Source organism: Myotis nattereri (genome assembly GCF_964212035.1).
Source record: "Myotis nattereri genome assembly, chromosome: 9".
NCBI classification, from domain to species: Eukaryota; Metazoa; Chordata; class Mammalia; order Chiroptera; family Vespertilionidae; genus Myotis; species Myotis nattereri.
Window position 1 is genome coordinate 40,709,692 of NC_138084.1, and position 71,941 is coordinate 40,781,632.

At 39.2% G+C, this 71,941-nt stretch overlaps 7 protein-coding genes across 7 annotated transcripts; all 7 read left to right on the forward strand.

The window, feature by feature from the left end:
• Positions 1 to 6,982: 6,982 nt before the first annotated feature.
• On the forward strand, positions 6,983 to 8,413 carry LOC308524144 (hemoglobin subunit epsilon-2; the record flags this gene model as incomplete). Its single annotated transcript, XM_081098292.1, has 3 exons — positions 6,983 to 7,074; positions 7,186 to 7,408; positions 8,285 to 8,413. The coding sequence occupies 3 exons, from the start codon at positions 6,983 to 6,985 to the stop codon at positions 8,411 to 8,413; spliced, it is 444 nt and encodes a 147-aa protein (XP_080954418.1).
• Positions 8,414 to 16,409: 7,996 nt separating this feature from the next.
• On the forward strand, positions 16,410 to 18,028 carry LOC308524142 (hemoglobin subunit beta-like). Its single transcript, XM_081098290.1, has 3 exons — positions 16,410 to 16,698; positions 16,796 to 17,018; positions 17,774 to 18,028. The coding sequence occupies exons 1-3, from the start codon at positions 16,607 to 16,609 to the stop codon at positions 17,900 to 17,902; spliced, it is 444 nt and encodes a 147-aa protein (XP_080954416.1). The 5' UTR covers positions 16,410 to 16,606; the 3' UTR covers positions 17,903 to 18,028.
• Positions 18,029 to 22,102: 4,074 nt separating this feature from the next.
• Positions 22,103 to 24,113, forward strand: LOC308524141 (hemoglobin subunit beta). The gene is made up of 3 exons (XM_081098289.1): positions 22,103 to 22,639; positions 22,739 to 22,961; positions 23,859 to 24,113. The coding sequence occupies exons 1-3, from the start codon at positions 22,548 to 22,550 to the stop codon at positions 23,985 to 23,987; spliced, it is 444 nt and encodes a 147-aa protein (XP_080954415.1). The 5' UTR covers positions 22,103 to 22,547; the 3' UTR covers positions 23,988 to 24,113.
• A 9,433-nt stretch (positions 24,114 to 33,546) lies between these two features.
• Positions 33,547 to 34,509, forward strand: OR51V1 (olfactory receptor family 51 subfamily V member 1; the record flags this gene model as incomplete). The annotated part of the gene is made up of 1 exon (XM_081098216.1): positions 33,547 to 34,509. The coding sequence occupies one exon, from the start codon at positions 33,547 to 33,549 to the stop codon at positions 34,507 to 34,509; it is 963 nt and encodes a 320-aa protein (XP_080954342.1).
• Positions 34,510 to 47,235: 12,726 nt separating this feature from the next.
• On the forward strand, positions 47,236 to 48,207 carry LOC308524055 (olfactory receptor 52Z1P-like; the record flags this gene model as incomplete). Its single annotated transcript, XM_081098208.1, has 1 exon — positions 47,236 to 48,207. The coding sequence occupies one exon, from the start codon at positions 47,236 to 47,238 to the stop codon at positions 48,205 to 48,207; it is 972 nt and encodes a 323-aa protein (XP_080954334.1).
• A 6,349-nt stretch (positions 48,208 to 54,556) lies between these two features.
• LOC308525468 (olfactory receptor 51G2-like) lies at positions 54,557 to 56,185 on the forward strand (the record flags this gene model as incomplete). Its single annotated transcript, XM_081100285.1, has 2 exons — positions 54,557 to 54,586; positions 55,193 to 56,185. 2 exons carry the CDS (start codon positions 54,557 to 54,559, stop codon positions 56,183 to 56,185), a joined length of 1,023 nt encoding a protein of 340 aa, XP_080956411.1.
• Positions 56,186 to 70,087: 13,902 nt separating this feature from the next.
• Positions 70,088 to 71,041, forward strand: LOC308524072 (olfactory receptor 52P1-like; the record flags this gene model as incomplete). The annotated part of the gene is made up of 1 exon (XM_081098224.1): positions 70,088 to 71,041. One exon carries the CDS (start codon positions 70,088 to 70,090, stop codon positions 71,039 to 71,041), a length of 954 nt encoding a protein of 317 aa, XP_080954350.1.
• Positions 71,042 to 71,941: the final 900 nt, after the last annotated feature.

Consider the following 71,941-nt stretch of genomic DNA (forward strand, 5'->3'; position numbering starts at 1 on the left):
TGCAAAAAGTAAAGAATGAGCAAAGATAGAGTGAGGAGGCATGGTATCTGGTTGACTGGGGTGGATGGGAAGGAAGGAGGTAATGATAGATGACTGAAAGCTCCCAGCTCTGTAAATCTAACAAGAAGAGGCCACGCACTCACCTGTGGATCCTTGGGTAGGAGTGGCATTAATGGAATCACTTTTGGAGGAGTTACTGCTAGTTTGCTTAAGAAGACTTGACTTTCAGTCCTTGGGTCAAATTCTCAGATAAAGGCTTGAGAACCTTCACACTCCATAAGTTTGAGTGTCATTTCTTGGCAAATTTAACTCTTGCCTCCACACAGTGATCAGAACTTGCCCTATGAATTACCTTCTAATCTCACCTTATGTTTCCACAATAAGGATGAGAGACCAGTGATGTATTGTAGTTAAAGGCTGTCAACAGCACTGGTCCTTCTAAGCTCTATGGCCTCTCTTTATGCCCCTAAACAGAGTAACCAGAGGCTATTCATGGCACTAGACCTTTTTACCCAGTCAGTCAACTAATGAGAGCTATGTACAGTTTCAATCAATCAACCTCTTATCTTTCTTACCCCTCATCTATTATTCTGAACCTGAATAATAGGGCTCAAGGATGTTGATGATGGAGTGGTAGGTTGATGATACATTCTTTACCCCTTAGGGGCCTGGATTTAGATCTAGATTTTGTCAGTTTAACATAATTGAAAACAGCTTTATAATTAATACATATGGACACACACAGTTGCATACAGGGAGGGCTGGGTAACTCAGCTCTTTAATAGATGAAAGGATGACTACTCATTGTTGGTAGGCAATAAAATACACCTGAGCAAAATAATGTTGTGGTGAACAGAATATTCTTGGAATATTAAACGAGCAAAGAATGCAGAGGGTTTTCAGAATATGTCATTACCAGGATTAAAATTTCATAATGGCTTTTCTCTCCCTACCACTGAAGACAAGTTCTACATTATTTGTTTTATGGTTTCTCTGTCACAATGCTTCAGGCCAGTCTCACCTTTACTATGTACATATCAACCACATTTGCCCATTATTTATATCTTTTGCATATCACAGGTTTGTTTGCCTTCCTCAGAGGTTTGGATTTACTATTCCAACTTTCAGACTTTCTATCCCAATATTTTTCCATGGTAGACTCCTTTTTTAAAATAGTCTGGCCCCAGTTCAAATACTACCTCCTTAGAGAGACTATTCATGATGTAATTATGCCCCTCTCTCATTAAATCCAATATTAATTTTCTTCAGAGCAAATAATGTTTGAAATAATTTTGTTAATAGCTTATTTATCCATTTTCTATATCTTCCATCTACAAATTTTTTTTAAAATATATTTTATTGATTTTTTACAAAGAGGATGGAAGAGAGATAGAGAGTTAGAAACATCGATGGGAGAGAGACATCGATCAGCTGCCTCCTGCACATCTCCTACTGGGGATGTGCCTGCAACCCAGGTACATGCCCTTGACCGGTATCGAACCCAGGACCTTTCAGTCCGCAGGCCGACGCTCTATCCACTGAGCCAAACCGGTTTCTGACATCTACAAATTATTAATCTTAAAGAAAAGTTATTTTCTCTTCCTCATTTGTCTTAAGTCCCCAGTATTTGGACCAATTATGATGTGCACTTATTCAACAAATAGTTATTGAATGAATGCTTGAGAATACATGGGAATGAATGTTTGAAAAAACATGGATGTCTCCTGTAAAGAAATAACTTATAAGGTGAGGACTTATGCAATATCAGAAGCAATGACATGGAGAAAATGGGAGGATCAGAGAGCTATAGACAAAAAGACATTTTGGAAGGTATTGCCTCAAAAATATAAGATAAAAGCAAGAGTTACAGATGATTTTTGATTCATTGGGTTTCTGGGAAAATGGGGAGATTGTTTGCAGACATGAGGGTTCTTAAAAATTCATTAGTTTGAGGAGGAGTAAGTAAGATTCACACGACCTGATAAGTTAGAGAATAAACTAATTTGAAGCTAGAGGTACCCTGCATTAAAAATTCACAGGTAACTTTTTAATCTGCTCTTTCATATGATTATCAGGTCTGGCCACAGGGGCAAATAATCAAGCCAGATTTCCAAAGCTTCAGGCACCAGGCTTTAGCAAGGGATCAGTGGATTTCCTTGCTGTGCTCAAGATTGTCTCTTTTTTTTCCTCCACTTCACTGATCTCTGATCTTAAAGAGAACCCTCTGGGTTTTGCCTCAAATTCTTATCTGTCTTTCACATGAAGTCTTCCCCATTTCCCCAAGGACAGATAACAGCCTCACAACTATGTCAAGTAGACTGACAGGATTACTTCTCTAATAGCAGAAATTCAGCTCTAATGTATTGGGTTGAGCTTAAAATTTTAGAGCACTCTGTAAATACACATGGAAGTAGATTTTTTAAGGGTTATTTTGTAAAGGATTTATTTCAGAGAAAAACAAACGAAGCAGCTTCCTGGAGCTCTAAATACAGGAGTAACAGACTCTGAAGGAAAATATCAAATGAACCAGTTCCTCTTCCATTGGAAGTGTTTGTTTACTGTTTCTAATAGTTTTTGTTGGGGCCATGAATATACCACACAAAATAAAGGCTAAAAATGAGATGATCTTAAAAGATGCAGAAAAAGCATTTGCTAAGATACCACATCCATTTATGATTTTAAAAATTTACCAAAATGGGTATAAAAGGAAAGGAATGCAACACAATAAAGATCATATGTGACAAACTTTTAACTAATGTCAGACTTAATGGTGAAAAACTGAAAGCTCTTCCTCTGAGATCAGGAACAAGACAGAGATACCTGCTTTCACCACTCTTACTCAACACAGTCCTGGAAATCCTAGCTAGAGCAGTCAGGCAAGAGAAATAAATAAAAGGCACCCAAATTGGGAATGAAGTACAAGTGTTACTTTTTGCAGATTACATAATTCTTTATATAAAGAAGCTCTAAAGACTCCATTATGCAACTTTATAATTTGCATTTTATTTGATCTGCAGTTCTTTGTTTCAGGGGCAAATAAGTTAGATTTCCAAAGCTTCAGAACCCTGATCAGATAGCATCTGAGATTATACACCACTCACAGAGGGGAGGAAAATTAGTAGAAACTCTGACTCTGTCACATTGTAAGTGTGTCCTTTCAAAAACTGCAGTGAATCAGAGATAAACTTATTTAAAGTGCAATGATGTCCCTGGTATGACTGTGTGGGCTACTAGCCAAAGAAAAAAGAACCTCTGTCTCTTTAGAGCTGTTTGGCATGCACACAGGAGAAAGCAAAGAGGTGCTTCCTGATGTTAGTTCTTAATCTAAGACCAGTTGAAAAGTGGACTAAGCAAGAAACAACATTATTTTTCAAATGATAACAGTAATAGTAGTAGTAGTGAAGACAATAATTATAATAATAATAATGAGTGTTCTTCTAAGAATTCTCCTGTAATTGTCTTCAGTTCTATTTTAATAATGAGCTATTAAGTGTGAGAATCCCAGGGATTATATGTTGAGCTGTGAAAGTGTGTGTGTGTGTGTGTGTGTGTGTGTGTGTGTGTGTTATTTTAACAAGAAAAAAAATAACAGGGCCATAAAATAAATATACATTTGGGTCATACATTTAGAAAGAACATACACTTGGGAATTCTAAAGATATAGGAGAGTTCTGATGGGAGAAATGGGTAGGAGGGGCAAGAACTCCTCAGAACCAAACAATTATATGGGCCCGAGTAAAGATTGCAGGGTAGGCAAGGGATCTGGACAGAGGCAGATTACCAATGTGGGGATCTGGAAGAAAAAATTAACTGAGGTGTTAAGATGGAAAGGTCCAGGATATATTTCTAATTCCCTTCTGCTTATGGAAACACATTTTCTAAAAGCCACTGGTTTGTTACAAGCCCTTATGAGGATAGATTAGAACGGGAGGGGTTGGAGGTCAGAGGAAGGATGACTCTTTTCAAAGTCAACTCCAAAGAACTGCTCCTGGGCTTTATTAAAAACTTTATGGTGTACGTGCTGAGAGCTGCCTCAATAAACTTATTGCATTGCCACCAGGAGAGAGACAGTGTCCAAGTGTGTACATTGGCTGTAGCATTACGAGGAAGAGAGGTCCTTATAAACTGTTCATAGAGATGAGGATTGGGGATTTATGTGGGGAAATGAAATAGAAGGAGCTCAGAATCCAGCTCAGAGCAACAGATAAACACTGTGAGAGCAAAAGGAAAAGGAAAGAAATTGCACAGAATAGTTAGAAAGGACCCATCTCAGGGGTATTTGTACAACTAGATGTTAATACCTGTTATAGGCAATAGTGCAAAGTGGTGGACAGGAAAGTTAGAAAGATGAGTCTGGCTGTGCTGATTAGAGACCATACTGATATCAGGTTTACAAATCTCTACCAATTTCTCATGCCTTCGAGCAGTGGTTCTCAACTTTGGCTGCACATTAGAATCACCTGGGGATCTTTTTAAAATCCTGATTTCTGGGCCTCATTCTCTGGAAATTCTGTTTCTTTGTTATGGGGGCGGGGGAGCACAACATTAGTAACAAAGAAACAGAATTTCTAGAGGATGAGGCCCAGAAATCAGGATTTTAAAAAGATTCCCAGGTGATTCTAATGTGCAGCCAAGGTTGGGAACCACTGCCTTAGAGTGTAATATCCACTCTAACCTGTGCCCATCTCTCCATCTTTGCTTCCTCCAGCTCTTCCCTCAATGTATTTTACCCCAGCCTTGTAATGCCTTTCTCTAAATGAAATTCCAAGTTTTTTTTCTTTCTTTTCTGTTTTTTTTTTCTTACTTCTTTCATTCATTTTTTTTTCTCTCCAGCCTCAGAGATTTTCACTTGCTTTTTCTGCTCCCAGGAACTTGTTTCTCTAAACTACTTACACCTGGCTTAATCTTGTCATTAAGGACTCACTTTGGATATAAGTTTAGGACATCTTTCCTTATATTATTTTTCTGTAGTCACTTGCTACCATGCCATCAGATGTCTTTTTTGCCTGTCATAAAACACCATCTGAAATTCTTTATTCATTTACTTGTTTAATTATTAGTGTCAGTCTTCTCTGCCCACTAGAATGTGAGTATCCTGGGACTTGACCAACTGTTTTGTTCTCCCAAGATTTCCAGTGTTGAAAACAACACCTGGCGTGATTAAACCTCAATAAATCTTTGATTTTTTAAATAAAAGGTGAGTGATTGGAAAATATTAGGTGTTTGTGATGATGATGTAGCATTGATGTGACAAACATTTAGATGACAGATGGAGCGGGGAGATGGGAATATATTGGAAGTGTGGAACAGCAATGAGCAAGGAAGAATCAAAAAGTCTGTGTAAGTGATTGTCTAAAGTGGTGAAAGAAAAGCAGGAGTTAGAGGTAACTGCCAGAATCACTGTCTGGTTTTCTGGAAAGACAGGAGGAGGCTATTCACCAGCATTCAGAGTTGCAGGTGCCCCCGAGTCTGAGGGATTTCAATGCACATACACTGTTGGAGGTGAGCATTAGCACCAGTAGAGAGCAAATACCCTGAGCCAGGCCTTTGGCCCAAGCCCACAACTAAGTAAAAGTAAAATTCCTTGCAGTGGTAAAAGTTTTCATTTGCCTCTTCTCTTGAAGCAAATCTTTTGGGGATTGATTCAAACTCTTTTCTTTATATCTCTGTTCCAAGGTACTCACATCAATAGAGCTTGGCACTGAAAGATCACAGATAATCAAGGTTGTCATGGTAAACTAGCTTTTGGCCCTTAGTAATTCTTTTCCACATTTCACACTGAGTCTTTTCTAAACTGAAGTGATGAAAGTCTATTACTATCAAGTGGACAGGAAGGATTTCTATTGTAAAAACAAAACCTCAGCACTAATATATTGGGTTGAAATCTTTACATTTTAAAATAACTCTGTAAAAACATGTATAGGTTTTCTTTGTTTGTTTGTAAGATTAATATTGGAGAAAAAGAAACAAGCCTAGAACTCAAAATGTGTGAGCAATAAACTCTGAGAGAAAAACAACGAAATAAGCCTTTGCCTCTCCCACTGGAAGACCCAAAAATGCTTGTTTGACATACATGAGAACAAAGCACCTTAAATCATGGCGGCAGTAATGTGTGGCATACTGTCATTGAAGATTACCTCTGCCTGATTGATATGAGAAAAAGTTAAACACACAAAGGAGTGTGGATCCCAGCATATGCTAGGGGCAAATCCCTTAATCCATAGCCACTTCCATGGAGTCCTCTAATGCTCTATTCTTTGAACACAGGAGCCTCCATAACCCCCAACACTTGATTGTGTATGTTCTGACACAAATGAGTAGATACATGGTATAGGCCAGATACACTTGTCCATAGAATCAGAATGAAATAAATTTTCACAGACAAGTGCATATATTATTAATAGAACCAAACAACAATAGGAAAATGTTCAATTCCTCTCTAAATTATCCAGTTCTGACCTGTCCTGTTTCTAAACTGATGCTGGATTAGGGCTGTTCTGTTTACAAGAACTATAAAAATATGAACCTTATCTAAGCTTTAGAAAAATTGGTAACCTAGTTGAACTGTGGCTTATTCCATACCCTAGGTGGACAACAGAATGTCTTGGAAACACCTGACACAATGTCCAACAGATTTCTAATTCTTACCCTTCCTAATTTTAGTCATGCTTCATGGTCAGCCTAGAGGTCACCAGAGATAGTGGTGGTGGGGAGCTTGAGATATGAGTTGCATAGTAGAAGCAGGAGAAAGAACAGCAGAATTCCTCTGATAGAGTGACCTAACACTATCAGTGACACAAATGTCCACCTTCCCTTGTCCCCACCCCTGGTGGTGACAATGCACCCTTGACCAATAGTCTCATTTCATTGGAAGAATCAAGGGGCTGGGGGCCAAAGATGAGGAATAAAAGGCCAGACAGAGAAGCAGCAGTACGGATTTGCTTCTGGCTCATCTGTGATCAATAGAAAGCTCCAAGACACCATGGTGCATTTTACTGCTGAGGAGAAGTCTGCTGTTGCTAGCCTTTGGGCCAAGGTGAATGTAGAGGTGGCTGGAGGTGAGGTCCTGGGAAGGTAAGTACTGGAAAGATAAAAGAGGCAGAAAGTGTTTCTGAAAGAGAAATTGATCAGGTCTCTTAAATATTCTGACTTCCCATCTCGTGTATGACTGTGTTCATCCCATAGGCTTCTAGTTGTCTACCCCTGGACTCAGAGGTTCTTTGACACTTTTGGCAACTTATCCTCTGAAACTGCAATAATGGGCAACCCCAAGGTCAGGGCCCATGGCAAGAAGGTGCTGACCTCCTTCGGAAATGCTGTTAAGCATATGGATGACCTCAAGAGCACCTATTCTCAGCTGAGTGAGCTGCACTGTGACAGACTGCATGTGGATCCTGAGAACTTCAAGGTGAGTTCTGAGCATGCTTGTATTTTGTTCTTTTGTCCTAGTTATTTGTGTCATGCATATATATGTTAGGAAACATAGGCATTTAAGTCTTATCCTATATAGATAATTGTAGAAATAAATATTTCAGGAAAGAGCTAGATTTTGGTAGTTAAGTAGTTTCAAATGTAAGACCAAATAGAGTAATAACTATGACTAGGAAAGACCACTGGTCTGATATTTCAAAAAAAATATTGCATTGTTGTGAAAAGCAGTGGCCAAAACTGAGCTAAATGTTTTTGGCTTAGAAAATACAAATTGAGCCAGGTAGAAAGCATCTTGCCTTGGTTAATTTAAATTTTCTATAAATATGGATGATTATATAGCTGCATGGTTCTTGATGATAGAACCAGAACTAAGTAGGGCAAAGTAAGAGCAATCTTTTCAATGGATGGCTGTGTTCCTTCCCACTTCCCCTATTAGCAGTGATGAAATGCTGTTGTATACATAGCACAGCATTCTTTGTCATGTAAGTATGCAAATAATTTACATATATGTAATATCTAGGGACTTAGATTGCTCATATTGAGACACCTGCAGCACTATAAGCATACTTTAATAAAAAAGAAAGACACTCTGAAGGAAAGAAGCATTTCGTAGCAATATCATAGCAATGTTCTAGGGTGATGAACTGGCAGGACAAATAAGAGAAGCATTGAACCCAATAGCAGTACACAATTGGGAACTGAAGCCAACATCAAGCCCATAATGATGCACTTGTGTGGGATCATGACCCTTAAAGTTGTTCAAACTCTTATCAGAAAGGAAATGGGTACTGTCCATATTTTGGTCTTCTGTTTACAATATGCTAATTTCTTTTTATCCCCAATCTCTCCCCAGCTCCTAGGCAATATGATATTGATTGTCTTGGCAACACAGTTCGGCAGGGAGTTTACCCCCCAGATGCAGGCTGCCTGGCAGAAGCTGACAACTGCTGTGGCTAATGCTCTGGCCTACAAGTACCACTGAGTCACCTGTCCAACTCTGTGAGTGCCTACCAGAAGGTCCTATATTCCAAGAGTCCACCTCCTGAAAAATGGGACCAATGCCTTTGCCTCCAGATTTAACTCCTATATGATAAAAATAAAATAAAAATTATGCCTTATAAAAAATATCCTTGTCTTCTCTTTCTGTTTGTCTTTTATGTTGATTCAGCTAAAATAAAGCACTCTTATGTAATGAGAGTATTAGATTGGTAGTTTGGGGATGATAGAGAAGAAACTCTTGTGAGGCTCTATAATATAAGAGTGGCCCCAATGGAGCAGTTACTTCTAGGAATGAAAGTAGGTTCTTGAACTAGACAATGTCTTTAGAAAAAGGGAGGTAATAAAGGTACTCTTAAGACATACAATGCAATAGTTGATTGTGAGTAGGGCATGCTAGGACTTAGTATGAGTCCCATGTATGTTATCCTAATATATAAAAAGCCAGGGGCTGTCACGACCAAAACAACCAGACGGACGACCCAACAGCAGACTGTGTGGGGCAACCAGGCTGGCAGGGGGGTTAGTGAGGGACGACCAAACAACTGAACAGCAGGCTGAGTGGGGCCACCAGGCTGGCAGGGGGGGGCAGTTGGAGGCAACCAGGCTGGCAGGGGGCAGTTGGGAGTGACCAGGTCTGCAGAGGGGGCAGTGAGGGCCAACCAGGCCAGTAACGGGGGGAAATTAGGGGTGACAAGGCCGGCAGAGGGGGCAGTTGGGGGCGACCAGGCCAGCAGAGGGGGATAGTTGGGGGAAACAGGCCGACAGAGGGGGGCAGTTGGGCATGACCAGGCTGGCAGGTGGGGCAGTAAGGGGCAACCAGGCCTGGGGGGACAGGAGGCAGTTAGGGGCAAATTTCATGCACCAGGCCTCTAGTTATTTGTATAAATTTATAATAGAACTCGTTTTAAGCTATAGTTCATTTCCATTTAACATAAAAAATATTTTTACCAGTTGTAATGCAGTGAAGTTGGAGCTTCCCACAGACCCACTCAAGGGCTATGTTATAAAGGAGAGGGACATAAAAATAGGGAATTTGTGGGAAACTGATCCACATGTGGTTATATAATTTAAAACATAGCACCTATCTTGAGCATAGCCATTGGGGTTTGCTGTGATTATAATAAAGTGATAGGTAAAGGACTGAACTTGCAGACACAATGAAACTAAGAAAAAATAAGTAAGGAACTATTGTAGCAAATATTCCATAGAACTTAATACACAGTAAAATAGAGAATGGAGAAGTCACAAGTGAAAGCCAGGTTTCCTGTCTGGTGAATGAAAAGAAGAAAATCTATTGACAAAACAGAAAATGCCTAGAAGTCTCTTGGTTGGATATGGCTCTGAGCACAACAACTTTTGTAGAAATCACTTCAAATTCCTGTACCCTAAAGGAGTTCATCTCCATCAAACAAAAAGTACATGAAATGTTAAAGGGTCTTATTGAACAGAAGAAGAAGAAGAAGAAGAAGAAGAAGAAGAAGAAGAAGAAGAAGAAGAAGAAGGAGAAGAAATCAAAAACATGAACAATAAAATGGCAATCAATACATATCTATCAATGATTGAATCTACAAACAAAATGAGCAAGCAAAATAGATACAGAGAAATTTTTGTTGGCTGCTAAATAGAAGGGAGATTGGGGGCCTATAAAAGGTGAAGGGATTAAGAAGTACAAATTGGAGAGAAGAACCAAGATGGCTGCATAGGTAAGTGCCTGTACTTTCTGCCTCCCACAACCACATCAAAATTACAACTAAAATACAGAACAACTATCATCCAGAACCATGGGAAATCTGGCTGAGTGGAAGTACTACAACTAGAGAGGTAAAGAAGAAAGCACACTGAGACTGGTAGGAGGTGCAGAGGCGCAGAACGGGCTGGTCTGGCACCCAGGTGTGCTGCTTTTTTAATCTCAAGGGAGATCACCTCTGTGGAGGCTGCCAGGAGGAGTGAGGGGTACCTGCCCTACACCAAATGCCCAGCCCAGGGTCCTAGAGCTGGGGAAAGAAGGCCCTACAGGCAACAAGAAATACAGACTGTAAAAACCAGTTCCGATTGGGGCTCAGTGACACACAGGCTGCTGGAGACCCAGCTGCTCCTCTTAAAAGGCCAGCACCATTAACTGAATTTATAAGCTTCTGCTTGCTCTCAGCTCTAGTGCCAGACAAGGCTCTGGGGGACCCAGACACATACAGGAGAAACTGGACTGTCTGGCATTGGGGCAGGAACTCGGGGGCAGCTTCCTTCCAGACAGAGGTGCTCCCAGAGGTCATTGTTCCCATGCTGGGACCTTCCTGGTGCTGGGCTGACTGGTAGCCATTTCTGTTTGCTCTGCTCTGGTGATTCCCTGAGACCCTGCCCCACCCAAGTTACACCCCCACCCAAGCTGTGCATGGTGCCTTTTGCATATGAATGACCTATCCTTTCTCAGTCTAAAACCTGTCAAACAAGTTGCAGCTGGGTCAGGGATCACCAAACCTATCAATAAAAGGCCCAAGGCCAGCACCAGCACCAGCCTGCCTTGCTTCACAGATGGGCCTTTTCTGGGCACTTCCAAACCTGATACAAAGAGGAAAGATCTGCAGATCTCTCTGTAGCTCCTGCTGGGTGGCCCCAGGCAGTGGCTGACTTTGCACCTCCCTGGAAACCCAAGAGCCAGTGTACCCAGTGGTCAGTGTGAGACCACACCAGATTTCAGCTCTTCATATCCATAAGTGACACACTCAAGGGGCAGACTCAGTGAGCACCAAAGCCCCACTGAAGCAAGTTCTGCTCCGTAAGGGTGTCTCCTGCACAGCAGCTCTCCCACTGCAGTGGAGCTGGTCTCCACAGCCAATTGGCCTGGAGGTCAATTCCTCCCAATGACACCAATAGCAATCAAGGCTCAACTACAACAAAACTGTGCACACAGCTCACAAAGGGGTGCACCAAGAGTGTTCACCTCTGGTGACTGGGGAGGCTGAACCACTGGGCCCTATAGGACACCTACTACACAGTCTCTATCAACTCAAGGAGACTTAGCAGCTACCCAATACATAGAAACAAACACAGGGAAGCAGCCAAAATTTGGAGACAAAGAAACATGTCAAAGTGATGAATAGCAAGAACCTACAACCAAGATTACTCTATGCAGAAAAGCTATCATTTAGAATTGAAGGTCAGATAAAGAGCTTCACAGAGAAGAAAAAGCTAAAGGAGTTCATCACCACCAAACCAGTATTATATGAAATGCTGAAGGGTATTCTTTAAGAAGAGGAAGAAGAAGAAAAAGGTAAAGATAAAAAATTATGAACAATAAAGTGATGACAAATACATATCTATCAACAAGTGAATCTAAAAATCCAATGAATAAAAAATCTGATGAACAGAATAAACTGGTGAATGGAATAGAATCAGGGGTATGGAAATGAAACAGACTAATGATTCTCAGAGCGAAGGAGTATGGGGGGATGCAATAAGAGTTTAGACAAAGATCTTATATGCATGTATGCATTACCTATGGATACAAACAATAGGGTGGTAAGGGCCTGGGGTGGGGTGGAAACTGGGTAGATTGGAGCTATGGGGGGGGGGGGGAAGAGACATCTGTAATAATCTCAACAATAAAGATTAAAGAGAAGAAGAAGAAGAAGAAGAAGAAGAAGAAGAAGAAGAAGAAGAAGAACTAGAAGAAGAAGAAGAAATTGGTTGTTACAGAATAGTTATGGGGATGCAAAGTATAGCATAGGATATATAGTCAATAATATTCTAATAACTAGGCATGGTGTTGGATGGGTGTGGGATTTATTGGGATGATCACATATCCTATCTAATAATAGACAAACATGGTAATTAACCATAACTTTGTTACCCTTCCCATTGGCTAATCAGGGCGATATGCAAATTAACTGCCAACCAAGATGGCGGCCGGCAGCCAGGCAACTGAAGTGAACAGGAGGCTTGCTTGCTCCAGTGAAGGAGGAAGCCAACGTTCCCCGCCTGCCACTGCTGGTTTCTGAGCTGCAGTCTAAGAAACAATGTTGCAATTATAGAAGCTAAACAAGCTCCAGAAACCTGCTTTCATCCAGCTTCGGCCTCAGAGCTTAGAGCAGCAGTGATGGCAACAATGTTTCAATTATAGAAGCCAAACAAACCAAGATACCTGCTTTCAGCAGCAGAGGTCTCAGAGCTGGAGCCAAGCCTCAGAGCTAAAGCTGGCTCTCAGTTCCAGTGACAGACATAGAAGGTAAATAAAGCCCAGAATAAAAAAATAAATAAATAAAAGAAAAACAGAAAAAAAGGAGAGGTTGGGAGCTTCAGTCGCCCGCCAGCCTGAAAACGGCCCTCAGCCCCTCACCCAGACTGGCCAGACTCGCACCCTGAAGGGGGTGTGACCAGCTGCAAACAGCCATCATCCCCTCATCCAGGCTGGTCAGGCCCCCCAGCAGAACCCCCAACCTGATCTGGGACACCCTTCAGGGCAAACCAGCCAGCCACCACCCATGCACCAGGCCTCTATCCTATATAGTAAAAGGGTAATATGCCTCTCAGCACTGGGATCAGCGGAGCCATGAGGCCTCCCAACACCGGGATTAGCGGAGCTGCAAGGCTTCCCAGCACTGGGATCAGCGGAGCTGCGAGGCCTCCTGTCCCCTGGAGCAGCATGACAGGGGGCAGCGCCCAAACCCCCTGATCGCCCTGCTGCTCTGTGTGTGACAGGGAGCGGGGCCACAACCTCCCTATCCGCCCTGCTCTGTTCGTGACAGGGGAAGGCTCCCCAACCCCCTGATCGGCCCTGTTCTGTGCCTGATAGGGGGGAGCTCCCCAACCCCCTGATTGGCCGGCTCTGTATGTGACAGGGGTGGCACCACAACCCCCTGATCCGCCATGCTCTGTGCATGACAGGAGGTGGTGCTGCAACCTCCCCATCGGCCCTGCCTTGAGTATGACAGGGGGCGGCGCCCCAACCCCGCAATCAGCCCTACCCTGAGCGTGACTGGGGGTGGCATCACAACCTCCTGATCCGCCCTGCTCTGTGCATGACAGGGGGTGGTGCCCCAACTCCCCAATCAGCCCTGCTCTGAGCCCAACCAGGGGCTGCGGGGCAGGCACCTAGGGATTGGGCCTGCCCTCTGCCACCCGGAAGCTGGCCTAAGCCAGCAGGGCGTTATCTCCCTGGGGTCCCAGACTGTGAGAGGGCACAAGTGGGGCTGAGGGACACCCCCCCCCCCCCCCGCCCCGCCAGTGCACAAATTTTTGTGCACCGGGCCTCTAGTTTAGTTATATAATGTCTGGTCACTGGGGAGTAAAAACATTTTTTTTTAATTTAAAAATTCCTGTACCCGGGTCCTTGGCATAGAAGTGAAGAGTCAGGGCTTTTGGGTATAATGAATAAAGATCAAATCACATCCCCATTGACTTGCAAAGTATTATTTAAAAATTCTTGGTTTGTAAAATGTGATAATGATTCTAATTTCACAAATACATTCCAAGTTCTCAAGGAGCTATTTATAGGCTGCATTGTCTGTCATTTTTGAAAGGTAGTGGTGATGGTTTATACCAGGAGTGGGGAACATCTGGCCTGCAGGCCATATAAGGCCCCAGAAATCATTTGGTCTTGCCCTGCCAAACATTAGGGGCAAGTTAAATAAATGTTTGACCCAATATAACAGGCTAATTTTTAAGTTAGTAATTTTGTTTGGCCCACAAATGGTGTTATAACTACCCAAATGGCCCTTGGCAGAAAAAAAAGCTCCCCACCCCTTATTTATACCATGTATTATGATGTGTGCCTCTGTGCCCTGTTTCACTGTGTATTCTTAACTTGGTTGTATTTTATCTGAGCTCAAGACCAATAAATCTAACTATGTGCTTCACATCCAATTTTGGATTGTTCCGGAGCACATCAAATATAGTATGTCCAAGACTGAACCCCTGATCTCTTGATAACTTATTCCTGCTAACTTAGCCTTCTTTTTTCGTACCTCACTTTAGCAATTAATACATCATTCATTACTTAAGTCTAAACATACAGATGGCATTTTTTACTTCCCTCCTTTACTACAATACCATCCTTTTTGTCTCTTACTTATTCTACCCCTAAAATCCATTTATACACTGAAGCCAGAACAATTTTTTTGTTTTGTTTTGTTTGTAATCCTCACCTGAGGATATGTTTTGCATTGATGAAAGAGAGAGAGAGAGAGAGAGAGAGAGAGAGAGAGAGAGAGAGAAAAGAGAGAAAAAGATGGAGAGAGAGAGAGAGGGAGAGAGAAACATAGATTGATTGCCTCCCATACTTGCTCTGACCAGGGACAGAACCTACAACCTGGGCATGTGCCCTGATTGGAATCAAACACCTGATCCCTCATATGAATAGGATGATGCTCTAACCAACTGAGCCACACCAGCCATGGCCAGAATTATTCTTAAAAAATACAAATCAAATCATGACACCCCCTTCCTTGAAATTTTCAAACTTTTTTTTTCCCTGCCTAAGGTTAAAGAAAAATATTCTGTAACTGAATTTAAAGATCATTTATGGCTCCTCTGTACCCTTCTATCGTATAATCCCCTCCCCTTAGATCTGAATTATAGTCACACTGTTCACATTTTTATATAAAAATCATGTAGTTTGAATTATTGTGTGGTTACTTTTAAACATTTTTTAAAATATTTTTTTTATTGATTTCAGAGGAAAGGGGGAGAGAGATAGAAATATCAATGAAGAGAGAGAATCATTGACCAGCTCCCTCCTCCACACTCCCTACAGGGGACTGAGCCCACAACCCAGGCATGTGCCCTGACTGGGAATTGAACTGTGACCTCTTGGTTCATAGGTCAATGTTCAACCACTGAGATACTCCATCCAGACTTTATATTATTTTCTCTTCTTTTTACCTTTAATTTCATTCTCTTCCTTTGAATTGGTTTCCTCCTTCCTCCTTTCTACCTTCTTTCCATTTTATTTTTCTTTGAGAGCATAGCTGGAGAAATTTCTCCACTGGAATTTCTTTCCTCGACCCCTATCAGGCTTCAGGCTTAATCTGGCTGAATAAGGTAAATCTTTCCTTTCCTTTCCTTTCCTTTCCTTTCCTTTCCTTTCCTTTCCTTTCCTTTCCTTTCTTTTCAATTTATCTGCATTCTTACTTTAGTCAGATCATAAGTATTTTTAAATGTATATTTTTACTGATTTCAGAGAAGAAGGGAGAGGGAGAGAGAGATAGAAACATCAATGATGAGAGAGAATCATTGATTGGATGCCTCTTATATGCCCTTCACTGGGGATGGAACCTGCAACCCAGGCATGTGCCCTGACAGAGAATCAAACTGTGACCTCCTGGTTCATAGGTTGATGCTCAACCACTTAGCCAAGCCAGCTGGCAGATCATCAGTTTAAACAATTATGTTCTAGGTATCAGATATTTTTCTTTATTAGATTTCCTCCATTATCATTTATGCTCCCAAATCTATTTCAGTAGTTGGTAAAGAAACAATGTTTATTATTTTTTCATTATTCTAATGGGCATTCATTTTAAGGAAGAAATGGAAAAAAGAGTGTTTTAACTGTATTTACCCAAGTAGCAGAAAAAAGGCAAATTAAAATTATCTCTAGAGACAAAGAAAAGCTCCATAAAGAGTCTACTTGATTAAATTTTTGCTTTCTAGGACTTAATTTTCTTACCTACAAAATGAAATAACTGGATGAATTAAACACTAAGATACACCGCACCATATCAGATTAAAACGTTTATTCATGAATGAGACAAGGAGTATACTTGTAGAACTAACTGCCAAAGGAGATGAGGTCAGGAGATGAGTATAGGGTAAGAGTCAAGATACAAAAGACCTAGAAGGCCAGGAGAAGGGAATTGAGAATGAATATTACCACATATTCTCACAAACCAATGAAAGTGAGTATCCTGGACTAATCTGCTCAAAGGAGCTGGGAGATGCCGAGAGAGAGGGCTGAGGGTCTAAAGTCAGACTCCCAAGCCAGTGCCAGAACTGGCAAGGACAGGCATAACTGTCATCATTGAGTCCTCACTCTGCAGAACCACACCCTGGCCTGGGCCAATCTGCTCACAGGAGCTGGGAGGGCAGGGGCCAGGGCAGGACATAAAAGAAGAGCAGGGTTAGCTGGTGCTTACACTTGCTTCTGACACAACCGTGTTCACTAGCAACTACACAAACAGCCACCATGGTGCATCTGACTGCTGATGAGAAGGCCGCTGTCTCTGGCCTGTGGGGCAAGGTGAATGTGGAAGAAGTTGGTGGTGAGGCCCTGGGCAGGTAGGTATCCAGGCATAAGGAGAGTGAGTGGAAGCTGGGTGTGTGTTTCTGACAGGCACTGACTCCCTCTGTCTTCTGTGCTGCATTCACCCCTCAGGCTGCTGGTGGTCTACCCCTGGACTCAGAGGTTCTTCACCTCCTTTGGGGACCTGTCCAATGCCGCTGCTGTGATGGGCAATAGTAAGGTGAAGGCCCATGGCAAGAAAGTGCTGAATTCCTTCAGCGAGGGTCTGAAGAATCTCGACAACCTTAAGGGCACCTTTGCTAGCCTGAGTGAACTGCATTGTGACAAGCTGCATGTGGATCCTGAGAACTTCAGGGTGAGTCTAGGAGATGTTCTACTTTTTGCTTTTCACTTTCTAGGCTTTCTCTTTGGTTCTTCACCTACCCGTTCTTCCAGGTTCCTTTTAACCTTACCATATTTCATTATTTAATGCCTTTCAAAATGTATATAGTTTTATATTTTTTTCTTTCAATATAATACTGTTTTTTGTATCACAAACTTTTTTTTTTTATCAAACTGCTTCTCTAATGTCTTATTTTTTCACCTCTTTCTTTTTTCCCACCCCAATTTCCTTCTCCTTAGCCAATACTCAAATTATATATATTAACTTTCACCTGCTGCCTCTACATTTAGAAAATTCCTCCATAAGGGGGATGAAAAGACTCATCTCTCCTCAAAGTGGAGAGATGCCTTCATTTACTGTTATTCTAGAGACTATAAATAAATAATTTTAAAATTGAAAAATAGTCTGAACTTTACAGCATCCATACTCAATGGAAAGGAAAAGAAAGTCAATATTTTAGGATGAAAAGACCAGAAGTAGGAAGTAGGGCAGCATAGTTGCTGCAGACAGTACATCATCTCACTAGTTAATCAGTTATTAAGGCATATAATATCTATCATAAATATATATGCATTTATTTATATATAGACATGCAAATATTTACTCATTTATGTTGGTGAAGATAACCTGAGGATCAACTTGGGCTTAAGTGTAGGCAGGAAAAAATTATTGTAGGCCCACTTTCCCCAAAGCCAAGCTACTAATCATTGTATATGTCTTCCCCACAGCTCCTGGGCAACGTGCTGGTGGTTGTGCTGGCTCGCCACTTTGGCAAGGAATTCACCCCCCAGGTGCAGGGTGCCTTCCAGAAGGTGGCACTGGGTGTGGCCACTGCCCTGGCTCACAAGTACCACTGAGTCCTGGCCTGTGTCCTGGTGACCTTTGGAAAACTCTCTTTCTCCAGATTCTGACTTCTTAACTTGGGGAAGTAATGCCCATTCTCAAGGGTCTGGCTTCTGCCTAATAAAGAACTTTCAGCTCAACTTCTTGATTCATTTCACTTATTTTATTATTATTATTTTCTCCTCTGGGGGTATAGGGACATCCATGAGGATCTATGTATAGGGAGCTCTTGTGTCTTATACAAGGAGGTCAAGGGAAGTGAGAAAAGGAAGGGGACCACACACAATCATTAAAAGCTGACACTTCTACCTCCAAAGCATAGGTCTTTCCAAAGAGTTCTGAAATATGGAGAAGATTCCAGCATTACAGGGGCTCTAGGGGGGACCTCAAACCTAAGACATGGCCTTCAGGCTAATGCTCTGATCCATTTCCTACAAATACTCAAAATATGATGCGCTCAATTAGAGACATAATGCTTGCTCAAGACACTTAAGCTTTCTTTTTTTCTATGTTCCTTGCCTGCACACTGTAGCCCCTAACACTAGACTCCATCAGGTGTTCTTGTTCTAAGAAATAACCTACTTCTGTCACTTGTCTCAGAACACCTCCAAAACTAGTCCCCACACCTCCTTCAGACACAGTTTAATGCTTGGATATCACTTGTGACCATTTTTGACACTGGCTTCAATGAACTTTATAAAATTGCCTAAGGGAATCTTTTCAACCCCCTCCACATTTTTCCCATTTCTTATCCATCACACTAATTCTCTATGCTGTATAAATATTTCTGCCTATTTAGTACTATCCCACATGAGTACTGTGCTTAAAGTTCCTAGATAGGCAGTGAAGAAATATTTATTAAATGAAATAAATCAATGAGTAGGTAATTATTCCTTGTGTTAGAACTCCTGGGACCAACAGAACAATAGACCAATGCGCAGAGTTCCTTGGGTGTTAATGATACAATATATAATGCGGAAGAGACATTTGTTTTCTAATCATAGCTAGTAAGATATCTCTGAAGGATTTCTAGAACCTTCTAACTTGTACACATTTCCTTAATTCTATATAATTTCTTGTTAATTAATTTTAGACTTGACTACCTGAAATAGACCCTGTTGCTTCCTTTTGTATGAAAGTGTTTTCATAATTACTCTGGGTATATTATCAGGATATAGACAACACATTACAGTTTATGGTTTTACCACTATATTTTGAATTGCCTGAGGGCAGAAGTTTTTATATTTTTTATTTCTCAGGTCATTGTACATAGTAGACACTTAGAACTGTTTATATCTGCATGGGATATTTAACAACCATGGACTCAGAGACACCCAGAAGGTTTTAGGGAGATTATTTCCACATTCTTTTATTATTATTATTATTATTATTATTATTATTATTAGTTAAGGTATTACAAATGTGTCCTCATCCCCCCCATTAACACCCAACCTCCCCCACACACACAAACTCATGCTCCCATCCCCCCGTTGTCCATGTCCATTGGTTTGGCTTATATACATGTATACAAGTCCTCTGTTGATCTCTTCCCCTTACCCCCGCCCTCCCCTACTTTCCTTCTGGGGATTGATAGCCTGATCGCTGTTTCTCAGTCTTTGGGTCTGTCCCTTTTCATCAGTCTATGTTGTTCTCTATAATCCACAAATGAGTGAGATCATGTGGTATTTATCTTTCTCTGACTGGCTTATTTCACTTAGCATAATGCTCTCCAGTTCCATCCATGCTGTTGCAAAAGGCAAGAGTTCCTTTTTTTTTTTTTTTTTTTTTTTTTTTTACCGCAGCATAGTATTCCATTGTGTATATGTACCACAGTTTTCTAATCCACTCATCTGCTGATGGGCACTTAGGCTGTTTCCAAATCTTAGCTATGGTGAATTGTGCTGCTATGAACATAGGGGTGCATATGTCCTTTCTAATTGGCGTTTCTGCTTTCTTGGGATATATTCCTAGTAGTGGGATCACTGGGTCAAATGGGAGTTCCATTTTTAGTCTTCTGAGGTAGCTCCATACTGTTCTCCACAGTGGCTGCACTATTTCCACATTCTTCATCACAGAAAAGTTCTTCTAAGAATCAGATATGCTGAGAGAAAGAGACTTTCAGAGAAACTGAAAAAGAGTAAGAGAAATTGTGGGTGTCATAGTCTCAAAAGGAGTAAAGAAAGTATCCTTTTTTCCTCCAAATGATTATGAAAAGAACAAAAATACAAAAAGGCTTACTATACTCTCTTTGTTCCTTCACCTCTAGAACTAACCAATGAATCAAGACAAGAGATTGGACCTAAAAGTTCCAATACTGAAATTAAAAATGTGTCTTAAAAATGAGTTAAACTGCCATATTCCTAAACTATTCTGTGTTTATGTTCTTTGTTTCTATGAATTGTGCTCTTTCCGGAGTACCAGTATTTTCACTTCATTTCATTTTTGAGAGGATGCCAAACAGAAGTAACCAAGAGATTGTGCATGTGGGAGAAAAAAGCAAAAAATAACTGTGCTTGTCTGAGGAAAATAGAGATTAGATTGCTGAGATGGTCTTCTTGGGGAATTTAGAATTGAACACTAGAGCATGCACAAAATGTTCTAGTTGAGTGTAATTTTTTAAACAAATGAGAAAAACACCCATGCACCTCTGGATGAGTGTCATGATTTTCTTGAAGGAAGTTAATACTTACCCTCTTAGTCATACTCAGACTAGGCCCATTCTGGTACAAAACATTAGGAATTAGGTTAACTTGACAGAATGGAGTAAAGGAAAAAAGCTTCTGTTTTGGAGGTGTGTGTGTGAGTGTGTGTGTGTGTGTGTGTGTGTGTGTGTGTGTGGTTAGTGCTCAGTGAGTGTGGAGTCGAAGTAAAGGAGACAGCCTCACGTAACTCTTCCCAGGATAGACTGAAGCTCACAACAGTGACAATGGGGCTAAGAAGCTTCCCAGAACCTTTCAATGCTGATCTGTATTTGAGCCCGAGGCTTTGAACATAGCCACATTTATTATTATTTATACATTCTCAATTTTGTCTGGTATGTCCCTGAGCTTTTAATGTCTTATTATAACTTGCAGCCTTGTCCTTGAAGGGTTTTGGGTAATAAAAGGAAAAGTCTGTTTCACTCTTCAGTCATATGAAGTAGAAACAGTGAGAGAAAGCAGCAACTTCTGTCCTGAAACCAGGAAGACAGTGGCTGCAGCCACTGCCGATACAAGAGTGACCCTTAGATCATTAATGGCCAAAGAATATTTAAGAAGGAAGACTTCTGTTACATATTTGTTGCCAGTGATCGCAAAGGAGAGAGAAAGGTGATTGACCTTAGGGCACCTGAATCAGGAGAAGAATCTAAGGTAGGAGACACATGGACATAGGAAGTAGTGATGATTAAAATTAGGGAAAATAATTATCAGGCCCTTGGGGAACCCAAAGGTCCTGTCCCCAGCTCAGAACTACTTGCTAATTTAGGCCTTTTCATTGTATCTTTTAATAACAAGTAGAAGAAATTTACACTTTCTCTCCTAGCCTGAGAAGTTAACAGAATTTATTACATAAGAAAAAGGAGCTCAGGGGTTATATGGGTGGGGCAGGGCATGGGTATTAGAAAAGCTGTAGAGATAAAAGAGTAAATTTTAGTAAAAGAGGGTTTAAACAAATAAAACATATAGAGAAAATGGGAACATGGGTGATGAATTTGCATCAGAGAAATGATAATACACACGGAATGCTTAGTGGCCTAAGGAAAACATAACAGGCACTAAGGCAGGATTGCCTTTCCACTTTCCCACCCCTTCTTTTAAGTGACAGAACACTTCTCTATTCGCTCAGATACTGGTATTTTCTTTCCCAGATCAGCCCAGGAAGAAAAAAATCTACGTGTCCCTGGTTAGTATTTTAACACATTGTTCCCTTCAGAGTTACTGACAATTTGGGGTTGTAATTGATTTTTTACTTATCCATATGTCTTACAACATTGAGAGACCTCTAAGTTTCTATCTGTGGATCCGCAAATCTAATAGGGCAACTATTTCACAGAACATTCCTGATTTGTATTTATCCTACTTTTTAATCATCATTTTTATTTGGTTATATGAGTTTTTTTAAATGAACGAAGTAGATATTTTCTTACCAGGAGGATATCATCCAAACCAAGTAAAGAAAGATATACTTAGAACTAGGGCAAAGGTATCATCCATGCTGTCCTTATAAATATGTTTACTCTGAAGGCAGGAGTGAACCATCCATATACCCTTAAGTTGAATTTTCTGGACCTCAGATTCTTCATTTGTCAAATAAGAAAACTGAGGAGGCGAACTCTAAGACATTACCAGGCTGTGATTCTAAGAATCATATAAGCAAATTTTTTAAGGAGGGTGATTTTAAGTAGCAATTTGTACTCCTGGATGGGACCTTGAGATGCCTAGAGAGGGCTGAGGGTCTAAAGTCAGACTCCCAAGCCAGTGCCAGAACCGGCAAGGACAGGCATAACTGTCATCATTGAGTCCTCACTCTGCAGAACCACACCCTGGCCTGGGCCAATCTGCTCACAGGAGCTGGGAGGGCAGGGGCCAGGGCAGGACATAAAAGAAGAGCAGGGTTAGCTGGTGCTTACACTTGCTTCTGACACAACCGTGTTCACTAGCAACTACACAAACAGCCACCATGGTGCATCTGACTGCTGATGAGAAGGCCGCTGTCTCTGGCCTGTGGGGCAAGGTGAATGTGGAAGAAGTTGGTGGTGAGGCCCTGGGCAGGTAGGTATCCAGGCATAAGGAGAGTGAGTGGAAGCTGGGTGTGTGAGTTTCTGACAGGCACTGACTCCCTCTGTCTTCTGTGCTGCATTCACCCCTCAGGCTGCTGGTGGTCTACCCCTGGACTCAGAGGTTCTTCACCTCCTTTGGGGACCTGTCCAATGCCGCTGCTGTGATGGGCAATAGTAAGGTGAAGGCCCATGGCAAGAAAGTGCTGAACTCCTTCGGCGAGGGTCTGAAGAATCTCGACAACCTTAAGGGCACCTTTGCTAGCCTGAGTGAACTGCATTGTGACAAGCTGCACGTGGATCCTGAGAACTTCAGGGTGAGTCTAGGAGATGTTCTACTTTGTGCTTTTCACTTTCTAGGCTTTCTCTTTGGTTCTTCACCTACCCGTTCTTCCAGGTTCCTTTTAACCTTACCATATTTCATTATTTAATGCCTTTCAAAATGTATATAGTTTTATATACGTCACTAAGGACTACAGAGAACCATTTAATTTCTTGTGCCTTCTTTGCTCACAACCATTGTTTTCTCTTATTTATTCTCGCTCTTTTTTTCTTTTCATTTTCTGCAATGTCTTCTCTTCATTTTTGAAGCAAACTGTTTATTTTGAGTGTTAAATTTTTACAAAAGTCTTTTTCAGTCCACTTAAAATAACCTATACTCTCTCTCCTTTATGTCTTCTTTTCAAATGTGTTACTACTTCTTTGAATGGTTCTAAAGAATAATAGTGTCCTGGCCAGTTTGGCTCAGTGATAGATCATTGGCCTGCAGACTGAAGGGTCCTGGGTTTGATTCTGGTCAAGGGCACATGCCTGGGTTGTGGGCTTGACCCCCTGTGGGAGGCGTGCAGGAGGCAGCCAATGGATGGTTCTCTATCATCATTGGTCTCTCTCTCTCTCTCTCTCTCTCTCTCTCTCTCTCTCTCTCTCTCTTTCTCTCTCTCTCTCTCTCTCTCTTCATCTCTGAAATCAATAAAAATATATTTAAAAAGAATAAAAGTGATAACTTAAGTTCTGGGGTAAGACAGAAAGGGAAGAATGTTATCAAGTAAAAATTCAGCCTGATGTGGATAGATTTGCATCAATAGTAGCATCAGAGATCCTACTATCTTTCTGCTTATATTTGAAAAACACAGCTTGTAAAGAGGCTGGAATATTCTAAGTCCAATCTGGTCCATCTGCTAACCATGACCATGCCTCTTGTGTCTTCCTCACAGCTCCTGGGCAACGTGCTGGTGGTTGTGCTGGCTCGCCACTTTGGCAAGGAATTCACCCCCCAGGTGCAGGGTGCCTTCCAGAAGCTGGCACTGGGTGTGGCCACTGCCCTGGCTCACAAATACCACTGAGCTCCTTTTCCTGTTTTCCGGAAAAGGTGCCTTTCGCCCCAGAGCCCAACAGCTGCACATGGGAATTCTATGAAGGGCTTTGAGCATCTGGCTTCTGCCTAATAAAAAGCATTTATTCTCATTGAACTGGTGTTTTTTAATTATGTCTGCCTCTCTCACTCAGCTGGGCACATGGGAGGGCAAGGCATTTAAAACATAAAGAAATGAAGGGCTAGGTCAGAGGTCAGGAAAGTATGTCTATATCCTGGATTCCATGAAAAGAGAGGTTGTAAACAGTTAATATGTGTCCTCAGAGGAAAGGCAGGGGAGGATGGGTGGGAAGAGATCAACCAATGAACTTGTATGCATGGATGCATAACCCACGGACAAAGACAATGGGGTGGTGAAGGTCTGGGGGGTGATGGGGGATGGAAGTGGGCTGGAAGAGGTTAATGGGGGGAAAAGGAGAACCTATGTGATACTTTCAACAATAAAGATTAAAAAATAATAAAATAGTTAATATGTGGGAAGCAGACCCTGCTGTGTTTTTTTTTTTCCTTTTTGATTCAGAAAAGCATTCAAGTTGAAGATTAATTTGGGGGTTAGAATTTTGCTGTTTTATTTATATTATATTTTAGCCTTGCTTATAAATGTCTTCAGTTGCCCAGAATGTCACAGCCCAAATCCACTAAATTCTTCTGCCTAGAGATACTCCTGTTCCTCTAATTTTTTTTTACATGTTTTGCTGTTCCCATTGCTCTTCCTCCCCCTCACTGTTATGCTAGTTTCCTCATCACCTTATACAGATCTGCTTGCGGGACAGGAAGCTGGGGAAGGGCATTTCACTGCCTCTGCCCTGGAGCCTTTCACAGTCTGTATTTGGAAGAGGGGCCTGCTAATATTGTGAGAAAGATAGGACTGAGGGACTTTTTGTGGTTTGATATTCCCTAAATCCTGTCACAGGCTTACACCAAAGGAATCCCAGTCTCTTCAGGATGCTTTTGCATTCATATTCAAGAACTGACTGGAGGTCTCTTTTCCTTATCTTACCGCTGATGGCTGCTCTACCCGTATAGTCATTAGCATAGTGTTATCATCAGCAGCACACCCTATGTTATTTCCTCATTCAATAGCCCCTTAGATGGGTGCTGGCTGCTTGAAATAAAGTAAGAATTTGAAATAGTTCATGTCTCCTCTGTACCCCAAATAGTAATCTAATTTGGAAAGTATTGAAAGTAAGGCATCTAACAAGTGACTATAAATCAGTGCGTACAGGGTTTAATGAGATCAGAGGGTGAAATGAGTGATAAGGATGAGTAGATGCTGGTCAGAAATAGAAGGAGAAAAAAAATGGAAAGGGTGAATGGTATGTACCAAACCACTGACAAATACAGTAGTAATGTAATAGGACAATCAATGGGTCCCTGTTGCCTGTCACTACTTGAGCCAATTAAGCAGAGATAGGGTTGAATCATATATGCATGTTTATTCCAATATTGCCAGCAGTATGGGAAAATAGCAGGTTATCCATAAAAATCTACTCTGTACCCCATCATAAGCTAGCTGCTTATATAGTGTAGAAGGAGGACAAAGATTACATGAGGAACTATCCAAAGGGTATGCCAAATGGGCAGTTAACAGGTAAGCAGAGGGCTGGGGCTCTTCAAAGGGCTTAGTGATATGCAAAAAGGGCAAAGGTCTTCAAAGGGCTGGCAATTCTGGTTTCTGCATCAAAGTTGTTAATCTTTCCATGATAATAGATGAGGAGTATGGGCTGAATTTCCAGGTGAGCTCCCAGGTCCAGAGTGAAGCTGCCCACCAAGTTAGAATGTGCCTTCTTTAATCAGAATAAAACAATAACAGTTAAAAGAGCATGTTTAGTATTTCTTACAATTCTAGCTGGTTCCTCAACATTCCATTTCTGCCCCTATCAGCAACATGTTTGGTATTCTGATAATTTCAAGTAAGAAGGAAAGACAATTGAAGAAAAACTGACCCCTGGTAGATAGGATAAGGAAGGACAGGGCAGGATAAAGCAGGACAGGATAAAATAAAATATGAATATAAACTTTGGTGAACACTGTAGAGGACACATTTAAAACTAGAAATTTATAAACAAAAGAATGCAATCTAACCACTCTGCATATGAGATGCTTATACAGTGAATTGACAAGTGAGATAAAATGGTATAGCAGTTTAGAACATAAGCTTTGAAGTCAAGCAGCCTGGATTAAATACATTACCACTTCACATATGCTGCCTGAACCTCTTTTTTCTTTCATCTGACACTTAACAGTGCCTGATACATGTCTTAGGAAATGTAATCTAATAATGTTTTATTAACATTATGATGGACAATAAGAGTAGAAGTGGTGTCACTAATTAATATTCATTATGATGCCTAAAAGAGCTGTCTCATGAAAGAGAAAAACCAGAGCAAGAAATATTATTGCTTACCTAGCACCATTCATATCCCCCAATCTCTTATATTCAGGAATCTGTGTGATTTTTTCATTATTGAACAGCCCAGTGTATCAGCTTCAATTAGGAGGCCAAAAACCACACTGAAATTTGAAAAGAGACATTTAATGATAAGGAATTATTAACTATAACCAGAGATTGGAGAAATTAAAGATTAGTCAATAAGGAGTAAAGAGGATCCTAAAAATATAAGAGAAGACATAGGGAGCAGTCACTGCTTCTAGTTCTTATATAGAGCAATCAATTAAGAAACAATCTGGGGGAGGTTTTTCTCCTGGGACTGATAAACAAAGCTCTTGAGAGAGAGCATGCCTGAGGCTCAACAGGTTAAACAATTTTTGAGGCTGCAAAGTTGCCTAAAGGAAGATGCATAAGTAGCCACCCATTGGGAGGTGCCCTGCCAGAAGCATTTATTGAGAATCTGCTCCCTGGGGTGTCAGTGGAAGCTACCCATGTAAATTAACTGAACCCCAGATCTTTCTATAAAACTGAGGGTTGAAGAAGTGAGTCATGGGAAAATTCCATAAGAATAACACTTTACTGCAAAGCTATCCATGGGGTATAAAAAGGGGAGCCACTCACAGGAGGTGCTAGTCTCAAATGTTCTGCTGCAAAGCCATGTATACAGCTAGAGGCTGGCACCAAAGAGGCTGAATGCCTTGGCATAGTCTGGTGCTGCAGAGACAGAGATTTTTTCAGTATCCTGACTAAAGGATCACAGTAGAACTAGGAAGAGAATCCCCTAGGGCCTCACCAGCACAATTTATCATTGTGTCAACTGGAATTTTTAAGAGTCTATCTCCATTATCATAGAAGAGCCCATTAAGTTTAGATTTGTAATTGAGAGGCAATCCATTGATAACTGACACCTTTGCAGGCGGTAGGTGCTTGTCAGTAAAGTGCAAAGGCTAAAAAAAATATTGGAACTAGCAAACAGTAAAGCAATATATAGAGGCTTATGAAATCAACAACAGCAGTAGGGCAGACTTACCACTGTTCGGATTAATTGTTTTTCCTCTGTATACATTTGATAGACTTTATTCAACTTGTTCAGATGCTGGGCAAAGAAGAGAAATCTTGTTTGCATTCCCATATAGAAACAGAAAGATTATTTGGATTACTACCCCCTTTTTGGTTTTGTTTCAATAATGACCATGGTGATGACAATTCTGAATTTCAAGCACACAGTTGGGTTCACTATACTTTTCACTGCATAGCAAATTTTCAACATCACTCCAGAAAAGTTTTATTTTCTTTTATTTTCCCATTTTATCCTGCATCCTTACATTGCTATCCCTTTTTTCTGTACTTAAGAACTATTCGGCGGTCAAAGAATTTAACAGATCACACCTCAGTAAAAATGATGTACAGTTCCAGTCAAGATGGCAGTGTAGATAAATGCAGTATTGGGAATTCCTACAACCACATCAAAATTACAACCAAACTACAGAACAGCCATCATTCTGAAGCACCTGAAATCTAGCTGAACAGAAGTCCTACAACTAAGAATATGAGGAAGAACCTACACGAAGACTGGTAAGAGGGGCAGAGATACAAAATTGGCTGGTTCTACTCCCACATGTATTGGTTAAAAATTGGGGGTGGAGATTCCCTTTAGGAGTGAGAAGCTTCAGCCGCACACCAGAACCCCCAGCCCAGGGTTCCAGTGTTGGGAAGAGAAGTCCTGATAACTTCTGGATGTAGACACCAATGGGGATTGTGCCTGAGTGAGAAGGAGGGCTTCTGGAGCCCCAGACATTCCTCTTAAAGGGTCAATGCACTAATTTATTGCGATCCACTCACTCCAGCACTGGGGCAGCAGCTTTAAAGTCACCAGGGACACATGGGGAGGACATAAATTTTCTGATATCAGGGTGGGGGATGGAGGGGCCCCTTTTTTCTAGGTAGAAGTGATGGCAGAAGCCACTGTTCCTTTGCTGAGCCCTCCCACTACAAAGTAGGGAGGCAGATGACATGGCTGAGTCTAAATCAACATAACACTGTTCACCCTGCCCTGGTGATTCCTTGAAACCCCACCCAACTTGTGGGCCCAAAGGCCTGTCTTGGCTCATGCAGCCAACTTTCCTAAAAATCTCTCAAACAAGCAGAATCTGGCCTCTGTGTGCCCCATACCTCTCCCTAAGTGGCCCCATTCCCTGCACTAGCAACCGCCAGCCTTGGTTCAGAGCGTGGCCTTTCCCAAGTCCAGCACAAGTAGCAGCCATCTACAGATGACTTCGTAGCTCATGCGAGGTGGCCCCAAGAAGGGCACAGGCAGCTGCTGATCTTGGCCTGCACTTCCTGGGAGGCCCCAGAGCCAGCACACCTGGTGAATGGCTTCAGATAATGTGGAAGCACCACCCGATTACTTCCCTGAGCAACACACTCAAGGGGTGGACGGGGTGAGTACCTGAGCTCCACTGAATTGTATTCTGTTCCATGGCGTCAGCCCCTGCACAGCAGATCTTCCATAGTAGTAGCCTATCACCCTGGTGGTAAATCCCTGCCCATTGGCATGGCAAATGCAAACAAGGCTCAACTACAATAAGAGGGTGCACAAAGCTCACATGTGAGGTGGACCTGAAGTGCCCAGCTCAGGTGACTGGGGAGGCTGCACCGCTGTGCCCTACAGGACCTCTACTACATAAAGACATTTTACCAAGCCCAGGAGACTTAGCATTTTTACCTAACACATAGAAACAAACACAGGAAGGCTGACAAACTGAGGAGACAAAATCCTAACACAAAAACAAAATGTCCCAAATGTTTAATTCCAGAAAAAGAACTAAACAAAATAGAGACAAGTATTCTACCAGATGCAGAGTTGAAAATACTGGTTATAAAGATGCTCAATGAATTTAGGGGAAGAGTAGATGAACTTAGTAAATACTCCAACAAATACATAGGAGACATAACAAAGAACCAGTCAGAAATGAAGAACACGCTAACTGAAATGAAGAATACATTACAGGAACTCAACAGTAGAGTAGCTGAAACAGATAGTCAAATCACTGGAACATAAAGAAGCAAAAAACACCCAATCAGCACAACAAAAAAAAGGGGATATATGATAATAGTGTAAGGAGTTTCTGGAACAACTTTAATCATACCAACCTTTGTATAATGGGGGTGCCAGAAGAAGAAGAGAGAGAGCAAGAAATGGAAAACCTATTTGAACAAATAATGACAGAAAACTTCCCCTACCTGGGTTTTGGTATTTAATTTCTTAGAAAATCTTTACAAATTTCTTTATCTTGAAAATGAGATAACATTTCATTGGATTATATTTTACTGGCCTATTCTATAATTAGATTTTATTGGCCTGAATTAGATTTTATTGACTTATTCTACAATTCATTGGGGACAATTTTAAATATGTATAATACTTTATATATTTACTAGTGGACCAGTGCATAAAATTCATGCATGGGGAGGGGGTGTACCTCAGCCCAGCCTGCACCCTCTCTAATCTGGGACCCCTCGGCTGATGTGTTTGTCACTTTATTATATCTGTTTTTTATTTAAATTATCTCACATTTTCTTATATATAGGAAAATATTAAAATAAAACAGGTAAACTCCCTATATTTATGTCATACTTTAATCAAATCACACAAATCCTAAGGAAAATGTATTAAATACACAGATGGCAACAGTTAAACATATGTACCATATAATATAATATTTATCATGCTTCTAAATTATGGATAATAATGTTTCAATATTTTAATCATGATAATAATACATTTATAAATAACTTACACAATATAAATAGAAAAGTATAAATATATCATAAAAATATATAAGCAAAGAAATAATATATAATAAAGAGCTCATTCACAAAATTAATAATCATAACACTTCATGTAAACTGAAATTTCAAGTTTACTCTGGGTTTGTGGTGAATAAATTATCTCCAGTGTTAGCATATCAGAACCTCTGAACACACATTCTTTGCCTTACAGAAGGTTCTTAGTTCTTTAGCCATGCTAAGAGCTAAGATGCTTGGCCTCACTTATGCTTAACCAGGTTTAAAACAAACCTGCGTTATGCTTCTTTGAAGAAACCGGGAAGGGGGGCGTGGGGGGGGGGAATGGAGGGAGCTGTTGGAGGAAGGAGAAGAGTCAATGGATTACTTCTGCCCCCTGCTGGTGGACAGATGGGACCATTAGAGAAATTATCTCTCAAAGAGTGGCAATATAATTAATTGTTCAAAGCAATTCCTGTGTGGGTGTCATTAAATCATTATACTGAAGAATAAACAAAAACCTGGACTGTCTTAAAAAACAACAACAGTGTTTTCTATTCAATATAATTATAAAGACAGTGATTTTTAGACCCAACATTCTTGCTCTATGCCTTTAGGGTAAGCAAAGACTATTGGTCATTAACCTATCTAATTTGAAAAGTAATAACATAGGGTATTATTTTCAATGATAGAAATAAAAGTACAGATGCCTGAACATTTGGGTCAGTTTGAATTGAAAAGAATAAGAAAAAAGTCCCCTGAAAATATGATGTGTTTAATTTGATCACATGTGTGCTTTCTAAATGAACATTCCAGAATTCTAGACAAAGCACACAGAGGGAGTACCAGAATCCTATCACTTCCCCAGACTCAAATTCACGGCTGCTTATTCTGTTTAGTTATTTATTTTATGCCAGGCATTGTTCTGGTTGCTACAAATTAAAAAGAATTATTATGCACCATGACTTTGAGGTGGCATAACACAGCATGATGTTTGGGGAAATGTTGGTCTTTTTGTTCTCTCTTTTTTAGTGCAGGTGGAGCATATGGTGCATCTGACATATCTGAACACTTTCCTCTTGAAGTCTTCATTGATTGGTCTCATCAACACTATCCTCTTCTGACTCCCATCTACATCTTAAAATAGAACTTCAATAAAATTCCAACATCTATTGATCTTCTATTGCTAAAAGGCTGACACTCTCTGTGGAGGCACCATAAAAATTTGTGGTTAGTTTGAAGAATCCTGAATGAGCGTATGTGCTTTTAATGTATGCCTACATCCTTTGATTCCTTTCTCCTCAATCCCAGGGATTTGTCTATATGACTGGGTCAGAATTGTAGGAATCTTATTTGAATTCTGAATGTTGTACCCAAGGTCAGCAAGGATTCCTAGGGCAGCGTCTGTTTTATATGTCATCTAAACCTTACATTCAATGACACAAGACTGATTGCATGTGACAATAGGATGCATGTGGCATTTTTACAATGTATTTATATTTATCTTATTTTTTAAAAAATATATTCTTATTGATTTCAGAGAAGAAGGGAGAGGGAAAGAGGTAGAAACATCAATGATGAGAAAGAACCATTGATCGGCTGCCTCCTGCACGCCCCCTACTGGGGGTCGGACCCACAACCTGGGCATGTGCCCTTGACCTGAATCGAACATGGGACCTTTCAGTCTGCAGGCCGATGCTCTTTCCACTGAGCCAAACCAACTAGGGCTTATCTTATTTTTGTACCTCTATAATTGTGCAATGTTTATAAATGTAAATATGTGTTATCAAAATAATAAAATATATGGGAACATATAAGGGGCTTCCTGAAAAGTGATGGTTGAGATGCAGAGGGTTTAAATTTAAGACTGTTTTTTTTTTTTTAGCTTACTATTATGAATTTATTATAAAAGATAAAACCCAGGAACAACCAACTAGAGGAGATGCGTAGGGTGAGGTAAGACTGTTTTACAAGAGGAAGCAGAGGTTGAAAAACTTCACCTCAACCCCTGTCTCCTCTTTGTGAAAAACCATCTTAGGCAGAGAACATCGGTAGAAAAGTCTCATAAAAGAAGGGAAATGGTAATTTTGAAAAATAAATTTTTAAAAGCTGACCAATTTTTCTTTAAAGGACAAAGAAATTTCATTTGATGGAGGAAATGTATTAAAATAGTGAGCTAAGTTATCTAATGTTGACAGGGACAAAAGGTACATTCAGAAGAAGATTAACCTGAGGAGCTGCCTGGTGAGCTATAATAATAAAGATGAGGAATAGGTCACAAAAGCAAGCCAGAATCTGATGCTACTTTAACACATTGAAATAACTAAATCAAACAGGAAAGCCAGTATGAACTTTTAAACACCTATCTACTTTACAGCAGCCTTTAAATCTTTTGCGAAGACTTTCAGGGCCAGAACTTAAGGCAGGAAAATTATGTGAAGGAGAAACCAATCAATTCTACTGCAATGAGGCTTTTAAAATTCTAGACAGCTACTTGACATTAACCTTCTGGTCTATAAAATGGCAAATTCTAAGGAAGAAAAAACCAATTGCTCAACCTCTTCCATAAAAGCATATTAAATGAATACTCAATGGACCGACTGAATGAATGAATGAGTTCACAGAATACAATGGACCAATGCCAGAGGGTGTGGATCTACAACCTAAGTCTCTGTGCCCCAAAGGCACAGATGAGTCTAACATCTCAGAGGGACAGCGCTCCTGTGGGAAATCATTCACCAAAGGTCTTGTGTATAAATATTCTTCCCTGTCTATCACCAAGGAAGAAAAAGTAATTGTTGGCTATGTCATCTGGAGTGGAATAAAACAGAAACACCTTCATTAAATACTATATGGAGGAAAAATGCATTTGGAGGCAGCACAACTTAGGAAACGATGGGTATGAAATGACTATTTAAATGCACTTATAATATTAAAGTTCCAGGATTATTATTAAATGCTTGATAAACTGGAGGGAAAAGGGGGAGAATTATTTTGAGAACCTCAACTCCCAATTTTACAGTTACAGCATCTCACCAGCATCCTTGGGAAAATGTCCCAGGTACCATATCTTTTCTGAAAATTAGTTTTCTACTGCAAACTATTTGTTCTTACATGTGGCTTCTAAGAACAGCTCTGAGCCCTGCCAGTGGATGAATAATGACTCTTAAATGACATAAAAAAAAGACCCCTCTCTTCTACACAGCAGGTAATATACCTCTAAAACAGAGTTGCTTGGCTATGTTTTGTCAAGTCAATTGACTTAGCATAGCACAGTTTACTTCAAAATTCTATCCAACTCACCTGAAATTGAATCATTTCCTTTGAAATAAACACTCTTGCTGCCTGGAAGATGTATTTCAGTTCCAGAGTGATTGCTTCAATAAGCCCTACTGTGAATTTCTCCTCCTTCCATCTCACTGGATTTTCTGGCCTGGAGCAGCAATATCCCTGGATCTCCATCCCCTTCTCTGCCATCTATGCCATGGTACTTCTGGGCAACTGCATGGTGCTGCATGTGATCCGGACTGAGCCCAGCCTGCACCAGCCCATGTTCTACTTCCTGGCCATGCTGGCCCTCACTGACCTGTGCATGGGGCTGTCCACAGTGCACACGGTGCTGGGGATCCTGTGGGGGCTCAGCCAGGAAGTCAGCCTGGATGCCTGCATTGCCCAGTCCTATTTCATCCATGGTCTGTCCTTCATGGAGTCCTCAGTCCTCCTCGCTATGGCTTTTGACCGCTACATCGCCATTTGCCACCCACTGCGCTACTCCTCCATCCTAACTAATGACAATATCATAAAAATTGGGGTGGCAATCTTATGTAGGAGTACACTACTCATACCTCCAGTCATCGTTCGCCTAAAGTTCTTAAATTACTGCCATCCCCACATTCTCTCTCACTCCTTCTGCCTGCACCAGGACCTTCTCCGTCTAGCTTGCTCAGATATCCGATTCAATAGCTACTATGCCCTGATGTTGGTCATTTTCACACTGTTGTTGGATGCTGTTCTTATCCTTTTCTCCTACGTCATGATTCTTAAATCAGTTCTGGCAATCGCCTCTCAGGAGGAGCGGCGTAAGTCCTTTCAGACCTGCATCTCCCACATCTGTGCCGTCCTGGTGTTCTACATCCCTATCATTGGCCTAACAATGGTGCACCGTTTTGGCAAGCATCTCTCTCCCATGGTCCATGTCCTCATGGGCAACATCTATATCCTTTTCCCACCTTTGATGAACCCCATCATCTACAGTGTCAAGACGCAACAGATTCGTAGCAGAATGCTCAGACTTTTTACTCTGAAAATCCATTGAGATACTCAGGTTTTTTAAGAAATAAAAAGAGACAACAATAGTAAGTACACAAAAAATAAATTTTATTAGCGTTAGAGCTTTCGTCCTGAGTCCATGGTTCTTGATTTCAAAACATACTTTACATGTAGTCAGAGGATGAACTACAAACAGGTTCCATTTTTATCTATGACCTGGAAATGAGTTATTCTTGGCGTTGGAGGTGGGTGACTCCATCTGAAACATTTCAAAAACCCTATCAACTGTTGCTTTGTGAAAAACAAAACATATGTAAGTTATTCCACAAGTACAATAACATTCAAGAAAGGATGAAAGTAGTTAAGTGTCCCAAAATATTTTTTCAAGTATTTTCTTTGCAGTAAATTCAAATCCTAGGTCTTATAGTTTCAAAAGTGTATAACTTGCAGCTTCTTTAATTCTCTGAGATATAGTTAATTAATCTTCAAAATGAAAATGTTCCAAACTCACAGGAATATTGTGGTTACTATCTGGACCAGAATTGTCCAACCAGAATTTTTCTAAAGTGATGGGAATGTTCTAAAATAAAGAATAAGTAGATCAATAGCTACGTATGGCTATTGAGCACTTGGAATATACATAGTACAACTGTGCAAATCCTTTTCAAATTCTGGTTAACTGTAGTTAATTTATATTTAAATATTAAAAGACCACTGTATTAGGCAGTGCAGGTATAGAATATAAAAAGAGCATACAATCAAATACGACTTGCAATTTAACTTTTACCACATCTACTCTAAATTGAGAGCCTTATGTTTTGTTATATGTAATATGTATCTGGAAGTGGGTTTTTCTCTGAATCCTTTGCTTTTAAATCCCAAACAATGTCCTAAACAGATGAAACTGTGTGCTTATGACTGACCCTGAGTTTATGAAAAAAAAAAAAGGAATCAGTTAATTGTCTATAAGGATAAAGAGAAGTAATTGGTTTTATCTTCCTATAATCTCTTAGATACATAAGGTGGAAAGTATTAACACTCAACAGATTAATGCATTAATTTTACACCAAGAAAGCAAGTATATCTTAATATTTTTACATATAAATCTAACATATGTATTTGAAACTTTTATTTAAAATAATCTATGTTTATGCCTTTTTCTCTTTTCTGTATTTCATTCAATTAATTCATCTCTGTTTATTAACTCTGTCTCAAAAAGAAAAATATTGGCTTAATTTCCAGAACAGATTACATTTCCTGAACAGACTAAAGTATCTTTGCCAGAAATAAAAATGGAAAATTATCCACAGGGTAATAAATTAGGACTCTGGGGTTAGAACAGGGAGTTAATTAGAAGGAGAAGAGAGCAAATTTTCTGAAATCAATGAGGAGTTAGCCAAAGATACCAGAGTTAAAATAGTGTCTAACATAGAGATGAAAAATAACTGTACTCTAATTGCTAATTGAATGGGATTTATCCTCTTGCTACAGAACCAAAATAACTGTACTGTAATTAATATGGTTAATATGAATCTCAGATATTGTACTAAGTGCCCTAATGATGATGGATACCTGCGTGGGCCAGATCGACAGACTGAAACATGGCCAGTTTCATAAGATTTGTATGGATCAATTTTAGGACGAAAGTAGCAGTTAGCTATGGAAGCTGTAAAGGTCATGTAGGTGTCTCACAGATAATCTTTGGGCACATGTTGCTCAATAACCAGACAAGTTCCCTTCAATGCCTTGATACTATATAATGACCTCTCCTCAGAGTTGACTCAATCATGGGGAGGCAGGGACTTCTGCAATAGCAGGATGTATTTTCCACCTGCCAGGCATGATGGAAGTACCAACATGAACTTATGCTGAGTTAAAGGAATAGAGTTATATATCCAACACACCTGAGTGGTTGGTCTGAGAGTCATATTTAATATGGTGAGTATGAGGGTTCATCTGGGAATTTTACACTATGAGTGTCTGTACCTTAGATTATGGCAATTTATAAAACCAACATAGTTGGAAATAATGGCTGTGAAAAATAGGCATGAAGATATCTGGTGTATTCTCAGAAATCATAGTTTAATTTAGAACTATATAGTTTTAGTATGATGATGAGATTTATGAAGTACTTCAGAATGTTTAAAATTCATGACAAAATGGAAGGAGGTCAGCCATAGGAAGGAAGATGAGTAACAAAAGCTGATGAAAGTAAATTTCCTATGATTACTAGGTTTTACACAGAAAGGAAGAGGTTTATAAAGTTTTCATTTTTAATTGTTTTCTGGAAGCTTCTATCATGGGGAGCTAACTGGTAAAATAACTACACTTCTTCCTAGGGAGGAAATACCATTTCAGAGTCATCCACTCAGGTCCTGACAGTGAGAATAGATAGACGTATCACAGGTGTTAAAAGCACCATCTAGCACTTTGCAGTCTTTTGAGAAACGAGGCAGAAACATTCTTCCATAGATTCCAGAAAGCCAGTTTTATGAAATAGGAAACCGTTCATTCATGAATTAAGTCCTGACACTGTTGTCAAAGTAGTGGCCTGGAGAGCCGGTGAGAAACAGTAACCTTGTAGGCGTTGACCAGACTTCATTATGAGACCTGAAAGGCTACAGTCCAGCTTGAGTGGGAAACACTACTAAAGGAACACAGCGAGTTTCGGGAAATACACATTCTCCTCCTTTTGGTTTTGTTATAGGCAAACTGTCATGCCATTGTGCACTGCTCCTTTAAATAAAGTCAGAACAAATAAGGAGAATGCCAAAGTGTTGCAGAATTTACCAGGTGACCAGAAAATACACAATGAGTACTCGGAGATTCAGCGGGGAAAAAAAGAAACCTTTATTCAAAGCGCTGCTGGCTCAGGGTATTTGAAGATCCAAAGCCTGAACCCCCTTATACAATGAGATTACTCTTTATATATATTCTTAAAATTGTTTCCTAACTTCTGGGCTTTTGTGGTGGGCTTTTGCAGTCCTACTTAAGTTAGTTAGAATGGGAAGTAAGATTATAGCTAAAGTCCTGGCCTGGGTGGTGCCGGTGACCTCCCTCTCCTCTGGCTAAGCTGTTAAATTCTTCATTTGTGGCTCTTGTAAATTGGGAGTATTTAGGAAAACAGATTATTGCCTAAGGAAGGGGCAGTGACTTAATTATAGGCTAACAATAATGTGTATTAGGATACTGGTTACTGGCACAGATTCAGATTGCTACCCCCGCCCCCCAGGTTGCCCCCTATATTTTCCTTCAAAAGAATATAGGCTGGGGTGAGGTGACAGTAGGATGCAGGAAATCAGCAAGTCTAGCCTCCATTGGATTTTACCCCCACATCAAAAGCTAAGGGCCAGCATGGGAAAGATCAGTGATTCTTGGAAGTGAAGAAACAAGCTTATAGTAAAAATAATCTGCTCAGCCGAAACCAGTTTGGCTCAGTGGATAGAGCGTCGGCCTGTTGACTGAAGGGTCCTGGGTTTGATTCCGGTCAAGGGCATGTACCTGGGTTGCGGGCACATCCCCAGTAGGAGATGTGCAGGAGGCAGCTGATCGATGTTTCTCTCTCATCGTTGTTTCTAACTCTCTATCTCTCTACCTTCCTCTCTCTGTAAAAAATTAATAAAATATATTTTTTTTAAAAAATAATTTGCTCATAATAAATCCACATGGAGATGCTCATGGTACACTATACTGACTAATTTTCCTAGGTCTATCAAAATTTAGACTCAGAAGATTTTATACCTGAGGCTGTGTGTTTGTTCCCCAGGATATTTGTGACCACTATTTGAAAAGAGGAGAATCTGCTAGAGCTGTGGTCGGCAAACTCATTAGTCAACAGAGCCAAATATCAACAGTACAACGACTGAAATTTCTTTTGAGAGTCAAATATTTTAAACATAAACTATATAGGTAGGTACATTGTTATTAACTTATTAGGATACTCCTAAGGCCTGGGAAGAGCCACACTCAAGGGGCCAAAGAGCCGCATGTGGCTCGCGAGCCGCAGTTTGCCAACCATTGTGCTAGAGTAATAAATAGAGACCAAAATACATCCATTTTCTAGAACAACTCCATTGGAAATTGAAAACAAACAAACAAACAAAACAACCCAGTCAAGAACTCCTTTGCAGTGGCAACTGGTGTCCTAAAGCTCTTCTACTAAAAGTGTGATTTTTGGTTCTGTACCCTCAGCACATCAGTAGCTTAAAGAAATGCAGCATCTCTTGCCATAATCGGGTTGGCTCAGTGGATAGAGCGTTGACCTGCTGACTGAAGGGTTCCAGGTTCGATTCTGGTCAAAGGCATGTACCTTGGTTGCGGGCACATCCCCAGTAGGGGGTGTGCAGGAGACAGCTGATCGACGTTTCAAACTCTCTATCCCTCTCCCTTCCTTTCTGTAAAAATTTAATAAAATATATTAAAAAAAAAAAAAAAGAAATGCAGAATCTCAAGCTCCAGTCCAGCCCTACTGAATCGGAATCTATGCTAGTTTTGGGATGCTGGTGGTGTTCTCTTTCTTGTTCAGAGTGTTGCTCATAAGCTTTTGTTGATTGTGTGCCAATTCATCAATCTGTATCCTTATTTATGCACATTTCTGTGCTTAATTTAGTAATACAATACAAATTTAAGGAATATTAAAGTGTCAATTTACATGTAAACTTGGAAGATTGAAAAGTTTTATTTCTGCTACTTATTATAATCCAATAAACTTGTAGTTGTACATGCAGATACACTGAGAGGAAATGGTAGTGGTGTTTATTAAAACAAATTTTATAGAGATAGAAATCTTACATAGTATTCTCAAAAGACAAAACAAGATAGGTAAATATGAATTCCAGGTATTTACAGGAGGGAATACTAATGAGAAGAAAAACGATCTGCATAGAACAACCCTGGAAAAACTCAGTGTGTGACTGAGCATTGGTAGAAAAGGTGAACGTCAGTGTGAGATTTCCTAACAAAAGTATCCAGATACCCACTTCTTTTTCAGTCTGGCAAAAAATAATAATAAATGAGATAAATATGATTCATATTTATGGAATTAGGTACAAAGAATACAAGGACTAAGGTGTTATATATTATATTAAATAGAGGAATTATGTAAAATAATACATATTGAATGCTGAAGTTCATGGAAAACACTATCCTATTTATCTCCTAAAATACTAATCAGACTGATATTCCACAATTAAAGAGTTTTGGGATTATTTTCAGTAAAAACTGTCTCAAAAGAAAAGACAAACAGATACTGGCATTTGGGTATTGGGGAGGCTCCTTTCTCAGCAACCTACAAAGAGACTGACAAGATAACAAATCCCACCAAGTTCATAGAAATCCCTACTAAATTCTTGGTCCTTCACCACAAAATAGGGAGGGACAGCAAAGGATTACCAGGGCTGTGATTAAATATACCAATACAAAAATAACATATCCAAAAAAAATTTTAAAAATTAACTGAGTGCAGAAAATTTTATTTAGAGCAGAAAATAAAACTTAAAAATGAAGACAAGTCCATAAATAATACTCTTAATGAAATAGTCATATTACATCCTTGATATAGGAATAGAGTATTATTAATAAGAAACAATTAGATAACACTAAGATTATTGGAAATTAAGCAATATGAGAGATGAAATAAAAATTAATAGAAGTTTCAGGAGATATATTTAAGAATGCAGAACAAAATAATTTAATATTAAATATGGGAACTTCAGAAATAAAGTATATAAGGTCAATCCAAGAACACCAAAAACTCATTAATAGAAGTTCTAGAAATATAGGGAAGATAAAAATAAAAGAGAAATTGGTTAAAATTAGGAATTTGAAAATTCTATAAGAGTTTTTCTAGAACAGTAGACACAGTAAAAGTTGACAATATCCACCAAGTATCCAGAATATATATATATGATATATGAAATATATATATGATATATGAAAAAAATATATAAAAATATATATAAATATATATAAATATATTTATATATTTATAAATAAAATATATATAAATATATAAAATATATATAAAATATATATATGATATATGAAATCATATATATATGATTTCATAGTAAGTTAAGAGAATAAAAAGACAAACTATAGGCTGGCATAAAATATTTGCAAAATACTTATCTGATAAAGGACTTTTATTCAAAATATACAAAGAGCTCTTAAAACTCAACTATAAGAAAATAAACAACTAAGTTGAAATGTGATCAAAAGATCTGGACACATCACCAAAGATGATATGCAAATGGCAATAATCATATGAAAATATGTTCAATATCATTTGTTAGTAGGAAAATGCAAACTAAAACAGTCATGAAATATTACTACACACCCATTAGAATGGCTAAAATTCAAAACACTGACAACAAATGCTGGGGAGGATGTAGAACAATAAGGACACTCATTTATTGGTGGTGGAAATGCAAAATGGTATAGACACTTTGGAGAAGAGTTTTACAGTTTATTACAAAACTAAACTTAGGCCCTAACTGGTTTGGCTCAGTGGATGGAGCGTTGACCTGCCGACTGAAGGGTTCGGTTCTGGTCAAGGGCATGAACCTTAGTTGCGGGCACATCCCCAGTGGGAGGTGTGCAGGAGGCAGCTGATCGATCTTTCTCTCTCATCGATGTTTCTAACTCTCTATTCCTCTCCCTTCCTCTCTGTAAAAAAAATCAATAAAATATTAAAAAAAAAACAACTAAACTTAGCCTTATGTGATCCAGCTGTTGCACTCCTAGATATTTTACCCAAATGAGTTGAAAACTTAGGTCCACACAAAGACATGCACATGAATGTTTATAGAAGCTTTATGTATAATTGCAAAAATTTGAAGCAACTGAAATGATTGGATAAACAAATTGTGGTGCATTCATACAATATAATATTCTTTGTTTATAGACTGAGCTATCAAGCTGTGAAAAGACATGGAAGAACCTTGAGTGCATGTTGCTAAGTGAAAGGAGACATCCTGAGATGGCTACATATGTTTACAAGATTTTACCTATGTAACATTTTAGAAAAGGCAAAATCATAAAAAGAGTGTAAAGGTCAATTGTTGGTCAGGGGTTCAGGGAGAGGGAGGGAGGCAGGCAGGAATGAAGAGGTGGAGCACAGGGGATCCCTTTCTAGTCTCTTCTTATTTAGGTCCTATGTATGGTGAGGTGAAGGCTTTCATTAGGCTTTCTCTCTCTCACTTTTTGGCTGATGTACTAGCATTCAGGAATCTCTCTTGCCTGTAAAACAGCTATGGAAGGTCATCTTAGAGAAACTTAAATATTAAAGCATATTTAACGGAAAAACCCCAACCACTCCATCATCCTCAATTTACAGAAAAGAAAACCAAGGCCCATGAAATTTCTACCATTATTTTAGTCACAGAGTTACAATCCCTTATTCAATCTTTTGGAATCCGTGGAACTTTGAAATCTGAAGCTTTTGGCTGCACAAGCTGACCTAAAGCAATGACAAAACCGTACATAAACTGTTGTGAGGGTATTTGCATAGTTAAATATTCTATGTTTGTTGAAATAATATCAATCTATTTGTCTATGAGGGACTCATCAATACCCCAATAATATTGTTACCTAATATCAAGAATATGACCATGTAACTTTTCTAAAATCTAGAAAATTACTTTCCTAAAAATGTGACCCAAGTATTTCAGATAATGGTCCAGAGACATCTCTATAAGAGAGACTAAATGTATGGAAGGTCTTAAGCAATAATTAATCTATCTGTATAGGATATTATTGGAAATGGGCTTTAAACTAGTAATAATTTACAGCCCTCTGGTATTTAAAATATTATCTACCCAAACTTATTTATCAAGAAACATAACTATATCCAGAAGAAAATATGTATCTGAAATCATTATCTACAAACCCTTTTGATAAAAAACAAAAACAAACAAAAATCTTCAGAGATGAGATAACCACGGCTGCAGAGTCCCCAGATTGGAAAGTAACAAAATAAGGAGAGCCGACGGCCTCAGCCTGTGCCTCCCATTCTTTGTTCTGGTCACCATCAGGAAATCAGATATAGAGACCAATTTCTATTGTCACCTAATTTCTCACTCTTCTTCCTCAGTCTCTTTTCCTCTACTATGCTTTGATTCCCTTAATTTCTTTTCCAAGGATAGGTGGGAAAATAAGTATTTGTCCTTTTTTATATCCAAAACCACTGGGAGAAGCTATTCAATAAACCATCATTTTTAGTTTCAATATCTTTGGATATAAAGCATTTGAAATGTAGGGGACATTTTGTGGCTCTCTTTCTAGACAATATTCACACTTGAGTAATAACATATAGCTTCTCTCAGCCAGTAATTACAAACATGTCTAGGTAACTGACTGGCCGATTTGGCCATTTGTCTGATATTGATCATCCAATTGAGGTCAGCTGATGGTCAGTCATTACATTTATAGGAAATCTATGCTAATATAGGTGAAAGCAGCTTTCAGGAAGTCTTTGTTAAATACGAGCACATCAGGGTTATTTGGGAGGCTCCATTTGAAAGAAGTTAATGAGAAGCATTCCTTTTTCCACAAATCTCTTTCATTTGCATGGAGTCAGTTTTATTTTTTATTTTATTTTATTTTATTTTATTTGTACTCATCATTGATCCTTTTAATTCACTCTACAGAAAACAGAAGAGTACAACAACATTAATCACTGAAGAGACAAAAATGTTGTTGTACCAGATTATATATATATATATATATATATATATATATATATATATATATCTATATATCTTTTTAAATCCCATTAGTATAGTGGAACTTGTATCTATCTCCTTTTTCCTCCAACTGTAACCCACATTAAAACTTTTAAAATGTGTTTCAAAGGATGAAAAGGATCTTTATAGTAGCTGGTAGAATTTCTGAACCCCTCTGATGCTGACTATGTGACCAAGCTCAGCAGCCTAAACATTTTAAAGTACATAAGATGACAGAATGCAGTTTTAGGAGCCTTCTAAGAGCATACAATTCTTCCACAGGTGGCACTGAAAGCTTGTATTTGCCAATGTGTCCATGTACTGCAGTAGCACGAGTCTCTGACATGTAAAGGAAACTTGGAATTTAGTTGCATGTGTTAATTTAAGTGTCTGAGGATGCTCTCCAGAGGAGCAACTGAATAAATTGTAGATGAGAAAGCAAGGGTGCTTCTCCCTGAGGACTATGTACCAGAACCAGCTTGAGGCCATCTCTTTTCTAGAAGAGGAATAAAATGCATCCTCCGGGGACTGAAGATGCTGCTCCTGAGAGATGCCTAAAAGAAGGTATAAATAGAGAGTTCCAGATTCCGATTTGTGTTGTGAAAATCTTGCTTTTCATTTTTTTCTCCACTCAACTGTCAGGATCCTAGAAACTAAAGGTAAGTAAACTGAGTTATGCTTAGTGAAGACATATAGTTAAAGACACCAGGGGAAAAAAATCAGGAAACTGTAAAAGCTGCTTATTCTTTCTGGATCTGAATCATCTTGCAGTTTCTTTAACCCTGACCTAAGATGCATTGGACATGACTTTAACTCTGAACTTGACCTGCAATTATAGTATCTCTTTGTGCTCTTTTATTAAATGGGACCTCTGCAAAGAGCACAAATACACGTATTTTTCATTTAGAATATGTTAATGTAATGGTCATTTTTCTTTGACATGCAGATCTGAATGCAGTCTTTGTATACATTGAACTTATATTCCAGTAGTTAAAAACAAGGCTCAGTTATTTAACAAGTTTAGTAGTTAAAGATAAAGTATATATACAGGTGTCCTAAAAAATGTACATATACTATAAATATAATTACAAAGTAGTGTTTATTAAAAATACACTTCATTTTCACTTAACAGCTATCAGCTGTTAAAATGTATATACATTTTTGGGACACATATATACATATACATACATATAGGCATGATTTTTTTTCATAGAATTTACTGAATATTCATTATACATCAGGTACTGGGCTAGAAAAAGCTGAAATTCAGATATTTAACTCCCTTTTCTATATAACAAAGATGTTACATTGGTGATAGAGCAAGAATACTCTATTCTAAGCCCAACTGTCCATTATCAGTATGTTAAACTTCCTGTACCTTATAAAAGTAAAATTATAGTTTTGGGGTAAAAATTTTCAATTGGTATCATGTGCTCATTATGGGAAAATAAGCCATGGCTTTTGTGGATATCCTAAACCAGTTCAGTCTCTGTATACTGGCTCATAAGCCTAAAGTCCAGAAAATGAAATTTTTAGTCTTAATGATGGTAATTTTGCTAGTGCCCTAATTTCATATGTTGTTGGCAATAGAATCATATCTGGTTTATGTAGTGAACATCCTTAAATACTAACTTAAGCGTTGATGCAGATTTGTAATTGGTGCTTGTTTTTAGGTATTTTACAAATAAAAACTGAATCACAAATTAAGCAATTTTTAAATGGACATGCAGCCAGAATATGACTTAGCCAGAATTAAAATTCAATTCTATGTGGCCCTAGAAGCACACTATTTGTATTACCACACAGTTCTCTGTGCATTTATTAAAGATTCAGTCAGAATATTTCATTAGTAATATTATAAAATAATGTTACAAGGGGCCCCAGACCTATAAGCTAAGTAACCACAAGTGATATTGCTAAAACCTAACAAAACAAAACAGATCACGGGTATCCCAGATCACCAGTAGAGTTGGAAGAACACTTGCAAAATTTATTTTCCTCCCTCCTATCTACTTTTCTGTATTTCTTTCTATTGCTTAGACTCTTATCTCCCCAAAATTTTTTTTAACTTTTTATTGTTGAAGATATTACACATATCCCCTTTTTCCCCCCATTGACCCCTCCTAGCCCATCTAACCTAATGTCCTTATGAAACCTCTCTCACTAAAAGCCCCACCTTCACAACTGCACTACACTCACATATATGGCTCTGTCATAGATCTGTATAGGTGTACTCAAAATTATCTTTTCTCTCACTCCCTGAAGCATCAAAAGCCCATTAAAATTTTCAAACAATTAATCATAGCTATATGTTAAATGGTTATACAGTTAATTTATGTAATTAAAGTAGATTCATATATTTATGTATATCAACATATTTTATTATTTTAAAAGAATTACACTGCAACTTATATAAAAGAATAATTGGATGACCATTTGAGTACTATATATTCTAACTTATAACAAAAAAAAGAGGCCAAACTTTTCAAGCATATAAAAAAAGGGATTACAATATTGAAGACCTAATAAAAATAAAAGTAAAGGTAGTAAAACTATACTATACAATGGTTAATACACTGGATTGCAGTAAAATCAAGAGATAAAGAGGCAGTCATTCTGAAGCCTATGTACAGCCTTAAAGAATAAGATATTCAGCTAACTTTTATTTGAGAAGTGAGCCTGGGGGAGGATGGAAGCCACTTGTCATCCATTTATTTTGTACCTATGTCTACACCTTGGTTTATATCTATGTCTATATGTACACAAACACACTTATACAGCTTATCCTAATGTTGTATCTCCTAGCCTGACTTTTCACCCAACATCTCCCTTACTTATGTCTACATTCTTTGGGAACTTATACAAATAGTAATCAATAAATTACCTCCCCTTTCTTTTATTGAAGAACTATAGACTCCTGCTTTATAATGTGAAAGCATTAAGTGATTTGCTGCTGTGGTGGTCTTTGGAAGTACAAAGTATATTGTCTGATTTTCAATCAGTGACCCAAGTGGTTTAAAATGATTTTCCTTCACCACATGCTAAGCATATTCACTTAAGAACCCAACTCAATTTGACATTAAAAATATAGTTTTTAATGTCAGCCCTACAATTTTAAGAGATGTATTAATTGGCAGATAAGGATCAATTAATTCACCTGTGTCCTCAATGCCTAGCACAGGGCTTAGCATCAAATCAATCAATGTTGAAAAGGGGATATGTGCCATATTTCTTGAAATCTATTTTGTCAACACCTATTCTTTTCCTCTTCCATCAGCAGTATAATTCAATTTCACATCTGTCTGTTTACTCAGGGATGCGATCAATGAAAAATTCAATGACATGTTTATATCTAGTTTTATTTTTATAGCAAGTATTGAGTGGTCATTCAGATCAGAGCTTTCAAATTTATCCTGCCTGACTTTGAATCCAGTGGGACCGGCAAAAGGCTGAAGGTCTAAAGGATGTTTTCTGTTTTCATTTATAGAAATAATAACAGTATCCATGTCATGGATTACTGTAAAAGTCTTTTTAACAGTCTATCATGAAAATTTAGCCCTAGCTGGTTTGGCTCAGTGGATAGAGCGTCGGCCTGCGGACTGAAGGGTCCCAGGTTCGATTCCAGTCAAGGGCATGTACCTTGGTTGAAGGCACATCCCCAGTGGGGGGGTGTGCAGGAGGCAGCTGATCAATCTTTCTCTCTCATCCCTTTCTAACTTTCAATCTTTCTAACCCTCTATCCCTTTCCCTTCCTCTCTGTAAATAATCAATAAAATATATTTTTAAAAAATTTAATAAGTTAATATACATAAAGTACTATAACATATTAAGAACTTATGAAATGTTAACTTTTTTTTCCAGGATATATTTAACTCTTCCAAGGAGTCAGAGTGCACTTTTAGGCTAGTTAATCCATCTCCTTATTCTTTCACAGAGAAGAATATATTAGGGGGGAAAACCATTTGATCAGATATCATTCAGCCAAAAGCTGTGCTCCTGAATCCTCAGTCAGCCCCATGGTCTTTCAGTAAAGGTACTAGGCCTGGAATATGCAGCCGCAGATGGTGCCTTCCTTTTACAATCATACCGATCCCCAGGATATGTGGTATGTCCTGATTGGAATCCCAGGACTGGAAGATTCGCACACCTGGATCTCCATCCCTATCTGTTCTACGTACATTGTGGCTGTTGTAGGCAATACTTTTCTAATCTTCTTAATCATGACTGAGTGCAATCTCCATGAGCCCATGTATCTCTTCCTCTCCATGCTGGCCTTAGCAGATGTCCTGCTCTCCACAGCAACAGCTCACAAGATGCTGGCAATCTTCTGGTTCCGTTCCATGGATATATCCTTTGGTAGCTGTGTATCTCAGATGTTCTTCATACATTTCATCTTTGTGGCAGAATCTGCTATTCTCCTGGCCATGGCATTTGACCGCTATGTGGCCATCTGTTACCCACTGAGATACACCACAATCCTAACCTCCTCGGTTATTAGGAAGATTGGCATATCAGCTGTGATCAGGAGCTTTATCATATGCTTTCCATTTATTTTCCTGGTATACCGACTTACATATTGTGGGAGAAACACCATTTCCCATTCCTACTGTGAGCACATGGGTATTGCTAGATTGGCATGTGACAACATCAATGTCAACATAATTTATGGTCTGACTGTGGCTCTACTCTCTACAGGACTGGATGTAGTGTTTATCATTGTGTCCTACACAATGATCCTTCTCACAGTGTTTCGGATACCTTCTTGGGCTGCCAGATGTAAGGCTCTTAGTACATGTGGTTCCCACATTTGTGTCATACTTATGTTCTATGCTCCAGCATTCTTTTCATTTTTTGTCCATCGCTTTGGGGGTAAAATCATCCCTCACCACATCCACATTCTAATAGCTAACCTCTATGTAGTGGTGCCCCCTATGCTCAACCCCATTATTTATGGGGTGAAGACAAAACAGATTCAAGAGCGAGTACTTTTGCGTTTCTCCCCCATCAGCACATGTTGTTAAAATAAAGAATACATTAAAAAGGTAAGGATAGAATTGTCATAATACCAGGCAATCCCTCTCCTGTGCATCTACCCTCCCTCAAAGTTTGGAAACTTTCATTCCCAAAAATATATGCACCACAATGTTCATTGCAGCATTATTCATGGTAGCCAAGACATGAAAACACCAAAGTGTTCTATGGCAGATGATTGGATAAAGATGTGGTACATATGTGCAATGCAGCACTACTTGCCATAAAAAGATGAAATACTGCCATTTTCTACCACATGGATGGGTCTTAAGAATATCATGCTAAGTGAAATAAGTCAGGCAGAACAAGTTAAGAACCATATGGTTTCACTCATATGTGGGGTATAAAACTGAAAGCTAAAAATAAACAAACAAGAAAAACAAACAAAACTCATAGACACAGACAATAGTATGGTGGTTACCAGAGGAAAGGGGGGTTTGGGGAGTAGTAAAGGATAAAGGAGGTCAAATATATGATGATGGAAGAAGATTTGACTTTGGGTGATGGGCAAACAATGCAACATACAGCTGATGAATAACAGAATTATACACTTGAAACCTATACGGGAACATCTATACTAGTGTCAACAATAAACATAAAGTAAAAAATAAAAGCAATCAAGAGCTCCGATGATAAATTCATTTAGGCCACTAAAAAATAATGAAATAAAGAAACATATATAATCTTATTAACCCATGTTGCCCCACTAAATTTAATAAAAAATGTAAGTGAAACATAAATTAACAATGTTCAACTCTCCCAGGAATCCATTATCATGCATTTTATTTTTAAGAATAAAAAAGATAACTAACAAAAGAGAAATTTCAAGTTTAAACCCAGACTTATTTTTGTGTGTGCAAAGCTGGGTAGTGAGAGTGGTGAGTTGCTCAGCTTTTTAGTAGACAGTTGAAATTTTTAATAGACATGGAAATAGAAACACTCTTGCTACAATCAGCTGATATTTGGACCAAGAGAATAAGGCCACCATATTTTAGTTATTTTTTCTGTACCCATTTATTAAGTTAAAATGTGAGCTCTAAAATTAGATACTAGTGTTGATTTATCACTCATAAAGTATAATGTATGTGATAGACATACAATATGATATGTATCTTTTGAATTAATGGGTAGTACTGAAATAAACAATTAGTATCCAACATTTAATTATCCCACCTACAACCACATAAGTAACTTAAAAGCTAAGACTTTTTTTTTCTACATATTGCGTATTTTAGACCCAAATCATCAAGGAGCATCTTGATATTAATAGTTAGTTCACTAGAGGACTAAAGGATTAGAAAGTTTTATACCCAGGACACAAAAATAAAAGGTAATGGAAAATTAAATAGGATATTTACACAGAATCTTGCATAAAAATGACTTTAATCAGGTCAAATGTAATATCTATGAATTTATCTCTAGACTGTACATTAATTGTTCATATGTAGAAAATATTTTTATAATCTTTCCTTCTTAAGGCCTAGCACAACGCCATGAGAATGAGAATGAAAAACAAACAAACAACTTTGAGGTGTTCTCTTGAATATTTGTAAGCTTTTGAAGGTTAGATGTTTAATCTGTTTATTTATAACACACACACACACACACACACACGCACATGCGCATGTGCCCCTCTTTAAAAAAAGAAAGCTGTGAATAGGCTTTCCTATATAGCTTTCATTTTTGGGAAGGGAAAGAAGACAGAAAATACAAGTGATCTGTGCCTAGTGGTATTAGGCTAAATAATCACTTGATTTATCTTCAAAATATTTGGATTTCACCCCCACATTTTTTAAAATTCAAAGTAGGTATATTTTTCTACAATACTTTAGATATTTTGCTGTAAAATTTATATTCAGTGCTATACTTACTCATCACAATAATACTAATTGATGCAGGTAACAATATCCGCATTTTCAACATTCAGTGTAAGAAATTAAAAGGTTATTTCCTTGACCCTTGGAGTACTGAATAATTACCTTGGCCTAAATATGTATTCTATTCATTTTTATTTCAACAAGAAAGTATATTTTAGGGGTTGAAAAACTTTGATATTAGAAATTCTGGTTTGTCTGTCACACACTAACTGTATGAAATTGGCATTCTGTGTTAACTGCAGGGTGTCTCAGAAATATGTATACACACTTTAACAGTGGAGAGCTCAATTTTGAAAATGAAATATATTTTAATAAACACTGCTTTTATAATTATTCAAAGTGTGTGTATACATTTTTGGGGACACTGTATTTTGGTTATGAACTGGTAAAATGGATTTATTTTAGTGCCCTCCTCATTGGTTTGATAATTAAATGAAATATATCATATGATGTATTCAATATTTACTTATTATGTATTTTTTTGTTTTGATAATGATGATAATTTTTCTGAATAAATACATTAAAGAACCCAGTCCACCAAACAACCTAGGCCTGCTTCCAATAATCCTCAGAAAAATTATTGGAATGGGTCACCATCCTAGATACTGAAGTCGCATAAAATGTTGATAGAAGTTGCAGCAGGTAAGAAGTTTCTGGCCCAGCAGGCATGGCTCAGTAGTTGAGCATTGTCCTAGGAACCAGCAGGTCACTGTTCGATTCCAGGTCAGGGCACATGTCCAGGTTGCGGGCTGGATTCCCAGTTGGCATGTGCAGGAGGCAGCCAATCAATAATTCCCTCTCATCATTGGTATTTCTGTCTCTCTCTCCCTTTCCCTTCCTCTTGAAAACAATAAAAATATATTAAAAAAAGAAGAAGTTTCTGATTCAAGGGCAAATTATTCAAGGAATGAATCAATAGATTAGAGCATGATAACAGAATTCACAATTAAGTGTCCTAGAGACATTTTTATGCTCCCACTTGGCAATGGGAAACTAAGAAATGCCAATTTCAAATTCAGAATGTATGATAGAGGAACAAAATATGATTAAATTTACAGGCTTAATTTTAAAGAAATCTTCAGGTTGAGGCGCCAGGAATTTGTAGATGCTGAACAGAGTTAGAAGATCACTGTCTATGCTTAGCTGCCAAATGCAGTATCACTGAGCTCTGGCCCAGAAATTTTTGAAGGAGGCTTTTTTTGTCCTACTGCTCCTTGACTATTAAATCTTCAGCTAGTTAACAATGACTAAGGGAGACAGAATGCCACACAGAATGGAAATGAGGAGTTCTGAAGGGGCTTAGGACAACTGACATCCTCTTTCAGATAGAATATATACTTTTAAAATAAGGGTGCTGTGAGTTGGCTAAATAAAGTGAGAAGAACCCAGGCCAGGTAGCTCAGTTAGGTAGAGCATAGTCCCCATATTCCAAAGTTTCTGGTTTGATCCCCAATCAGGGCACACATACAAGAATCAACCAATGAATGCATAAGCAAATGGAACAATAAATCAATCTCTCTCTCTCTCTCTCTCTCTCTCTCTCTCTCTCTCTCTCTCCTCTCTCTCTCTTTCTCTCCTTTCCTCTTTGGCTCTAAAAATAAAATTGTTTTTAAAATGAAGTGAGAAGAGTCCTTTATATGAGGGAGAGACTGATAATTTGTCATCAGACTTTGAAACTCAGAGATCCAAAGGATATATTATCTCAGTATTTGAACTGTAGCTTTTCCCCAGAGACAGATTTAGAGGCACTACCTAGTCCAGTGATGGCGAGCCTATGACACACGTGTCAGAGGTGACACTTGAACTCATTTTTTGGGTTGATTTTTCTTTGTTAAATGGCATTTAAATCTATAAAATAAATATCAAAAATATAAGTCTTTGTTTTACTATGGTTTCAAATATCAAAAAATTTCTATATGTGACACGGCACCAGAGTTAAGTTAGGGTTTTTCAAAATGCTGACACGCCGAGCTCAAAAGGCGTAGGAAATGTACATTACATATTGTTTATTATAATACTAACCAGAGGCCTGGTGCATGAAATTTGTGCACAGGTAGGGTCCCTAGGCCTGGCCAGCAATCAGGGCTGATCTGTGGAGTGACCAGTAGGGAGATTGGGGCCCCCTGCTCTCACCTGCCTTGGACTGGCACCACCCAATCACCTGCTCCACCATCGCGCCATGGTCCTGCTCTCATCTGGGTCCATCAGGGCCGGCACTGCCTCCAAAGCTGCCTGCTGCCAGCGCTGCATTGCCAATACCCACCATGTTCCACGCCGCCCCCTGGTGGTCAGCGCACATCTAACTACCAGTCTGTTGAACTCCCACCCATGGGGACAATTTGCATATTAGTCTTTTATTATATAGGATTCTCTTCAAAACAATCTATAAATTCAACGTTACCCTACCTGCCTGCCTACCTGATCACCCCTAACCACTCTGCCTGCCTGCCTGATCACCCCTAACCACTTGCTTGGGGGTGAGGCCAGCCCTGCAAGGGGCTGTCTGCCTACCTGATTGCCCCTAACCACTGGCCTGCCTACCTGATCACCCCTAAGTGCTGGTCTTCCTACTTGATCACCCCTAAACACTCTGCCTACCTGATTTCCCTTAACCACCTCTGCCTCAGCCCCTGCCACCATGGCTTTGTCTGGAAGGACGTCCAGAAAGATGTCTGGAAGACATCCAGTCTAATTAGCATATTACCCTTTTAATAGTATAGATATTTAGTACTTTGCTCTGTTTTTATACATGCTGGTTGTAATTTTATGCACTGGAAAGCTGGTTGTTAATGTTTATTTGAAAGAATAAATATGCAAATATTAGCAAGAATTTTTCCACTTCTTAAAATTTATTTTTAGTTAAGTATAATTGATATGCAATCTTACATTGGCTACCTTTATTTCAGATATGCAATACAGTGATTCAACACTTTTATTATTTACAATGTGATCAGCCCACTATTCTGTTAATTAGCAGGAATTTAAAAACATAACAACCAATTAGATGTGAATTTATATACAATAAAAACAGAATAATTACATCAATGAGGTATGACAAAACAGATATGCAGATCAAAGAGCAGACTACCCAGTCAATAAGTATATTTTATTTATATAAAACTCAAAATACTAGTAGAATATGCAGCCTTCAAAATGGTTGAAGAACAGACCACCAATTAATACATAACATTAAATAAATTATTTACATATTTGAGAATAATTAAATAAAACCCCTAATCACCCAAGTCCTTAAAACAAACTCCAAATGAAGTTAAAGTTTTATTTCTCTCTCTCTCTTTCTCTCTCTCTTCTTTGTCTTCTATTGCTCTTTTTCACTATTACTGTTTCTATTTCTCTTTTATTATTATCTTCCTATATCATTTTCTATATTTACTGTTCTATTTCTTCCATTATTACTGTATTTTTGACTTTGTGTATGGAATAGCTTCTTAAAAATGAAAAGTATATGTCATAAAAATATGTTAAGTTGACTACATAAAATTTTGTATGTCATGTGTGTGACAAAATGAACAAAGTTCAAAGACAAGAGAAAGCCATATTCAAAATATCTAAAATATAAGTAATTGTTCTACATCTAAATTATAATTTAAGGTTTTAAAAATTAAATTTGTCTTATTTTCCCCTTTTTTGTATATGCATTCACTTATGTGTATTTCTTGGCATGCCTTTCAGTGAGACTCATTCTTTTACCTTCTCTAGAATCTAGCTGAAGGCTCTGAGAATAATTAGTCATGATTCATTGCTCCTTCAGGACCTGTCTCCTCTTGCCTCCCCTGACAGTCAGCTAAGCACATATAAGTAGACATAGAAATGTGCCCTCAGCCCAATTAGAAGGAAACAGCAAGAAAGGGGGTGCGAGGATGGATGTGCCTGCTCTCAGTTCCATCTGGATGAGTATGTATCTGACATCTAGGATTAGCTAACTGTAGTTTGCCTCATGATATGCTGATACTGGCTTGTACCATTTTGGGAAAACTGATTATAAACGTCTCAGATCTACATTCAATGGCATTATGGTGGTAGCATTAAAGTAGAAGTATTTAACCAAATAAATTGGTAACTGGTACAGATCAGGGCATTTTTCACTCAGAGAACTGCTTGTTAAATATTTATTAGCATTCCTCTGGTTATACCTAACCGAGGACCCCATCCCATTTGAGAGGAAGAATTCACTCTCACTCACCACTGCCATTTCTGAGTCCCATTCTGAATTCCATTTCTGGCCCCTAATCTTAATCTGATGCTCTGCTACAGTTGAGCAGAGTTTTAGTGTAATAAACTTGTTCACAGATAAAGAACCCCAGCTCTGAAAACCAGTACCATGATCTTATTCAGCCTGTGAGACCCTGATGGTTTTGGTGTTACACTCAGCTCTGACTCCACGTTCCAGCAGGAGATACTGACACTCCTGCAAAGTACAGAAAAGCTTTCCCCATCATCCATGGATAGCAGGTGGAGAAAGAGTGAACTGGTAAGTTAAAAAAAAACAAACACTGAAAAATATTAAAAAGTGGGAGCAACTATCCCAGTTTTCAAATATGTTATTTTTCTTATTTAGTGCATTAAATATGTAACATGGCCCAAATATAATGATAAACAATTTATATATATCATCTTATATCACTATTTTTGTGTTTCTGTTGAACACCTGGATCTGAGATACATGACATCCCCAAGATCACATGTATATAAAATATTAGAACCAAGAATGCTCTTTACTACTATTTTATCATTTTTGCTGCTCAGTCACTCCTGTACAAACTACAGAAAGTTATCAGGTCCTTCAGTCCCTAATTTTCACATGAAATTGTGGTCTTTGTGCTCATTATCACTGCCTTTCACTGCCATAAATGACACAGCTTGAGATTTTTATTACTGCCTTCTGTGTTTGGCATGTAGCCCTTGTGGGAATACTCTTCCACACATCTAATCAGATTTCTCTTCCATACACTATGGTTTTTATGTCTCCTTCTTTAAGAAATAAGTTTTTCATCTTTTTAAGAAAATGTCTTAACTATGACTATCCGGAGCTCTGAATTTAATGTACAAGAACTGACAAGTGCTATATATTTTCCAGTCTTCAAGTGCTTCCCAATACCTTCAGGTGAAATCTCGCTATGTTATTTCCAATGGTTCCATTGAATTCACGCCTGCAACATTTACTCTTGTTGGTATCCCAGGACTGGAAGCAGAGCACATCTGGATATCTATCCCTTTCTGCCTGATGTACATCATCATCTTCATAGGAAATGGCATCATTCTACATATCATCCGGATTGACCCTGTGTTGCATCAGCCCATGTACTTTTTTCTGGCCATCCTGGCCCTTGTTGAACTTGGGGTCTGTGCTTCCACCATACCTACAGTGCTAGGCATTTTCCTCTTTGGCATTCACGATATCAGCTTTGGTGGCTGTCTGCTCCAGATGTTTTCCATGCACGCTTTTACCCTTATGGAGTCAGGTGTCCTTCTGGCTATGTCTGTCGACCGCTTTGTGGCCATTTACAGCCCACTGCGGTACACAACCATCCTGACAATTCCCCGCATCACTGGGATGGGTGCCACCATTGCCTTGCGAAGTGTGATGCTCATGTTACCACTGCTCTTTCTCCTGAAGGGTCTGCCTTTCTGTGGTCACAACACCCTCACACACTCTTACTGCCTCCACTCAGATCTGATCAAATTGCCCTGTGCAGACACCCGCCCCAATAGCATCCTGGGTCTGTTTGTTGTTATCTCCACATTTGGATTGGACTCACTGCTCATTGTAGTTTCTTATATGCTGATTCTTCACACAGTACTGGGAATAGCTTCTGGGGCAGGACGGTGGAGGGCACTCAACACATGTGTGTCACATATCTGTGCTGTGCTTGTGTACTATGTTCCCATGATCAGCCTCTCTTTGTTTCACCGCTTTGGACGGCATTTACCTCCACTCCTGCAGACTATCATGGCCAATGCATACCTCTTCTTCCCACCTATGGTCAACCCCATTGTCTACAGCATCAAAACCAAGGAAATTCGCAATAGCATTGTTCGCACACTGTCTAGAAAGAGGAATGAGGTCTAATCAAACAGACAATACCCTAAGAACACAAGAACTTGGATCAGACCTATTGAATGGATATTAACATTGCAAATGGGAAGAATTCTATAGTTTCTATTGCTTATGAATGAGCTATATGCGTTAGTAGATGGAGAAAAGTAAACTAGCCCCCCCCCCTTCTTCCTTGAGAATAGAGAATGTCATTAGTTTGATGTAAGCTTATCAAAAGAGATGTGGGACCTGGTTTTTTCCCTAGTGAGGACACCATTGGTTTATTGAGTCCTTGAATATAAAATTCATTCTTTTCCCCTTGAAAATAAGTAGAATGGTTCCTGGGAGTCTTTTGCTTCCAGATATGCAAAATTTAGTGATATGTATTTGTGAGTGAAAAGAATCAGGACACAAAAGAATATGTATTGTATTTTTATCTTTATATGAAGTTGAAGAACAAATATAACTAATTTAGTGTCAAAATCAATAGAACAATGTAGAGGTGGAAGACTGACTGGGGAAACACATGAGTAATTTTTTGGTCTGATAAAAATACTCTATGGTATGTTAAATGCAACTTACAGGATTGTATCCATTTGTCAAAATGGTATTGCTAAAATTTATGCATTTCAATATACTCAATTTTACCTCTAAACTCATAATAATAATTAAAAGACTAACAATAACAATAGAAATAATCATTGGGTTACAGGTGGGTGGAAGTATAGAAGATGCAAGAATGGCATAATGTTGATCGTTGTTGAAGCTGGATGATGGATAGATAGAAGTTCATTTTAATAATCAATTTACTTTGTACATGTTTGACATTTTTTTAAATAAAAAATAAAAACAAGATACTATTGGTGATAATATTAAATCTTTATTGAATGTGTGCCACGAAACATTACTAACTTTCAGTTGGTCAGAATGATTTGGTTGAAAAATGATTTGACTTTAGGACACCATTTTATTTTTAATTGAGCTAAGGTTAGAAAAAATAAATAACAATCTGAAAAGAATGGTTTTAGGATGAAATGACTAAAAAAACAAGCCCATGCTTTTGTAATGGTCTTGAGTAACACAAATCACTAAGTAGTAAATACCTTCTGGTCACAGAAAGGTAGCAAGGAAAGAAAAACTTGAGGTTACTCTTCTAGACAGGGCTTGCAAGGTTCATTTTGTTGTTATTGTTGTTGTTTTCCCAAATTACTTTGACTTTCCACAAACAGCTATGAATATCATCATAAACCATAGAATTTTGAATGATTTTTAGTCAACAAAGTAACTAAGGGAGGTTCCTGTTTTGGAATAAATGATAACTATGTAAGGTGATGGGTGGCATAATTTCTCTCTTTTCTACTTTTATCTAATTCATTCAAATGATTACATTTACTATTTTTATATATCTATCTTTGAAAGTGCTCAATTGAGTGGAATCATTAAAATGGGTTTAGATATTTTTAATAGCCTTGTCTTTAATTTAAGAAACATATATATTTTTATTGATTTTTAGAAAAAAAGGAATGGAGAGAGGGATAGAGAGAGAGAGAAACATCAGTGTGAAAGATCTGTTGCCTCCCACATGTGCCCTAAAACCTGGGTATATGCCCTGACCAAGAATTGAACCAGTGACCTTTTGATACATGGGACAATACTCAACTGAGACATATCAGCCAAGGCCTAGTCTTTTAATTTTTTAAGGTAGTTCAAAAGCCTTTTGAGAACAATAAATATTGGTAATTTCCAAGACAATTCTGTAAATTAGATAGTATTTATCTCATTACACAAATGAAAAAAATTTAAAAAGTTATATACATTTATCAAAATCACACAAAGAAAAATGGTTTAAAGATAAATAAAATGGCCCTAGCCAGTGTGGGTCAGTGGTTAGGGAATTGGTTCATGCAGGGAAGAGCCGTGGGTTCTATTCCAGGTCAAGGGCAAGTACTTGGGTTACAGGTTTGATCCCCCGCCCTTGAGGCACATGCTGAAGCCAATTGATGTGTTCTCTTACATCAATCTCTCCCTTTCCCTCTCCCTCCCTTCCACTCTCTCTAAAAATCAATGGAAAAAATATCTTTAGATGAGGATTAACAAAACAAATGAACAGAAATTAAATAAAATGATGCATGTAAAACAATTAGCATAGTTCCTGGTAGAATTTGCTCAATAAGCACCTAGATTTTATTAGTCATACTTTTCTATCAAATCTGATGAATATGTTAACCCCACAGCCAATTTTCACAATGCCTGATAGTAATAGCTCTATATCTTAACTTAAAGTTCAAAAACATCCTATCTAATAATAGAGAAACATGGTAATTAGCTGTACCTCTGCTACCCTTACCATTGGCTAATCAGGGCGATATGCAAATTAACTGCCAGCCAAGATGGCAGCCGGCAACCAGGCAGCTTGAAGTGAACAGGAAGCTTGTTTGCTTCAGTGACGGAGGAAGCCAATGTTCCCCGCCTGCTGCTGCCGTCCTCTGAGCTTGCAGTTTTAGAAACATTGTTACAAATATAGAAGCTATACAATACCCCAGAAATCTGCTTTCAGCCAGCCGGGCTTCAGCCAGCAGGACCGCAACATTGTTTCAATTATAGAACAAATGCACAGCCCTGCTTTCAGCCAGCCAGGATCTCAGAGCTGGAGTGAGCAGGACCACAACAGTGTTACAATTATAGAACCCAAACAAACCAGATACCTGCTTTCAGCAGCCGAGGACTCAGAGCTGGAGCCAAGCCTCAGAGCTAAAGCTGGCCCAGAATTTAAAAAAAGAAAAAAAGGACAGGTTGGGAGCTTCAGTCACCCACCAGCCTGAAAACGGCTCTCAGCCCCTCCCCCAGACTGGCCAGGCACCCCAGTGGGGACCCACACCCTGAAGGATGCGTGACCAGCTGCAAACAGCCATCATCCTCTCATCCAGTCTGGCCAGGCACCCCAGTGGGGACCCCCACCCTGATCCAGGACACCCTTCAGGGCAAAGCAGTGCACCAGGCCTCTATCCTATATAGTAAAAGGGTAATATGCCTCCCAGCACCGGGATCAGTGGAGCCGTGAGGCCTCCCAGCACCGGGATCAGCGTGACAGGGGGCAGCGCCCAAACCCCCTGATCGCCCTGCGGCTCTGTGTGTGACAGGGGGCGGGGCCACAACCTCCCTATTCGCCCTGCTCTGTTAGTGACAGGGGAAGGTGACCCAACCCCCTGATCGCCGTGCGGCTCTGTGTGTGACAGGGTGCAGCACCCCAACTACCTGATCGGCCCTGCTCTGTGTGACAGGGTGCGGCGCCAAACCCCCCCAACCCCCGCCACGGGCCCTGCTCTGTGTGTGACTGGGTAAAGCCATAACCTCCCCATCGGCCCTGCCCTGAGTGTGACAGTGGTGGCGCCCCAAACCCCTGATGGACCCTGCTCTGTGCGTGACAGGGGGTGGTGCCCCAACCCCCCAGTCGGCATTACCCTGAGCATGACTAGGGGTGGCATTGCAACCTCCCGATCCGCCCTGCTCTGTGCATGACAAGGGGCGGCGCCCCAACTCCTCAATCGGCCCTGCTCTGAGCCCGACCAGGGGCTGTACCTAGGGATTGGGCCTGCCCTCTGCCACACGGGAGAGGGCCTAAGCCAGCAGGTTGTTATCTCCCGAGGGGTCCCAGACTGCGAGAGGGCACAAGCCAGGCTGAGGAACCCGCTCCCTCCCCCCTGAGTGCACAAATTTTTGTGCACCGTGCCTCTAGTCATAAATAAATTACTAAAGTAGAATTCAGGTAGAGGAACATGCCTATATCTAAGAAGACTTTAGGTTTGTTTTTTGGTTTGTTTTTTTTTGGCGATGGGGATGGCAGAAAAATAACAGCTTATAAAAAGAAAACTTTTTATGTTAATTTCTCTGCATTTAGCCTATGGGGAATAAGAAAAGAGGAGAGCAAGGAGATGACTGAAAGTTGTAGAAATGATTTCATAGATATTAGATTTGGATGAACACAAAGGGCTTAATTAATGTTTGGGCCCAGTCCATTTGACCCAGTGAATAGAGCATTGGCCTGCTGACTAAAGGGTCCCAGGTTTGATTCTGGTCAATTGCACATGCCCAGGTTGCAGGCTCGATCCTCAGTAGGGAGCATGCAGGAGGCAGCCAATCAATGATTCTCTCATCATTGATGTTTCTATCTCTCTCTCCCTCTTTCTTTCTCTCTGAAGTCAATAGAAATATATTTTAAAAAATACATTTGGTCCCTCATGGTTTTAGCTAGTGGTTAGAAAACCCCTCGTTCATATTTATAACTCCTCTTCACATTCATTATGGAACATTAAAATTGATGGCTAGCAATTTTTTCCTCAACTTGAGCTCAATAAATTTATGCTGTGCCCCTGAAAATACCAACCTTGCTGTGAGTTTTATTGGAGGATGAATACAGCAACCTGATCTCAGACAGACTTTCAGAAGAAGAAGACTGTCTGTATTGCCAAGACAGAAGAAAAGCATGAAAGGCTATCTCAGAGATGTCCATGTATTGGCAGATAACCCCAGCCAATGAATTAGGGTTCATGACATTGATTTGGTGCTGTTGCAGGGGTGCAGATAGAAAGAGGAAACATTGAAGAGCACAACCACAAGAGACTGAGACCAGAATCTGGGGACAAGAAAAGAGCTGATGTGTGATATGTGATAAAGGATGAGTGATAGTGATATCAGGAATTGACAATGTTCTTCAGGCATCTAGTAAGAGTAGAACTGGCTCCCAACAATTGGCCAGTAAGTCTTATGTTTTCCATGTTTATCCCCATAATTCTTCATTACCAGCTTTTCTAATAATAACCCCTCTATCCCACCAGTCCTGAACTCACTTATGTACTCTCCCACCTGTCAACCCAGTCTCTTTACTCTGGAATAAGTCAGATGTGTGATTGTTCTTGAAGGATTGTTATTCCAAGTATGATTATATTTGAGGCAGGAAAACTTTATCCCTAATAGAAAAAGCCATTGATCTATGGATTGGGGCGTCATAGAAGAGCAAACCTGTGGAAATTAAAGTATTGAGTTGACTTACTATCTACCCTAACTATGTCAGCCAATAGAGACTTCCCATCATAGAAGCATGCCTACTGACTTGTTTCCTTCACTTAAAGTTTCCAATTCTTTCCTTTAAAAGCATGAGATAAAGCTGACAGTTTTTTCAGGCAAGGAGTGGATCCCTGAGCTATGCATTCCCCCACTTTATGTTCCATTTCTTAGTCACACAGTGAGAGCAAGTTGAATCCCAATCTCTGGCTCTGTGAGAAGATGTTTAGACACTGCCATCTCCTGGTGAGAATAGATATATCAGGTCTCTAGGGAATTAAGAACATTGTCCTAAGAAATGATGTTTACTCTTCTGGCCCTAAACCTCCTTCTTTGCCTAGGGAGTAAGAAAATATCTCTTAGGATATTTAAGAGGCTGATGAAGTTTGGTCATCGGGGAAAAATTATGTTAGAAAACACAAATCTTCTATAGCTGGGACCAGCAAAGAACGACCTTCTCCTGTAGGAGTCACTTCCCAGTTATTCCTGAACAATGAGTAAGTGGATAGCTAGAAATGTATACTAGATCAAGTGGACATAAGAATATATGTCTTAAAGTGCAAGCATAAGTGAATCCAATAGTATAAATTTATTTTATAAAAGTAAAGAGTACAAATTTATTTTTGATAGAGTCCAACTTGAAACTTTTAGGAAATACAATTCAATACATTGAAGAATCTGCTTTTGAAAATTGAGAGGTAAAAGAAAATTAGAAGCATGTTATTGGACAAGTTAGGTAGACCTGAATATATTATATTTGAAAAGGGTAGGATAATAAATGACTTGAATCTTTGTAGTATCTTATCTGAAGCTATATAATTCAAAAAGGGGGATGGTGGTTACAGGCAACATGTTCGCCTAATATAAGGAGGTTTTTCTAAGAGAGAGAGCTGTACAATAATTAGGCAGACAGGTGTGGAAAAGCATCAACCTACATACAGTCATCAGCCAGGAAGCTATGCTAAATAATTCTGTTTTGAGAGGGTGATTTGGTAGAATATTCTCCTTAACATTCCAAATTTGAAATGTATGAGTTGGGTTGTTGGGGGCCAGTGAAGAACTCAGAATAATACTTGGATTTATGGAGAAATGTTTTGAAATATTTAGGGTAAAAACACAAAAAAGGGATAGATCATTTGATTTAGATGTAGACAACTAAACACTTAGAAACATCACTGCTCTCACTTTAACAAATACATTCATAGATGCATACTCTTGTCAGCCCTAAAACTGAACTGTAGTTTCCTACTTATATTCAGTTACTGGAAAGTGTGAACTGTTCACAGCAACAAACTTTGTGTTGCAATGAAAATTTTGGAGTCTTTCTGTCTCTGCTGCCTCCGCTGTCACTTCGACCTGAATGTACTTATGTGTTTGTCATTATTCTCCTTGAAATATCTTGGACAATTCTCAAAGAGACCCACTCATATTTGTCTTGTTTCAGGTTTCACAGAAGATTTAAAAGTTGGGCTTTCTGATTCTCTTCAACAGAAAGCAACTCTGATTTCTATATAAGGATTATGTCTGTCAACACTTCCTACATATAGGGACCTAGGCTTCCAATCTCATTCATTAATCTTATGTCTAAACACTTCAGCATCTTCTTCATTGCTCTTTTGGTGAAACAAAATGTCTCTTCTCTTACCAGGTACTCTTTAATCCTTTTAATCTTATTAACTAATATTTTAGCTTTCCTCACTTTATTGTGTGGAAAACAGACTATGTGAGGAGCTGTGGGTGCTTATCTAAGAGAAATTTATATATAAGATTTGTTTCCTGAATTAGAATTGCCATGGTAATAAACAAAATTATGCAGCTGCCAAAGTCTATCTTGATGGAGTCTGAGCCCCGCATGAACGTCATATTTGCAAATTCCTTGATGGGAAGGAAGTTCAAGGTAAGGAGAGGTAGTTTTATTGGTGGAATCACAATGCTTTCTAGAGCCTTCAATCAATAATTTATCAAAGAAATGTTGGTAGCTCTATAGAAATACCCAACTCTGCTAGTCTAAAGTGATGGTAAAAAGAGAGGACGTGAGGAGGAGAGAAAAGAGGGGTTCAAGGTATAGTGGATTTCAGTGTTTCTCTGTCTAAAGTATCATTCCAATGTTTGTTTATATATTTTTCTTTTTTTCTGATTTCCATGAACAGGTTAGAAGAAGAAAGAGAAGATGGAATGGGGGAGGAAGAACACCACCAAGCAGCCTGGTCACACTGGCCCCATCATAGGCATAGGTGTCCCAATAATAAGTCTTTGCAATGTGGGTATCACTGAGTGGGCAGATGATTTTGCTAATGTATATACTGGTAAAACTTTTTGTTGGGCCAGTGTCCATTGTCTCATTCATTTAAAAAATGCTAAATAAACTGCTGAGGTTGATTCTCCTATTTCTGTCATTCAATATTTGTGTGACTGGTTGAGAATAGGTCATAGACCAGTACAGAGAATCACAGTTTGCCAAATTTGGCTCCTTTGCAAGGAAGGACCCTGACCTGCCATGCCCAGTCCAAATGGCACCATGTTCAATTCCTCTGTGCTGACCTTTATTGGGATCCTTGGCTTGGAAACTATACAGTGCTGGATTGGGATTCCATTCTGTGTTATGTACCTCATTGCTTTGATAGGAAATTCTCTACTTTTGCTCATCCTCAAATCTGAACCCAGTCTCCATGAGCCTATATATGTCTTCTTGGCCACGTTAGAAGCCACAGACATTTCACTTAGCACCAGCATTGTTCCTAAGATGCATGGTATTTTTTGGTTCCACTTGCCAGATATGAATTTTGATGCTTGCCTTTTCCAGATGTGGCTCATCCATGCATTTCAGGGTATTGAATCAGGAGTCCCGTTGGCCATGGCTCTGGACCACTATATAGCAATCTGTTATCCTTTGAGGCATGCTACCCTATTCACTAAACAACTAGCCTGGTCTAATTAGCATATTATGCTTTTATTATTATAGACTAGAGGCGCAGTGCACTAAATTTGTGCAGGGGGTGGGGGGGGGGTCCCTCAGCCCAACATGCACCCTCTCCAATCCGGTAGCCCTCAGGGGATGTCCTACTGGTAGCTTAGGCCCGTTCCCCATAGGGAGCGGGCCTAAGCTGCAGTCTGGCCTCCCTCTGCAGGAGGCAACCAGACTGATCAGGGGAAAGTGCTGCCCTCATCACCCCGCTGATGCTGCCACTGCCGGCCACCGCAGCCCCCAAGGTGTTTTCATCAACATGGACTCCAGTCCCTTCACAATGAAAAAATGACAACTGCCAGAGACCAATTCCAGCATGACAGCAGGGCTGCATCTGGGAATGGCTAAAGGCATTTCCCCAAACCTGAATAGGATACAATAAATTGATTTCTTGGCTGCCAGACAGCTAAAAGGCATCTTAATCTACATATTATTGCCTCCTACTGACCAAACACCTGAACAGCGGTAGGCTAATTCTTCCATTCTGACAATGTTTCTGTATACCCTTTGAAGTGTATATCTCTCTCTTGCCTCAGGACAAGTTATGTTAATAAAAAGCATAGGGTCAACAGAGAACCTAAGACCTTAGACTTAAGACCTTAGAACTCAGCTCCTTTAGCTAAGCTCTTCTGACTCCCAAAATGCCTTTCAAAATTATATTTTGTCTCCAGACTCTCTATTAGTCTCTGGATTCATATTTAACATCTACTCACAGGCTTCTCCTGGTTCCTGAACCCTTCCTCATGCTGGGACAAGAGCACCAACAATAGATAAACTTTCTTTAGGCATTTTCAAGATGTCTCTTTATAGGATATGACATTTCTTTCTTTCTCTCTTTCTTTTTTTTAACCTCATCTGAGGATATTATTCCACTGATTTTTAGAGAGCGTGGAAGAGAGAGGGAAAGACAGAGAGAAACATTAATGTGAGAGGGACACTTCAATTGGTTGCCTCCTGCATGAGCCCTACCTGGGCCCCAGCTAGGGAGGATCCTGAAACCTAGTTTCATTCCCTTAACCAGAATTGAACCCGGACCCTGCGGTCAGCAGGCCGAGGCTCTATCTACTGAGCCAAACTGGCTAGTGCAGTATATGACATTTCTTAGCCCCTCCAGCAGTTGACCTTCATTTTTTCCTCCAGGAGGGAGGTGGAAAAACCCTAGATCACCTTCTTGGATTCTTATTACACAAGTTAACAAGAACACTGCGAGTGGCATACCAGAGGTTTAGCCAATGAGCCGTCAGAAAAGGTGTTTCCTCTGCAGCTCACACACAGAGGCAGGAATGCCGGTGCACCCCAGCTGGTAGTCCCTGTTCTCTACAGGCCTGCTCGCCACCTTGGCGAATGGCAGGCAGGCGCTGTTCTCTGTGGGCAGGCCCTGCTCTCTGCTCTCTGCGGGCCTGCGCCATCGGTGGCTTGTCTCACCATTCACGCAGTCCCCTCCTGCCCACCTGCATGCATAGGCTCCTCCTGAGTGGTCATGACGTTACAGCGTCCCAGCTAATTTACAAATTCCCTCTTTATATATATATATATATATATATATATATATATATATATATATTACCAGCTAATTTGCATATTCCCTCTTTACATATATATAGATTGTACACCTGAAACCTATATCATTTCATGACCGATGTCACCCTAATATACTCAATAAAATAAGAGAAAATCATCATCCCCCATATGATAGTCAAATAGGTGATAGCTAAATATAATTAAACAATGTAAATGGACTCAGGGGAAAAAGGCAAATTATATGTATGGGTTAGTAATGTCCTGATTATGGCTCTATTCTTAGCTTTGGGATTTCACTTTCTACTGCTCTTCAGAGAAGGTTATGTTTCAATGTATTCCACTGTAGTTGTACTAAAGATTTACTGAGGTGGTAGAGGATTTGTGTTACTTTCCTCCCCTCTTTCCCTATATCCCCTTCCTTGGATGCAGTGGTTCCAATCTAGTTCTTTGATGCCCTATCCTCTATTGACTATATTCCCCCTCCATCGCCCAGAATGAGATTAGGAAGGAATGGAGTAGGCTGAAATGTTTGACTGTTAGAAGAGATAAGGTCTCAGTATTGCCCTCTAGGTAAGACTTTTCCTCCTGGAGAGGAAGCTTTTTTTACACAGAGGGTTCAGGAAAAGTTTCACATTGACTTCTCTTCCAACAGGGGATATTTCTTTAATCCTAACTGTGAATCTGTTGGTGTTTTTAGAAGTAAAGTCTATGTAACATGTGGGACACCTCTGAATGAAGACAATAGAGTTTCTCATGCTCATGATAATCTAAATGCAGCCCCCAGCAACTTGTCAGATTTCATAGTGAAGTGTGTTGACTGTTGTAACTTTAAATGATCTCTGCTCCAAGCAGCTGGATACTGTGAGCTGTACCTCCTTGGATGTGCTTGTCTCTCTATGTTTGAGGTGGATGATTTGCCCTGTGACCTCATTTCTAAGAAGGCTTTAAGAAAAGTCATTGATATTCAGTTTGCCTAGCTTTTCCGTGTCATGACAGGAGTGACAAGTCTGAGTTTATTACATTTCAGAGCTAAAATAGAAGTCATCAAACTTTTTTTTATTGCTTTTTTACAGAGAGAAAGGGAGAGGGATAGAGAGTCATAAACATCGATGAGAGAGAAACATTGATCAGCCACCTCCTGCACACTCCCTACCGGGGATGTGCCCTCAACCAAGGCACATGCCCCCGACCGGAATCGAACTCAGGACCCTTCAGTCCACAGGCCTACGCTCCATCCACTGAGCCAAATCAGCCAGGGCCAAACTTTTTAAGTTTACAATGTCATTATAGTTTTCCAGGGGGGACATTTTTACTGCTTTGTGCTTCATCCTAGCCCAGACATCTTTCCCCTTCAATCTTATTTCTCCTAAGTGACCCATCAACCTTCCAGAGGGATCTCCTGAACATAGGAAAAGCCTATTACAAAGCAACCATAGCTACCAACTTAACCACAGAGTCCTCACTACCGATGGCTACACTGTCGTATTTTTAACCTTTCCAAGATATGCATATTGGTCTAGATAGATGCTTCAGTATAAATTATAATTTGATATTTTTCACAGAATAATGGTTATTTTAAATCATTATCTACAATATATCAAGGATTGTGAGATAGAATTCAAGATAAAACATCTGAAAGTAAAATGGAAAAGGAAGATTTATAAATATGTAAATGATGTCACACATTAATAAGCAAAAGGATGAGTCTTTCAGGAGTGAGATTTGGAGAGGAAGAACCAAATGAAATTCTAATATTTATGTAACTCATAACCAGAAAAAATTTAAAATAACTCATATTCTAAGATGGCAGCCTAAATAAATGAAGAGTAGGCAATGATTATGAACAAATTATTGCTGGTGGGTCAGAAGCCTTTAGAGCCTTTAGAGCAAGATAAAATCTGTGAAATTCTTGAGGGACTGTGAGGATCATAGAGAAACATCAGATCTTCCCTTGGACTCCACTGAGAGTTTACTGAGATTAAGTGTCTTCCTTTGGGTATTCACAGTGTAATGAAAGCGATGACATGCAAGTGAAAACAGGAAGAGCACATGGTAAAATCTTTAACAGAAATGAAGACTTCGTCACTGCTTGACTGGAGTGGTAGAAATAGAGAAGGCGAGGATAGTTCTGAGATTGCCTAATGGCTGGATGTTATCTGTTGTTGCCAACAAATAAGATACATTTGGATAAAAGACAATGGGATAGTTTACTTTGGGGCATTTCAATACCTTCATATAAAATATATAATGTATTCAAAAGAGACTGCAGAGAAAGGACCACTGTATTCCAATACAGTTCTGTACTCTGAAGTGGCAGGTTCCAGGCAGGAGAAAATGCTGACTGACTCAGAAACAGACAAAACAGCAAAGCTCAGGGTGTCAGAAGAAGGCACTTATATGGTTCAGAAGCAGATGGAATGGTAATGCCAATAGAAAATTAGAGCGGTCTGGGCAGGTATTTGGATCACCTGGCAGACTGCTGAAGATAATATAAAGAATAACCTTATTGAAACAAATGCATTTCTTCAAAATTTCTTTCAAAATAAGCCTGGGAGAAGACAGAGAAGATTTTTTGAGATGAGAGGGGTAACTGTACAAGCAGACCACGATTTGGTGGTAGTTCTCCGTAATTTCCTCTGTGTGCCACATTCTATGGCTCTGACTGGAAGTTTCCATTGTTAAGGTCACTTTACTGCTTTTCTCGTGGAACAGATGGCATGTTATGATCTTGTAAGTGCTTCTTTTCTCTTGGTGTGGATGACATGTTACTATCCTGTAAGTTAGCTTATGAAAAACTAAAAGATGATCTTAAAATAATTACATATATTTACCAAGAATGATTATGCTTGTTTGTAATCTTAGGTGGGTTAGCCTTTTGTATGTTTGATTCTCCCAGAAGCAAATATAAGAATGGAACTTGGCCAACCAAATTTCCAAGTGGAAAACAGTCATTTGAGAATTTGCAATCAGCGAGAGTTTGATAAATACTTAAAATTTCTTCATACTCTGAATGTTCACTATTTGCAGGTTTTGTCCTAAATTCTTATCTTTGTCTCGGGTTATAGACTTCATCCCCTTAGGCAGTAATTTTCACAACACTAAGTTTCTTTACTGTTTCTACAGTTTAAGCTCTGAATTTTTATAAATTAAATAAAAAATCTTTAACTTTTAACAAGGAATAATAGACCATTCCACCCCCCCAACACACAACACACACACACACACACACACACACACACACACACATTATTTACATTTACTCCTCTACACAAGGAATCATTGCATTAGTAGTATTTACCAACATATCTTGAGTTTTTACATCAGTGGTTTCAGGACCATAAATAGAGACCCTGGGAGCAATTATAAGTTTAAAATCATGTTAAGAAGAGTGAAGTACATATGCCAAAATAATGATACTAGGAAGAACCTGGATGCTAGGAAGAACGATAGGGGTCAGTTACCAAAACAAAAGGACAGGGTCAGAGCAAGAGTCACAAGATACTACTCCTGCTGCCAAGACCAATAGGGCTGAATTGCACTTGCTTTGTCCTTCACTGTTATTAGTCAGGAAAGATGCTAGAAACAGAGGGAGTGATGTCTGCAGCTGGGAGTCAGGGCTTTGCAGAAAATAGTCTGGGCTTATTAACAACTATTGTTCTTATTTGCAGCAACTTTAAATAATTTGACAGCATGAAGAAATAATATATTCTATTTTTTCTGTTTATATGATTGTGTTATGCTGTACATCTTCAGGTATTCTTAAGGAATTCATTGAAAATGGGGACAAACTTGTCTTTGATCAAAGATAAAGCATTGATTGGCTTTAATTTTTATAAGTTTGTTCTATATTTTAGGGTTAGAAGATCTTATTCTAAATTCGTGATTATTTTGCTATGCTCATTCTGAATGAGTCTTAATATTTTTGAAACACCTGTAACTTATTGTGTGTGTGTTTATGTATCCACATGTGATATTTCTTTGAAAAGACAACTTTGTTTTTCTCTCTAAAACTGTTTATCTCACATAATCCATGTTGGCTTTGACATAATAATGAGGCTATTATATTACTAACTTATATTCTAATAGGAAATAATAACTACAGTGTAGAATTGAATACAATTCCAAAACGTAGGGAAAAATATGTGAAAGATGTGAACTCAGTCTTCTCATTTGCAGGTGAAGGTGCTGAAACTTAGAATGGCAAAGTGGTATACCTGATTACTGACAGAGGTTTAGGAGGAGTCCTACCTCCAGGTAGGCTATTAAATCATGTGTCTGGATTTCCTACTTGCTGAGCCATTGAAGAATCACTCTGTTACACTGCTTTCTTCCACTGCAGAACTAACTGGCTACTGTGTACATGAGCATGCAACTTACTGAGTTTTAACATGGCAGACAATTCTACATATCACTACATCTCTTCTTTCTTCCTGATTGGTATTCCTGGTTTGCAAGACTTTCACTGCTGGATTGGCATCCCTGTCTGCCTATTGTTTGTCCTGGCTCTGCTGGGGAACAGCATAATCATTGTCACCATCAAACTAGAGCCTAGCCTCCAGCAGCCTATGTACTTCTTCCTTTGCATGCTGGCAATGAATGACATGGCTCTTGCCTTTTCCGTAGCTCCCAAGATGCTTGGTATCTTCTGGTTGGAAGCTCATGGGATTGACTTTAATACCTGCCTAGCACAAATGTATTTCATTCACACATTTTGCATAATTGAGTCAGCCCTCCTAGTTGCCATGGCCTTTGATCGGTATGTAGCTATTTGCATCCCACTGCATTATACAACCATCCTGACAACAACCATGGTCATTAAAATGGGTCTGGGTAGCATGACCCGAGCTACCCTTATGGTTTTGCCCTGTCCTCTTCTCATTAAGAGGCTGCCATATTATACCAAAAATGTCATCAATCATACCTATTGTGAGCACATGGCTGTGGTGAAGTTGGCCAGTGCCAATACTCTCATTAACAGAGCATATGGCATCTCAGTGGCCCTTTCAGTGATGGTATTGGACCTAGGGCTCATAGCCACATCCTATATCAAAATCCTCCAGGCTGTCTTTCAGCTCTCTTCCCAGAATGCCCGCTCTAAAGCACTGGGCACCTGCGCTGCCCATGTCTGCACTATACTTGTCTCCTACACACCTGCACTATTTAGCTTCCTAACTCACCGCATTGGCAAGAAGGTACCTCCAAGTGTCCACATAATTTTTGCAAGTTTGTACCTTCTGGTACCCCCTACAGTCAATCCCTTGGTATATGGTGTCAAGACCAAGCAGATTCGTGACCGAGTGATGGGTCTCTTCTTCTCAAACCAGAAAATTTCTGAAAAATGAAATATATATGTACACAAACTCATGTTGGTAGAATCTGTCTCATGAAGTCCTAGTGCATTAACAATACTTGCAACATTGTCCCCAACATGCTATTTCTCCATGCAGCTGTGTTTTTCATCAGAGACATTTGATGCTGCGCATTTATGTTTTCTTTCTTTTAGAAATAAAGACTGCCTCTTTAAAGGAAGCTTTCAATGACTGTTAGCAACAATTGTCATTTATTATTGATATTATTTCATATTCTATATTTATTGATAACATTTTAATATTCTGAAATGTGGAATGACCAGGCTAATTATTGTCGCAATTTAAAGTTTCTCAATACCCTGGACAATGCATTTTATACAAGCAGGTATGTTTTTTCATTGTTATTTGTCCCATGCTCTGTTTAAAAGTTCTCATGTAAAAATGATTATTCTCAAGTTTCTTTTGGTTTATTATGGTAATAATGACTTAATTTTCAAAAAATGATCACTGTGCGTTTACCTGTTTACTGAGCACTTTACACATATTTACTTCTTTAGTCCACAAAACTATACAGTGAGATAGGTGGTCATTATGCTCACTGTGTCAATTAGTAAACTGAGACAGAGGGGTGATATAACTGGCACAAGGAAGTAGTAATATAGAATTTGAACCAGGGACTCTAGCTTCAGAAAATATGCTTTTTACCTTGCAATATTGTCTAGCATGATGGAAGTCTTACACTTATTCACTTTTAGAATATTGAATACTCTTTTTAAATATATTTAATTCTCCTACATCTGATCTTTTTTTTTAATATATTGTGGTAGATTTTCTCAAGTCTCCCTTAACCCCTTAATATATAATGTTCAGGGGTTACTTCTATTTTACTTGAGAAATGTCCAGTCAATGTAGGCTTTTATCACTATTACTATG

What these genes read in the sequence shown, in the direction of transcription:
- LOC308524141 (XM_081098289.1), top strand. Translation starts at nt 22,548, where the DNA reads ATGGTGCATCTGACTGCTGATGAGAAGGCCGCTGTCTCTGGCCTGTGG. An exon ending in GGTGGTGAGGCCCTGGGCAG is followed by an intron (nt 22,640 to 22,738) that starts GTAGGTATCCAG and finishes TTCACCCCTCAG; the next exon opens with GCTGCTGGTGGTCTACCCCT. An exon ending in TGGATCCTGAGAACTTCAGG is followed by an intron (nt 22,962 to 23,858) that starts GTGAGTCTAGGA and finishes TCTTCCTCACAG; the next exon opens with CTCCTGGGCAACGTGCTGGT.
- LOC308524142 (XM_081098290.1), top strand. Translation starts at nt 16,607, where the DNA reads ATGGTGCATCTGACTGCTGATGAGAAGGCCGCTGTCTCTGGCCTGTGG. An exon ending in GGTGGTGAGGCCCTGGGCAG is followed by an intron (nt 16,699 to 16,795) that starts GTAGGTATCCAG and finishes TTCACCCCTCAG; the next exon opens with GCTGCTGGTGGTCTACCCCT. An exon ending in TGGATCCTGAGAACTTCAGG is followed by an intron (nt 17,019 to 17,773) that starts GTGAGTCTAGGA and finishes TCTTCCCCACAG; the next exon opens with CTCCTGGGCAACGTGCTGGT.